Source organism: Sceloporus occidentalis, unplaced genomic scaffold, assembly GCF_023333645.1.
Source record: "Sceloporus occidentalis isolate IW3139 unplaced genomic scaffold, rSceOcc1.0.p SCAF_26, whole genome shotgun sequence".
NCBI lineage: Eukaryota > Metazoa > Chordata > Lepidosauria > Squamata > Phrynosomatidae > Sceloporus > Sceloporus occidentalis.
Window position 1 is genome coordinate 10,504,245 of NW_028317006.1, and position 72,089 is coordinate 10,576,333.

The 72,089-nt window shown below is 39.7% G+C and overlaps 1 protein-coding gene across 1 annotated transcript; it reads left to right on the top strand.

The window, feature by feature from the left end:
• The first annotated feature begins 26,356 nt into the window (after positions 1-26,356).
• LOC149300146 (zinc finger MYM-type protein 1-like) lies at positions 26,357-28,991 on the top strand. Its single transcript, XM_089485574.1, has 2 exons — positions 26,357-27,835; positions 28,536-28,991. Exons 1-2 carry the CDS (start codon positions 26,357-26,359, stop codon positions 28,989-28,991), a joined length of 1,935 nt encoding a protein of 644 aa, XP_089341700.1.
• The last annotated feature ends 43,098 nt before the right edge of the window (positions 28,992-72,089 follow it).

Genomic DNA, 72,089 nt, shown 5'->3' on the forward strand with positions numbered 1-72,089 from the left:
TGGCAGAGAATGGGGAAGTTTGTGAAGGAGTTAGTAGGTCTGGATGGATGGGGGTTTGAAGAAGTGTTTTTTGGTTTATGCGAGTTGGATAGAAAGAGGAAGCGTTTGTTTTGGATGTTGATAAGTTGTGTGAAGGAGTCTTTGTGGGATGTGAGGAATCTGTTGATTTTTAAGAAGGATTTGATTGAGGTTGATGGTTGTGTAAGAATAATTCGGGGACGAATGTATGTGTATTTTTTGAGAGATTTAAGGAAGTTTGGGGAGGCTGACGCGGAAGGGGTGTGGAAAACAAAGAAATGGAAGGATTGGGATGAGGTTTGAGGGATGCTTTGGGGGTGGGTTGGGTTCGGGATTGTTGTTGGAGTGGTTGGGGTGAGGGGTGGTTATGTGGTTGGTTGGGCGGTTTGGTTTCGAATTGGGTTAGGGATTGTTGTTGGAGTGGTTGGGGCGAGGGGTGGTTATGTGGTTGGTCGGTTGATTTGGGTTTGGGTATGTGGGGTTTGGGGGTGGAGGTGGTTTTGTTAAAATTTGTAAATTGTGTATATATTTGTATATATGTTTTTATGTTGCACTTGGTGTTGCGGTGAGTATAAAATATACCATGAGGATGTTGTATTACTGCCGTCCGGAATTCCATCTGAGGATGTGCGTTGACTGAATGGTATAATAAAAAAAAAAAAAAAACCTGTACTGTTCCTGGTTCCCTGCTATTGTGTCCTTCCAAGTGGACTCCCTGCTATTGTGTCCTTCCAAGTGGACTCCCTGCTATTGTGTCCTTCCAAGTGGACTCCCTGCTATTGTGTCCTTCCAAGTGGACTCCCTGCTATTGTGTCCTTCCAAATGGACTCCCTGCTATTGTGTCCTTCCAAGTGGACTCCCTGCTTTGTGTCCTTCCAAGTGGACTCCCTGCTTTGTGTCCTTCCAAGCGGGCTGTGTGCCTTTCGTACCCTTCCAAGCGGGCTGTGTGCCTTTCGTACCCTTCCAAGCGGGCTGTGTGCCTTTCGTACCCTTCCAAGCGGGCTCTCTGTCTGTCGTGCCCTTCCAAGCGGGCTCTCTGTCTGTCGTGCCCTTCCAAGCGGGCTCTCTGTCTGTCGTGCCCTTCCAAGCGGGCTCTCTGTCTGTCGTGCCCTTCCAAGCGGGCTGTGTGCCTTTCGTGCCCTTCCAAGCGGGCTCTCTGTCTGTTGCGCCCTTCCAAGCGGGCTCTCTGTCTGTTGCGCCCTTCCAAGCGGGCTCCCTGCCAAAAGACTTATTACCTGTATTTTATTTTGCCATACGTCCGGTTACTTGCTTAGACTATATTACCCTTATTTGCTGGCCCTGTTATATACATGAAATACACTGCATTACCTGGATTTCTGTTTGTGGTGTCTTTGTTTGCATAATCATGCACCGTGGGTTACATACTGAACCCCAAGTATCCCCTGCGCATGGGCTCCTACCCGACCTGATCACCCGAGTCCTGACAGTGTGTGTTAGTATGTAAATGTACATACTGGGTGTGTGTAAGAATGTTAGTGTGTGTGTTAATATATGTATGTAAGAATGTTAGTGTGTGTTTCTGTGCAAGTGTGTTAGTGTGTATAAGTATGTTAGTAAATGTGTAGGAGGAGCTTGGGGCCCCAACCTTTTGTCTTGCAGGGGGAGCCTCTGCATTTTTTGTTAAGACTTAAACCTTAATCAATCCTTGGTCTTGTCTTATATTCGGGATAGGTCTATATTTTAAAATCACCTCCTGAAATAAACTTTCCACCTGTATGTCTTTCTTTGATCCTTGGCCACCTCTTTTATATTTAAGGTCATTAAGTACCTCCCCCGGGTTAGCCCCCACATATTAAATTTTTTTACAAAAGATCATGGCATTTGTTAGATCTTTGTTAGATCAGGTTTGATCAACTGTTTTTTTCGTTAGATCTACTCTAAAATAGGCAATATTAACAATCTTTTTCAGGGGGGGCTAACCCATAGCCAGCCCCCCCTCAACAAAAATTTCAACAAAATGTTACTGATTATGATAGCTCTGCGTTAGATCAGGTTTGATCAGACAAAATTTTTGTTAGATCTAGTCTAATTACTGAGATATTGCATATTTAATGAGGGGGGGCTGGCCCCCCCTCAACTGAAATTTGGATTTTTGTTTATGGATCTTGGTAGATATTCGTTAGATCAGGTTAGATCAACAGTTTTTTTCGTTAGATCTACCACGCAGGAGGCGGTATTCACAATCCTATTTTGTGTGCGGGGGATGGGTATACATACGGTCTGGCCCTCCCCTCAACTGAAATTTGGAATTTTTTTTATGGATCTTGGTAGATATTCGTTAGATCAGGTTAGATCAACTGTTTTTTTCGTTAGATCTACCACGCAGGAGGCGGTATTCACAATCCTATTTTGTGTGCGGGGGATGGGTACACATAGGATCTGGCCCCCCCTCAACTGAAATTTGGATTTTTGTTTATGGATCTTGGTAGATATTCGTTAGATCAGGTTAGATCAACAGTTTTTTTCGTTAGATCTACCACGCAGGAGGCGGTATTCACAATCCTATTTTGTGTGCGGGGGATGGGTATACATACGGTCTGGCCCTCCCCTCAACTGAAATTTGGAATTTTTTTTATGGATCTTGGTAGATATTCGTTAGATCAGGTTAGATCAACTGTTTTTTTCGTTAGATCTACCACGCAGGAGGCGGTATTCACAATCCTATTTTGTGTGCGGGGGATGGGTACACATAGGGTCTGGCCCCCCCTCAACTGAAATTTGGATTTTTTTTAATGGATCTTGGTAGATATTCGTTAGATCAGGTTAGATCAACAGTTTTTCTCGTTAGATCTACCACGCAGGAGGCGGTATTCACAATCCTATTTTGTGTGCGGGTAATGGGTATACATAGGGTCTGGCCCCCCCTCAACTGAAATTTGGATTTTTTTTAATGGATCTTGGTAGATATTCGTTAGATCAGGTTAGATCAACTGGTTTTTTTGTTAGATCTACCACGCAGGAGGCGGTATTCACAATCCTATTTTGTGTGCGGGGGATGGGTACACATACGGTCTGGCCCCCCCTCAACTGAAATTTGGATTTTTTTTAATGGATCTTGGTAGATATTCGTTAGATCAGGTTAGATCAACAGTTTTTTTCGTTAGATCTACCACGCATGACATATGCTGACCTCAGCCAGGTTAGTTCACCAATATTAAAGCAACTGTATCACCTAAACATTGCTTATACTGTGAATGCAGAGAATAAAAAAATATTGAAAGTTATCTATACATTGTGTTAGGCAAACTGCAAGAAAATGCCTAAATTCGGAGAAAAATGTGTTTTAAATGTGTCTGTGGAGTCTGTTATTTATGACATCACCTCATACCTTCCAACATCTCGGCAAATTGGGACGCTGGCGCGCATGTGCATTGCTGCCATCACTCTTCCTAAACTGTGAAGATCAGAGTGTCAGCGTTACCGCGCATGCGCGCTAGTGCTGTCACTGAAGCTGGCAGTGTTACTGCGCATGCGTACAATGCTGAGCATGTCCAGTAGTCGTTTTCTGGTGACCCAGGCACCAGAGAACACGATCAGGACCCGCAGGATTCTGAATCCCGAATTCCATGGAACAGAGGTAGAGCTCAGCGGGACAGAGCCTCCAAATCGTGACTGTACTGCATTAATCGAGACAGTTGAGAGGTATGCACCTGTGGCTTGATGTGCAAATGAACAGGCATGGATATGTAAAATCAAAAGAAGAGTAGATAGATCTAACGAAAAAAACTGTTGATCTAACCTGATCTAACGAATATCTACCAAAATCCATTAAAAAAAAAATCCAAATTTCAGTTGAGGGGGGGCCAGACCGTATGTGTACCCATCCCCCGCACACAAAATAGAATTGTGAATACCGCCTCCTGCGTGGTAGATCTAACGAAAAAAACAGTTGATCTAACCTGATCTAACGAATATCTACCAAAATCCATAAAAAAAAAAATCCAAATTTCAGTTGAGGGGGGGCCAGACCGTATGTGTACCCATCCCCCGCACACAAAATAGAATTGTGAATACCGCCTCCTGCGTGGTAGATCTAACAAAAAAAACAGTTGATCTAACCTGATCTAACGAATATCTACCAAGATCCATAAAAAAAAAAATCCAAATTTCAGTTGAGGGAGGGCCAGACCCTATGTATACCCATTACCCGCACACAAAATAGGATTGTGAATACCGCCTCCTGCGTGGTAGATCTAACGAGAAAAACTGTGTATCTAACCTGATCTAACGAATATCTACCAAGATCCATTAAAAAAAAATCCAAATTTCAGTTGAGGGGGGGCCAGACCCTATGTGTACCCATCCCCCGCACACAAAATAGGATTGTGAATACCGCCTCCTGCGTGGTAGATCTAACGAAAAAAACAGTTGATCTAACGAATATCTACCAAGATCCATTAAAAAAAATCCAAATTTCAGTTGAGGGGGGGTCAGACCGTATGTATACCCATCCCCCGCACACAAAATAGGATTGTGAATACCGCCTCCTGCGTGGTAGATCTAACAAAAAAAACAGTTGATCTAACCTGATCTAACGAATATCTACCAAGATCCATAAACAAAAATCCAAATTTCAGTTGAGGGGGGGCTAGCCCCCCCTCATTAAATATGCAATATCTCAGTAATTAGACTAGATCTAACAAAAATTTTGTCTGATCAAACCTGATCTAACGTAGAGCTATCATAATCAGTAACATTTTGTTGAAATTTTTGTTGAGGGGGGGCTGGCTACGGGTTAGCCCCCCCTGAAAAAGATTGTTAATATTGCCTATTTTAGAGTAGATCTAACGAAAAAAACAGTTGATCAAACCTGATCTAACAAAGATCTAACAAATGCCATGATCTTTTGTAAAAAAATTTAATATGGGGGGGCTAACCCGGGGGAGGTCATTAAGTTATAGTTGGCAAAACCAAATCAACAATCAAATTACTATACAAGTAGAGATATCATTAGATGACTTGCCTCCAGTAGGATTGCTGTCATAAGTATATACCCCCTTCATGACGGGCTCATTGTTTTTAATGGGTTTGAGGACAACCCATTGTCCTTAAGGGGATACTTACAGAGAAGAAAACGTGTATGGATATAATCTGTATTAAAAGCTGCTATACCCTTGGTAAAGGGATCAATACAATGGTGATTTATTTATACATCAAATTTATGACATTTGATGTCATAATCAATAATAGGCTTTCATAATGGGAAGTATAGTCTATTGCCTATAAAGTATGCCTGTACCCACCACACAAACTTTTCAACATCTTGTTTTTGTACTTCTTAATCAACATTTCTTTTGTTTAACCCCTTCGTGACAAAGGCTGATTTTACTTTTTGTACCCTTCGTGACAATGGCCGTTTTAAAATTTCTGCGCTGCTCGTGTTTAGCTGTAATTTTCTTCTTTCCCGTTTACTGAACCCACACACATTAGATATTGTTTTTTTCAGGACAAGAAGGGCTTTCTTTAGATGACATTGTTTTGATTGTATCATATTATTTACTATTAAAAAAAGTATAAAATATAGTGAAAAATTTAGAAAAAAACGACTGTTTCTAACTTTTAGTTGAAAAATCTTTTACTCATCTATAAAAGGTAATAAAAAAACCTGCTAAATAGATTCTACTATTTGTCCTGAGTTTAGAAATACCCAATGTTTTTATGTTTTTTTGCTTTTTTCTGCACGTTATGGAGCAATAAGTACAGGTACCGTTTTGCTATTTCAAAACCATTTTTTCAAATCTGGTAATTCTTCCCCCCATGTGCCATTTCGGGTATCTTTAAAGCCGGCCAATGCAATTTACCCCATCAAGTCATATATTTTTGAAAACTAGACAGCCCAGGGTATTCCAAATGCTGGTATTTTAACCCTTTCCAAGCACTTATTCTACCATCAGCCTTTGTCAAACTTTATGGTAGTAATTTTTTTGCATTTGTTTTTACACACACATTTTACTTTAGGTATAAATAAACAGGTTCTGGTATATGTCACTATCAAAAAACACCCCAATATGTGTTTAGCAACATCTCCTGAGTACAGCGATACCTCACATGAATGATTTTGCCTGGCTGTTTGGGGGCAAAAGGGCCACATTTGGGGCATGCACATTTTTCAATGTTGCACTTTGGCGTATTGGGGGATCCACTGCCCATGCCCTATTTGGTACATCTTTGAGCCGGGCCATTTCAGTGTGCCCAATAAAGCTATATATTTTTGAAAACTAGACACCCCAGGGTATTTCAAATGCTAGTATTTTAACTCTTTCCATGCACCATATCTACCACCAGTCTTTGTCAAACTTTGTGATAGTCATTTTTTTCCATTTGTTTTGTCACACACATTTTACTTCAGGTATGAATTAAAAAGTTCTCGTATATGTCACTATCACAAAACACCCCAATATGTGTTCAGCAACATCTCCTGAGCGCAGTGATACCCCACATGAATGATTTTGCCTGGCTGTTCGGGGGCAAAAGAGACACATTTGGGGCATGCACATTTTTCAATGTTGAACTTTGGCATTTGGGGATCCACTGCCCGTGCCCTATTTGGTACATCTTTGAGCCGGGCCATTTCAGTATGCCCAACAAAACCATATATTTTTGAAAACTAGACACACCAGGGTATTTTAAATGCTGGTATTTTAACTCTTTGCATGCACACATTTTACCACCAGCATTTTTTCAAAGTTTGCAGTAGTATTTTTGTGTGTGTATTTTTCCCACACACACCTACTTTATGTATGAATTTACAGCTCCTGGTATATGCCGCTGTCACACGACACCCCAATATGTGTTCAGCAACATCTCCTGAGTACAGTGATACCCCACATGCATGGGTTTGTCATTTTTGGGGGGAACTAAAAGGCCACATTTGGTACGTGTGCATTTTTCTAATTGGAAATTAGATGTGTGGCCATCCTTCCCCCCGTGTTAATTGGGACCTTGTTGAACCCGGCCAATTCAATTTACCCCATCAAATCATACATTTTTTTAAAGTAGACACCCCATGGGCATTTAATATGCCAGTATTTTAACTCTTTCCATGCGAGAATTGTTTTAAGCTAATATGCTAATTTTAGTACTTGCTCACAAAAATATATTTTTTATATATATATATATTTTTTTTGCCTTTTTTTAAATTTTTTTAACATTTTTTTTCAACTTGAAGGTTCCCCTGATAGTGAAATCAGTGGGAAATTATTTTTACATTTTACTGGTTTTTTACTATTTTTTTTCTAATTATTATTAATTTTATTTTATTTTTAATTTATTTTTTCTAATCACACTGCAAGTGGAGCCAGAGTTCTCTAGAGGGTCTGGAGACCGTCTAGCGAACTTTTTAGACTTTATTGTTTCTTTATTGAATTTTCCCGGACCGCCGCCATCTTGCAGATGGCGAAGATCACCAGCAGCTGCGGCTGTGACCGCTCTCCGGAGCGGTCACAGCCCATCCAAAGGTAAGTGTTTGGTGTCGCTGGATGCCTCCTGATCGAGGCATTCCAGCGACACCATTTAAGTTTAGGAGGCGATCGTTGATCGCCTCCTAAACGCTTTTAAAACGGGCGTCCGCCGCCATACAAAGTATGGCGGATGTTGACGCCCCGGGGAGGGGCCAGAGATGGCCCCTTTGTGCCGATAATGGCGTTGCTGAATACCTCGAGGTCGAGGCATTACAGCAACGCCGTTTCGGTGCAGAAAGCGAAAATAGATCGCTTTCTGCACCCGTTTAATGACGTGCCGGTCCTGGCACGTCATTTGTCGTTATCGACATGAATTTCCGTGACGTGCCCGGACCGGCAATTGTCATCAAGGGGTTAATCTTTGATCGAAAGTTCCCATGTTTCTGCGAAGAAGACAAATTCAGATCTAATATATCGGAGAGTGCTGCTGTGAAAACTCCTTCATAGTTTGTGTATGGTAATTATCTTGGATATTGTTGTGAGATTATCAAAAGCTGCTGTACTGATTAAAATCTCTACACAGAAGTGAATGTTTTTGGTTGCCAGTTGAAAACAGCAGGAGTCTGTTGGGGCTGCATTAGTTTCGTTTTCAAGCTGGGAAGCAGGCTTACTGTATGTACAGCAATTAAACCTACTACAATAGCTGAATTCTCAATGATCTATTTAATTTCTTATGCAGGTGGAGACTTCCTTCTCAGAATGGAACAAGAATGGTGGACACCCAACGAGTGCTTATTATCATCTACCAATTACTCTACTAAGCTTTGAAACTTGCTCCATTAATAGCTGTTGACCAATAAAGGGGACACTTATACAATAACCCAGGAGTGTCCAAGTTATTTCTGCAGTGGGCCACTTCATCAGAATTGTATACGTGCGAGGGCCGCACTCATTTTTCACTGAGAGAAAATATGGCCTTTAATAAAATATGCAGATTAAAATAAAGTAAATGACACAAAACCTTTACTTTTCCTCTCACTGATTTCTGGGATTTCTGGGCCTACAAATTCAGGATTCTGGATAAGTAAAAATAAAATAGTTCTATTTATTTTAGGGATGCACTAAAATGAAAATTCTGGTCCAAAACCGAAAATTCAGGGTTCACTTAGCCGAAACTGAAAGTGACCCCCCCCACGCTTTTAATAAAAGTAAGTTACACACCAAAATTGTACAAAAAAATGATATATTATGATTGTTAACAGCAATCTCAGGCATACCCAGATTCCAGCATGTACTGGTTGGCTGGGCATTGTATTTTTTGTCCAATTTTAGTGTGTTACCACACTTTTATTAAAAGTAACACAACAATATGACTTGGCATGGTAGGAGTGTGATTGCTAACAGCAAACACACTCTTTTTATACCCAGGCAACCAGTGAATGCTGGAACCTAGGCATAATGGGACTGTGATTGGTGTTAGCAGATTGCTGTTAGCAATCACACTCCTATCATCCCAAGTCAGCCAATACATGCTGGTACAGGGTGGCTGTAAGTGCAGACCCCATACTGCTGGCAGCATCAATACACAAGGGGGGCAGCTAGCCAGGTTTCAGCATGTACTGGTTGACTTGGCATGATAGGAGTGTGATTGCTAACAGCAAACACACTCTTTTTATACCCAGGCAACCAGTAAATGCTGGAACCTAGGCATGTTGCTAAGCAAATTGCTGTTAGCTGTTAGCAATCACACTCCTATCATCCCAAGTCAGCCAATACGTGCTGGTACAGGGTGGCTGTAAGTGCAGACCCCATACTGCTGGCAGCATCAATACATAAGGGGGGCAGCTAGCCAGGTTTCAGCATGTACTGGCTGACTTGGCATGATAGGAGTGTGATTGCTAACAGCAATCACAGTCCCATCATGCCTCGGTTCCAGCACTTACACATCCATGCTATCACACACACACAAATTCATTCATTCACAGATTCATTCCCTCAATCAGACATACTCATTCACACAACCTTCCCCACCCCCTTACCTGCTCTACAGCTCTCAATGCCGCTCACAGACTTCAGCAGGGGGCGCGGCCTCCCTCGTTCTCCCCACAGAGGAAGCAGGACTGGAGCAGAGAATAGCCCCTCCCACAAGTAAGCAGCAGGGCTCTTGTGATCCTGGCTGCCGATCTCATGCGGGCCGCACCTCGAGGTTCCGCGGGCCGCATGTTGGACGCCCCTGCAATAACCCAACAACACACATATACAATTATCGTATGCAAAAGAGACAATATTCCTTTAGATTTACTTATTAAAAAAAGCAAGTCCATAAAATTACTCCCTTTGTACTGAAATCAGCGTCTTCTGTCGGCTCCTGCTAATTACTTACACTGCAACCCACCGTTTACACATATTTTCAGTTTTATCCCTTAATTGGAGTAGAATATTTCTGAAGACTTCAGCTTAGAATCTGGATAAACCGTAAAACGATAATGGTTGTTTTAAGGTTTTAATCCATTCCAGCAATGGTTGCTATGTAAAATGTTAAACATGCTGCATGTTACCAGACCGTTACTTATGTCACAAGAAAACTGTAACTGTAACACTAGACAAAATATACATTTACTTTATATACACAAGTACTGTAAATGAGGATGTTGGATTTTTGTTGTAAATGTATAATAGACCTTGGTGTGACTTTCTCTATTATTGAAAAACATTTCTCTGATTTTAACAGATCAGATTCTAATGAGTAGGAGTATAAAAGATTTGGTCTCTGAGTGAAATCAGGTCGATCATATCATGGTATTTTCCCTGCAGGTCTAGGTTTTTGGGTGTCCTAAAGAAAGATAAGTCTCCCCCCCAAAAATACATTAATGTAGAAAAGAGAAAATAATAATTCTTATCTAGAGAGATCATCCTAAATCTTCTATGCAGAGCGGAGCAGGGCTTAGACTGCTTCTATGCTGCAAACACAAACAGATATTAGAGGATAAAGCCCAATTAACTCCCTTGGAAGTAAAGCCATAACTCTTTAAATCTCTTTTAAATGTGTATCTTTATTAACACATAGTGGAGTCAAGGAAAAAAGGCAAATAAACCTTTTCCCTCCAATATCTTTGTATGTTTAAGGCTAATCTCCAAAGCAATTTAAGAACCCTTTGAGTGGATCGACATTCATAGCAGGGCTGTAACCTCCACTGGATGAGAAGGGCAGCTGCCCCAGATACCCCAAGTGCCCCTCCGTCTCCTGCTTCCAGAAGAGGATGTGACATCAACATAGGGCTGGACCTCCGACAATGCAGCAGAGTTTAGTATATTTGCATTATATTGCTCAGTATTGCACATCAGGTGACTATGTCATTGCAGGGGCTTCTGCAAAAGCAATAATATCTTGATTTGAATTCCTAACCCCTTAACAATGGGTTGCCCTTAAACCCATTAATGACAATGCACTCTAAGTCTGTACATGTACAGGCTTTGTCGTGAAGGGGTTAATAAAAGATGTGCAACCAGCTATTGATCAAGAAGATAATATGGGGAAGGGGATGAATAAAAAGAGTAAAAGTCACCAGAATGGCTTGTAGCAGATCCATGCAAATTTTAACTACCTTCATCTTGTGTTTTGTTTTTTAAATCTCTGCAATCTCTGAGATATAGTTAGAGATTATTCTAATTTAGGGATGCTGACATCAGTAACAAAAGAAACCTTTTGGCGGGCATCCCTGCTGCCCAGAGCCGGACTGGAGATGAAAAGTCATTCCTGGCTACCAGATGAATAAATGCGGCTGCACATTATGTTCTTGTATTCATGCAATATGTGGCTGGACACATATAGTCAACAACTTCACGCAGCACCACCCAATCTGGTGTGTATGGAGCAGGGGCGTACCTAGAGTATTTGGCACCTGGGGCGGATCCTGTATGTGGCACCCCCCCACACTTCTATTGTTATATACTGGTGCAGACATTGAAGGTGGTACAGCATTACTGTTATCATTATGATCTGCCCAAACCGAGCCTGCTCCTCCAGCGGCGGACATTACTGTCCGTCTCTGGAGGGGTGCCCAGTGCGGACCACCGTCCCTGCTAAGTACGCTACTGGTATGGAGTGCTGTCAGCCAGTGGCCCTCTGAGCAAATGCCCAGTGTGCCAGATGGCCAATCTGGGTGTGCTGCTGCCGCTTTCTAAGGACATGCTATAATAGTTACTCACAAGGGTCACATTTGACGAAAGTCTCATTCCATGGCTGACTTTATGCACTACAAATTTATGCTATGTTCCTACTACTCCGTTCTCAACCTTGCTAAAGAAACCTACTTCACCTCCCTAATCTCCTCCCTATCTCATAACCCTAGCACTTTCAATTCCATTCTTTGACATATCACTACTACCCCTTCCACTAACCTTAATCCCTCATACTTCAATACTAAAATCAATACTATCAGATATGACATATCTGTACAGTCGCCACCCTGCCCTCACCCTTCCTCTGACTATGCACCCTCCTACCCACTGACCTCTTCTCCCTTCACTACATTACATCAATTATCTGCTGTCACTGAAGAGGAGGTATGTTCTCTTCTTCTTTCCTCTTGTCCAACCACATGCCCCCTTGAGCTGATCCCTTCCCATCTCACCCAGTCTCTTTCATCTACTCTTGTCCATACTCTAGCTCACATCTTCAACCTCTCCCTCACTACTGAATCTGTCCCATCCTCCTTCAAGCATGCTACCATTACTGCAATCTTGAAAAAGCCCTCCCTTGACCCGTCCCATCTCTCTACTTCCATTCACCTCATTGGGAGGTATATATATGTATCTGCATATTAAACACCGTGAAAGTTAATGGATAACAGTGTCCCTGCCATACAATTTGTGCAATTTCTGGTTAATGTTTGCCTCTATGTATGTATCTGGGGGCAGGGCCGGCCTTAGCTGTTCCATATTAATTACAGCCCAGCCTGAGCCATCTTTGTCCCTAAACAGCCCAGCATAAGACATCTTTGTCCCTAAACAGCCCGTCCTGTGCCATCTTTGCCTTTCCCCAAATCACTTATAATCTATGATACACACAAACACTTATACAGTCACTCACTCAATTTACACAATTCCTTCACATAATTATTCATTCTTTCAATCATTCACACAAATCATTCTCACAATTCATCCACACATTAATTCATTCATTCTCTCACTCATTGTCACTCTTTATTTATTTCAAGATTCTTACTACTCTGTTTCTCACAATCTCTTGCCCCTTCTCACTATCTACCCCCTCTATCTACCCCCTCTCCTCCCCTATTCACTGTCTACCCCCTCTACTGCCGTTCACTTACCCTAGAGAAGTCCTGTAGTGGGAATGCGAGGCCTCAGTCTTGCTGCCCTGCCGCGGCATGTGCAGGTTCACCGCTGAGCGTCGGAATATGACGCCATATTCCGGCGCTCATCATGAAGCGCCCCATCTTGACCAAGGCCTCATGTTCCCACCACCGCAGTCAGGGCAGCGGTAGGAAGCAGTGGAGACAAAGGGGCTGAACTTTTTCATGTGCGACCACCCGGCGCCCCTCTCTCTCCTCCTCTCCCTGCCGCCTGGGTGCTGTGCACCCGCCTCAGCACGGCCCCTGCTGCCATGGCACCCTGTGCGGCCACACAGCTCGCACACCCCAAAGGCCAGCCCTGCCTGGAGGCTGCTTGGAGCTCTCCCTCTCCAGCTATTCATAGGAGACACAAATGGGGTATGACCATGATAGGGGTAGGGATAGTTTGAAGGACATGACCCCACCTGGAGATTAAAAGCATTAACCCAGATGCCTGAATAAATAACCTTTCACCTGGAGACTCCAGGCTAAATCCAGTTAATTATCATATCAAGGGTCAGTAGCACTTGGGAAAGGGGAAGAGAGAGCCGAAGTGTGTTAATGCATGGTGTTAGAGTGAGTTTGTCAAATCTCCGTTTATTAGATATGCATATTATCAAAACAGAGAAGATACAGGAAAAATGGTTACAATATGCATGATGAAGTACAAAACAGAAGGACAGCGGACAACCATGATCCACAAGTCTTAACAGCAAACGAGCTAGTGACGACATAGTGAACGGATCATACGCATACGGCATGCCAGAGGCTGTGTAACTCTAAAGCATGCGTGTAGCAACTGGTAACCCAGTGCAATGTTGACGGAGCGAGAATCAGAGAAATACGGTATGAACAAAGATAAAATAAACTGCAATAACCAAAAATAAAGAACTCGCTGCTGTGGAGTGGTACAAAAAAGAAATACGTCCATCAAGAGACATATCAGATATTATGACCGAGCCCGAAGCTAAGCGAGGTGGTTAAGGGGGCCTAAGTTCAAGAGGCAACCCAGTATAGGCACAGTAGGAAAATCACCACACAACCAAGGAACCCGTGCAGGCGAGGGAAACTAGTAGTAGATATCAATGAGGCGGGTGGAGGATATGAAGGTCTCCAGGGGAGCCAGGTTATATCATTCCTGTATTCCTTCCCCCTTGAGGTGGCCACTAAGTCTTCCATTTGGTAGACAAAGTTGACCCTAGATATCCATGCATCAATGGGGGGGGTCCCGGGGACTTCTAGAAAAGAGGAATGACAGCCTTAGCCGCCTGGATCAGGTGGACAAGTAAAGACCTCTTATAGGCACCAAGGGAGGATTGCGTAAGGTGGAGCAGGAGAGCCGCAGGGGAGATCACCTTAACCACAGTGGACCAAAAAGGGCGTATATCCCTGCAATCCCACCACAGGTGCATGTATGAGCCATTGGAGATGCCGCATCTCCAGCACAGGGGGCAGTGGCGTCGGCAGGGGGGGGCCAGAGGGGGCCATGGCCCCCCCTACATCATGCTGTGCCCCCCGGTGTGCCCCCCCAATTGAAACGCCGTCTTTTTTTTTTTTTTATAGACCCGGAGGAGAGAGTGAGAGGCGCCGAGCGGTTGCTGAGGAATAAGTTCTCAGCAACCGTTCGGCGCCTCTCACTCTTCTCCGCGACCGCGAGGCCTCTTCCTGGTTCGCAGTGCCGGCATTTCAAGCCGAGCGCCGGTATATGTCGTCATATCCGGGATACAGAGACCTCGCGATCTCACCGCTGGACAAGCCCAAGGTAAGTGAACTTCAAAGGGGGGTTTAGAAAGTCAGAAGAGGTAGATAGGAAGTGAGAAGGGGTAGATAAGGATAGATTGGGAGGGAGAGGGGGTAGATAGGATAGATTGGGAGGGAGAGGGGGTAGATAGGATAGATTGGGAGGGAGAGGGGGTAGATTGGGAGGGAGATGGGGGTGGATGGGATACATTGGGAGGGAGAGGGGATAGTTAGGATAGATTGGGAGGGAGAGGGGGTAGATAGGATAGATTGGGAGGGAGAGGGGGTAGAGTAGGATAGATTGGGAGGGAGAGGGGGTAGATTGGGATAGATTGGGAGGGAGAGGGGGTAGATTGGGATAGATTTGGAGGGAGAGGGGGTAGATTGGGATAGATTGGGAGGGAGAGGGGGTAGATTGGGATAGATTGGGAGGGAGAGGGGGTAGATTGGGATAGATTGGGAGGGAGAGGGGGTAGATTGGGAGGGAGAGGGGGTAGATTGGGAGGGAGATGGGGTGGATGGGATACATTGGGAGGGAGAGGGGATAGTTAGGATTGATTGGGAGGGAGAGGGGGTAGATAGGATAGATTGGGAGGGAGAGGGGGGTACATAGGATAGATTGGGAGGGAGAGGGGGGTACATAGGATAGATTGGGAGGGAGAGGGGGGTACATAGGATAGATTGGGAGGGAGAGGGGGGTACATAGGATAGATTGGGAGGCAGATGTGGTAGATAGAGAGGCAGTTGTGGTAGATAGGGAGGGAGAGGGGGTAGATAGGATAGATTGGGAGGGAGAGGGGGTAGATAGGATAGATTCGGAGGGAGAGGGGGTAGATAGGATAGATTGGGAGGGAGAGGTCTTTATGGGACAAAAACGGCGTACGTTCAGCTGTTTGGGGACAAAGTTGACATAATGTGTAACTTAGGTGCTGGTCAGGTTCTATGTGGGCAGTGTGGACACCAGGGTTGGCTTTGGGGTGTGTGACCAGTGATCTATACCTGTAATTTAGGGGGTTTTATCTATACCTTTAATGCAGAGTTTATATGTAATTTCCAATTTATTTATATCTGCAAAGCTGGGTTTTGTGTCATTCTGTTCATCTGTATCGGCTATATTTCCATACATTATTAATGTTTACCTGCAAATATAGGATTTGCATGTCTTATTCAGTTGATCAATACCTGGAGTGCTGTTTCCATGTGTTGATTATTTGATCTAAACCTTCAGTGCTGAGTGTACATGTGATTTCCAGTTGATATATACCTGCAATGCTGGGTTTGTGTGTTCTGTTGGTTTATACCTGCAATGCTATGTTTCCATACATTATTTATGTATACCTGCAAATACAAGTTTTTTTTTAATCTCATTCAGTTGCATGTGCTGTTTCCATGTGTTGTTTATTTGATCTATACCTGAACTACAGGGTGTAAGTAAAAGAGCGCTATGGTTTAGTGAATGAGGGGACAAAGGGACTCTGGGGATGATTACAGGGGAGAGGACCTCTCAATGTCACGGTGCAGTCAGAAGGAGGGAACACTGCACTGACTCTCACAGTCTTCCCCTGAACTGCAGTCAGTGTGGCAAATATATTGGCAGCAGGGTCTAATATTAATATATATTGGCTGCAGGGGCTAATATTAATATATATCGGAAGCTGGGACTAATGTTTATATATATCGGCAGCAGGGGCTAATATTAATATATATTGGCTGCAGGGCCTATTATCAATAAATATTGGCTGCAGGGGCTAATATTTATATATATTGGCTGCAGGGACTAATACTATATATCGGCAGTAGGGGCTAATATTAATATATGTTGGCAGCAGGGTATAATTTCTATGTATATCGGCAGCAGGGTATAATATAAGTATGTATCCGCAGCAGGGGCTAATAATATATATCCGCAGCAGGGGTTAATATTAATATATATCGGAAGCAGGGTGTAATATTTCTATATATCTGCAGCAGGGTCTAATATTTATATATTGTCAGCAGGGGCTAATATTAAAGAATGAAAAATAACTGTCACTTTAGCTGTTATTTTGAAATCATATTTTAATCACAGTCTTTACTTCAAAGAGATAAGTTCATATTATGTAGTTAAAAATGCACGTCTAACGTGTGTGTGTGTATATATATATATATATATATATATATAGTGTATATGTACCGTTTTATAATTGGCCCCCCTACTTTGATCCCTGGCCCCCCATGTGCCCCCCCTAAATATGAAACCTGGAGACGCCACTGACAGGGGGGAGACAAGGGGAAGGTAGTGGTGCAGTTCTAATGGGACCTTATACCAGCGGGACAAAAATTTATAGGAGCATTCTTGTATCTTACTCGAAATGCTGCTTGTGTGGGTAAGTAGTATCAATTTGTCCCAGTCAGCCTCGGTGAATGGGATCCCAAGATCCCTCTCCCAAAGGTTCAGGAAGAATGGTTTCGTTTTGCTCTGTTCCTCCAGTAATAACACATAGAGGTGAGATAACAAGTGGGCTGGTTCCTTAGATAAGGCACACAATTTTTCAAGATCACTTAACTCCCTCGTAATCTGGGGATCCAGTAGTAGGGTGGCAGCGTAGTGTTTGATTTGGTGGTGCGTGAAAATGAGCTGAAAGGTCGGGGGTGTCTGGCACGTGAGATCAGTGATCGGTCGAAAGGAAGCGCCCCTCAGGATCTGATGGCTCCTGACTGGACCAGAATGCGGTGGAGGGAACAGACCTCGCAATCCCCTGCGTGTGTTGAGATCAAGTTCGGGGTTGTGTGTAAGGGGAAACAGAGAGCCCGGAATGGACGTCAGGAATGCATGGTGTTAGAGTGAGTTTGTGTGAGTGCTAGTTACTGGTAGGGGACACCAAATAAATACTGCACCTATGCCCCACTTGCCATACTCTCACATGTGGCCATGTACATTAATCAATCCTGTGTGCAAGAAATCCCTGAACAGAAAGCAAAAATGTACATATTTTTTTTAAGAAAGATCTTTTTAGATTTATGTAACCTTGGTTGATTGAAGAAAAAATCATTTTGGAGTAGCAAAAAGTCATTTTGGAAGGAGAGAAAAGTGGGTGCTTTAAAAAAAACCCTCTTAATACACTATCTAGAATCCACAAGTTAATGTTTTAATGTACAACAAGACAACTAAAAAAATCCATTTGGGAAAAGGCGTAATTGTTGGTTTTACAGAAATAGTTTGAGTTGTGGCTTTTAAAGTATTTAGAGGAAGTAATAGCTTTTTAGAACCACAGATATATGAAGCTTCTTCCTTTTTAAGATCAAAATGAGGAAATGATTAATATTTCACAAAGACCTGGCTCGGTAGTCTATTGAATAAAATAGATTAAAAAAACTACAGTGAAAATATTTGTATATTATTCCTAACTGGTCCAATTATCTGAACATTTTATTCACCCAGTAATTGCCCGGTGGCACAGTATCCAAATTTTTGTTTTTATTTAATAAATATGTTGTATATTTTACATACATACATTCTTGCTCTTATAATTAGTAATTGCAGTTATAGATATGCAGTGTGCTAAAACATTGCTGTAAAAAAAGCTCATTACCATTGATATCATATAAGGTTCACTTAACTGTGAGCTAAAATGAAATAAAAAAAAAACATATCTTAAGAATTTAGGGGTTTTACTTATTTGCATTGTAGCACGTCATATACAATTATGTGATAGACATGCCTGGGAACGTTCTAAAGGAGCTTGTTATAGGCTTATAATAAAATATTTTTTAATTTTTTCATTATTAATGTAATGGCTTATGATAAGATTAATGCAATATATAATTATCTATTAAGATTTCGTGTACTCACACTTTCATTTATAATATTGTAAGTATATTAGTAGATATCAGGCAGTCATAACGTACGATGGTCAACTGTCTACTTTTGAGCTTTGTGCTTTGTTTTTATAAAACTTACATATTATGTGTCACGATCTTATTGGTGGGTTTCGTAGTAAACAACTTTGAGTGACATATCCAAGTTTGCAGGTGTCCGTTCGTGGTAAACAACTTTGAGTGGCATAGTTTTAACCCTCTATATGCCACTGTGCCCCATGATATGCCTTTTGACCTCCTATGTGCCACTCTGCCTCCAGAAATCCTTATACCCCTATATGCCACTCTGGCATTTAGGGGGTTAAAAGGCATATTATGGGGCAGAATGGCATATAGGGAGGTATAGGGCATTTCAGGAGGCAGAGTGGCGTATAGAGGGTTAAAAGGCATTTCTGGCGGCAGAGTGACATTAATGGGGGTTAAAAAGCATTTCACAGAGCACTCCAGAAATGCCTTATGCCCCCCATTTAACACTCCCTCCCCCTCCCTCCTCCAAACTTACCGGTGCTTCTGAGTCCCCCGGTGCTTAGTCCGGGCAGCGTGTAGAGCAGCGTGTAGCTGCCCGGACTAAGCACCGGGGACTCAGAAGCACCAGTAAATTGGGGGGGGGGGACATACACAAGAGGATCCAGGTCCCCTGCATCTTGGTGGGGATCTTGGGGGGATCTTGGTCTCATAGTCAGACTTATTTGAGGTCTGATTAGAAGACGACCCCAATTATAAGACGACCCCAATTATAAGACGACCCCAATTATAAGACGAGGGGTATTTTTCAGAGCATTTGCTCTGGAAAAAACCTTGTCTTATAATAGAGCAAATACGGTATATAAGATAGCGAGATTGTAAGATGGGGGGGCAGAATACGGCGCTTACTGAGAGACTGTATCCCACGGGTATGTTGCAAATGATTATCTTTATTGGCAAGCATTATACTTATTTTTATGAACTCTGCTTTATAGATACACTTTTGGATTCAAGTTAATTATTTAATTATTATTATTTATAATAAGCTCGCCCTGAGATTCTTGAAATATTAATTCTTTCATAGACTTTTGTTTATGTTTGGACTATTTGGGGACTTTTTCAAAGCTATTTCTAGTATTGATAGTATAGTATCAATTTATGGTGATGCTGATATATTGTTATTTATTAATGATTTGGTGTTGTGTGATTAAATGATTGAGGCATGAGTGAATAGCACTGGCAAATTGAGGTATCGATCATTTTAAATAAATTAAATCAATTAACTCTACACTTTTGCAATTGATAATATATTGTTAATATAGGGTGTATAGCTTGATATATTGTATTTTATATATTTGGTCACTGATGATGCGGAGATCTGATACAAATTTACATAATTAAAGCCTGTTCTTGAGTGCTGGATATACTATTATTTGTTCTAAACTATGCTAGGAACGTAACAATATCAGACATTCTGTCAATATTCTGCAGCATATAACACTGATACACTGACAGGATTGAATGACTAATATTGTTTTGTGAGTCAGTTGAAATTGAGTACAAATCAACTTTAGAAAAGAGTAAAACACGATAGCTGTCACTTATTCCAGAGTTACAATATTTCACTGAAATGTACAGCAGTTCAAAATAATATTTTCAAACATCAGATACATTTCTGTCCATCTTCCTAGAATTTTTTTTGCAATTTTTAAAGATTCAGTCTCCTTTCGGTTTCTATATCCTTTTAAAAAAAAAATAGAATTGGAGTTTTCTAGATTCATTGGAATGACTGGTCATAAAAAAGCAACACAGTTGAAGACAGAGATAGAAATTGATTCTCTCATTATCAAGTAAAACCTGAAAATAACAAATGTACCGGTATTTTATGCACGAAGATAATAGGAGGATGCAATTGAAGTTCATAGACAAGTGAGATGACTGCTGATTTCATTCAGTGACTATAATAGGTTTGACAATTTAGAAGTAAAATAAAGAAAAAAAGTACAAATGTCAGATATGTGCCAGATACCACCTCTGCAGAACCATATCATGTTTGGTAAACTATGCCATGTGCGTGGTCTATTCACTAAGGGATGAGAAGACTTTAAAAAATCCAAGATGAGCTCTTCAGTACTCACTATGGGGTTTATTGTCTTGATCCTTTAAGGTTGGAAACTGGTTATCATCTCAGGTGTCTTCCGCCCCTGCTGTGATTTAGTAAAAACTATTTAAAGCATAAGCATGAATTCCATCTGAAGAAGGGTCTACTGAGGTCCTGAAAGCTTGTATGACTCTACATTTTCTCTATGTTGACTGAATAAAAGGTATAGAAGCTTGTAAGAACTGCACTCGCGCTGACCTGAAGGAAGAAAACTCAGGATCCAATAAGTCTAGTTCATGGAGATTTATTATTCACAAGTAACATCACACATAGGAAATGTTGCAGGAGGTGTTTGATGCGTTTTTCACATAAAGTGCTTAATCGTAAGCTATCACATGCCGTTAATTTAGGGGAAGTTATGGTTCATAGGGTGTTTAGGGCTAATTTAGGGGCAGTTATGGTTGATGGGGTCTTTAGGGTTAATTTAGGGGCAGTTATGGTTGATGGGGTCTTTAGGTTTAATTTAGGGGCAGTTAATAGTGGGAGTGATGAGGATGATGAGTATGCCTCTTCTTGTTCCTAGCTTCTTCTACTGTACTCTCTTTTTTTCTTGGTCCGCTTCTCCCTGCTATCTGCTGCATTATCCAGGCTTCCATGCACACCCTCTCCCCTGATCTCTGTGGATCTATCTGCATTATTCTGGCCCCTGTTCCACAAAAGGGTGGCACCATGGTACACCCCACCGGGACAGCCTCTCCCCCATTCCTCCAATAGGCAGCAGAGGGTGTGCGCGGAGGTTCCTCCCCTTTCTGGACGTGCTCCAGGAAGCCAGGTTAACAGAGCAGATAGCAGGGAGAAGATAACCAAGATAGAAGACGATAATTTATGTTCTTAATAAGGATGATATCAGGCTGTAAAGGTAAAAGGATGCACAGAAATATAGTGAGGCAGTGCTCTAAATAATTTATTTTAATTATTGCTTACTTGTGAGCCTGTCTGATATATATGATGAGTGAAGCAAAATGGGCTATTTTATCTTAACTTCAACTGACAGCTATAGGAATTATCAGCAAAAATCTGTCAGATATGTGATCCTCAAGGAACATTAAGGCCAAATGGCTCACCAGAACATAAAAGAAAAATCGGGATTAAATGTAGGTCGATGTTTGTTAAGCAGGAAGAAAAATCTATTTTATGAAATTCTATGTGTGGTTTACCAGACTCTAGAATGCCAGGCTTTTATCCAGCTTTGTTTAATACCACTGGCTTGGATGGTTTCGAATCTTAAACACTTTATTGAGATAAGGCTAGGTTTCAGCAAGAGAGCGCTGCCCTCATTCAGCCCAGGGGAAGTCCAATTATGTGACCTAGTACCAAGGCTACCAAAAAACCCAATCAGTCTTAAATTCAACGATCCTCTGGTCCAAAGCACATTTTCTTAAAGAGATTTTATGGAGAAAAATGATCCAGGTGTAATGTAAATGCATAATTTTCTCTAGAGCCGCATGATTATATATCCCTATCACGTTATGTATATAAACTATTGATCATTTACTGATTATTGTTTATTGGCATATGCAGCCTATGTAACAGATGGCGGAAGAGAATTTTAGGACATGAAATTGATTAAATAATGCTGGGATGTGCCTAGGGCTGACCTAGAAATAAAAAACAGCCCTGAAAATAACTGAATACCAGTTCCATAGTTCATTATGCCAGAATAAGGCTGGTGTCAATCCCATGCATACACAAGTAAGAACTCCCTATCATACCTGAAATATTACACCAAACGTAAACCCCCATATCATACCGTAAAAATGTCTTCTCAACTACCCCTATTATACTAACAATACGCACCTACAAAATAAATACCCCTCCTGCCACCATCATCACTCCTCTACATCTTCATCAAACTTTCACTATTATCATCCAACTCCGGTAAAAATATAATAATAACATATTAAAATACTACCTTGTGACATGTTTTCCCCATGGCCCTCAATACAGAATATTTATATAACATAATAATACAGTACAATAAAAAATACTAATATTTCAGAGGACAATTTACTCAGGGCCCCCTTAGCATACTTGCGCAGAAGAGCAATTATTTGTTCTTTAGTGGCCAAAGGGTATTGATGAGTTGTCCAACAGCTACCAGGCCAGTGGTTTCACCAGCCAATGTGGCTTCCCAATCCTCTTTTAAGTTGTCTCCATCCATTACAGCTGATGCAGAGCTGCTGTAGATGAATGACAGCATCATTAGCGTGGTCAGCTTAGATTGTGCAGTTTAATATGAATTGGCAATACATACATACATACAAAGTATAAATATTATTTTGTACATACAATATCTTCAAAAATAATTGGAAATGTACCTACTTTGTATTATGAGAATTTTTTCATGGGATAGCCAAAAGTATTCAACAAAAGAGATGCCTCTCCAACTGTGTAATGATGTCACAGAAAAACATATGTGGACAGCATTAAAGAGACCCTTCCCTAATGTTTGGTTGCACAACCCTTGGCAATAATGATAGCCTCCAAACATTTCTTATAGCCTTCTATAAGATTCTTGCACCTGTCTGCTTGCAATTTATCCCACTTTTAATTGGCATGAGAGCAGAACTTATTGATGGTCACTCTGTTTTTTTCCTTTCCAATCACTCTTTTGTGCTCTTAGATATGTGCTTTGGATCATTGTCATGCTGAAGGACACATTACCTTCAACCCATACCCAGTAGCATACCTAGCGGGGGGCGGGGGGGGGGGGCGGTCCGCACCATCAGGGGGGTGCCAACTTGCCGGCACCCGGCACCCCTCCAGAGACGGACAGTAATGTCCGTCGCTGGAGGAGAAGGCTCGCAGGGGAGCGGTATCGGAGGTCTCCGGCTCCCTTGAGTGATTTTAAGCCGGTTCCCTTGAACCGGCTTAAAATCACTCAAGGGAGCCGGAGGTCTGTTAAAGACCTCCGATACCGCTCCCTTGCGATCCGCGCGGCAACTGCTGCTGTGCAGAGGGCACTGTGGGCGCGGCTTCAGTGCCGCCGGGATCTGACAACAAACCCCGGCGGCACTGAAGCCACGCCCACAGTGCCCTCTGACCCGGAAGAAGACAGAAGAAGAGGAGCGAAGAGGAAGACTGCTGTAAAAAGAAAAGACTGCTGTAAGAAGAAAAGAGGTAGAAAAGAAGGCAGGAAATCATTCAGTAAGACTGAGTGAGAGTGGATTGGTATGTGTGGAATGTGTGGATTGGTATGTGTGGAATATGTGGATTGGTATGTGTGGAATCTGTGGATTGGTATATGTGTGGATTGGTATGTGTGGAATCTGTGGATTGGTATATGTGTGGATTGGTATGTGTGGAATGTGTGGATTGGTATATGTGTGGATTGGTATGTGTGGAATGTGTGGATTGGTATGTGTGGATTGGTATGTGTGGAATGTGTGGATTGGTATGTGTGGAATGTGTGGATTGGAATGTGTGGATTGGTATGTGTGGATTGGTATGTGTGGATTGGTATGTGTGGAATCTGTGGATTGGTATGTGTGGATTGGTATGTGTGGATTGGTAAATGTGTGAGAGTGATGGGTGTTATGCTGTACCATTTCCAATGTCTTTTTCGTCATAATTATGCTCTAAAGTACATCATAACTCCCATCACTCTATACTGTTCCATACAGTGGCAGAGCTGGGAGACAGAGGCCTTGCACCCCTACCGCAGGACTCCTGAAAGGTAAGTGAACTTCAAAGGGGGGAGAGGGTAGATAGTTAGGAGGGGGGAGATAGGGAGAAGGGAGTGAGATGGGGGGATAGAGGGTAGATAGGGAGAAGGGAGTGAGACGGGGTAGATAGGGCAGAAGGGGGTGAGAATGTGTAAATAATTTGTGTGAAAGAATAAATGATTGTGTGAATGAAAGGGAATTAGTGAGTGACTGTAAAAGTGTTTCTGTTAATCATAGGTGTATAGTTGATTTGTCAAAAAGGCAAAGATGGTATAAGCAGGGTGTTTATGGGACAAAAATGGCAACGGCAGGGTGTTTATGGGACAAAGATGGCACAGGTAGCGTGTTTATGGGACAAAGATGGCGTACACTCGGCTGTTTGGGAACACTGCTGACTCATGCTGGGCTGTTTGTGCTGGTCAGGTTCTATGTGGGCAATGTGGACGCTGGCTTTGGGGTGTGCAATCTGTGATCTATGCCTGTAATTTAGGGTGTTTTATCTATAACTTTAATGCTGAGTTTTTATGTGAATTCCAATTGATCAATACCTGCAAAGCTGGGTTTGTGTGTTAATGTGTTGGTCTATATCTGCTATGCTATGTTTCTATACATTATTTATGTTTACCAGCAAATACAGGATTTGTATGTCTTATTCAGTTGATCAATACCTGGGGTGCTGTTTCCATGTGTTGTTTATTTGATCTATACCTTCAGTGCTGAGTGTACATGTGATTTCCAGTTGATCTATACCTGCAATGCTGGGTTTGTGTGTTCTGTTGATTTATACCTGCAATGCTATGTTTCCATACATTATTTATGTATACCTGTAAATACAGGATATTTATGTCTTATTCAGTTGCACGTGCTGTTTCCATGTGTTGTTTATTTGATCTATACCAGAACTACAGGGAGTAATTAAAAGAGAGTTGTGGTTTAGTGACGTAGGGGACAAAGGGACTTTGGGGATGATTATGGGGAGAGGACCTCCCAATGTCACGGTGCAGTCAGAAGAAAGGAAGGCTGTACTGACTCTCACAGTCTTCCCCTGATCTGCAGTTGAGGGCAGTACAGCATAATCCCTATCACTATACATCGATCCAGGCATTTACAATAATGCAGCATAACCCCTACCACTATATACTAAGCCAGACACTGAAGTGGTAGGCCTACACCATATCAATGTTTGGCTTTGTATATAGTGATATGGGTTATGCTGCATTATTGTAAATGTCAGGCTCAATGTATAGTGATATGGATTACGCTGCCCCACCGTCAATGTGTGCTCAGTATAAAGTGATAGGTGTTATCCTGTATCACAGGCAATGTGGGCCTCAGTATATAACAACAGTTATGTTGTACCACCGTCAGCGCGTGCCTCAGTATATAATGGAAACAGTTATGTTGTACTACTGTCAGCGCGTGCCTCAGTATATAATGATAGCAGTTGTGCTGCACAACTGTCAATGTCTGCCTCAGTGTTATGTTGTACTACTATAAGTGTCTAGCTCAGTATATATAGCGGTTATGCTGTACCACCATCAATATCTGGCTCAGTTATAGTGATAGGTGTTATGCTGTCCCACTGTAGTATCTGGCTCAGTGTATAGTGATAGGAGTTATGCTGTTTCACTGTAATGTTTGCCTCAATATTATTATTATTATTATTATCCTTTATTTATATAGCGCCAACAGTTTACGCAGCGCTTAATACAATACATAAATTCAAGGGATATGACAAGACAAGAATTGACAGACTAAGACAAACCGATACATTTGGTGGAGATATATAATGAAATTACTTATGCTGTACCACCGTCACTGCCTGGCTCAGTATATAGTGATAGGTGTCATGCTATACCACGGTCAGTGTCTGGTTCATATGGTGTATATATAATCATGAGTAGACATGGCAACACCACTATATATGCAAATGCTTAAATGAAAAGAGAACAATGTTATGGTGACTCCTGATTATAATATCAGAATTTTTTTTAGTTTATAGTGTCTTTAGCTGCTTAGCCAGTACTTAATTTGTAATGTTTGTCACTCATTTGTTAGGTCTTCTTAGAAACTTTATCAGTTAAAATGAATCTATGTAGGAGAAATATAGGACAGATCCCCTTGAATGACCCTACAACAGAAATATATTATGATTTTTTTTCAGAAAATACCAATATGAAGAGAAATCGACCAAGTGGGTTTCAGCAACGAAAAATGAAGAAGGCGAGAGAAAAGTCAGCTGAGGCAATGTCTGGATCAATTTTAAAATATGTGGTACCCTCAACATCTACTGAAGTAGGAGAAGATACTGAAGGCATTCAATCTAGTGAAACACCAGAAGTATCTTCTCAAGGTTTATATAAAAATATACAAGAATTGGAGGAGGGAGATGCCAGCAAAAGTTTGCACCAGGAAGACTTTGTTGAAGAGGAAGAGGAAGAAGAAGAGGAGGAGGAGGGAGATGCCAGCAAAAGTTTGCACCAGGAAGACTTTTCTGAAGAGGAAGAGGAAGAACAGGAAGAGGAGACTGGTAAACTATCAGTTTATTCTGATATTGCTGCTTGGCCAGTCCCAGTTCCAGATGACTTAAAAGTGGACCTCATTAAAAGGGGAAGTGAACCTTTCCAAAATAGGGATGGGCCTTTCAGTGTGGTTCAAAGGCAAGGAGAGAAATCAAAAGGGACAAGTCGACAGCTGACCACATCATGGTTCTATAAAGCTCTGCCAAATGGAGAGAAAGTTTTTAGAACGTGGATGGTGTACTCTCCTTCAAAAGAAAGTTTGTTTTGTTTTTGCTGCAGACTTTTTGCTGTTAATGAAGACACAACCAGAACTTCCAGTTTTGTCACTGGGTTTCAAGTGTGGTGGAAACTGAACCCAAGGGTGCCTGATCATGAGGCTTCTGAACTGCATCTTACATGCTTGGAGAAATGGAAGACCTTGAGAGCAGGATTGAAGCTACATAAATGCATTGATCAAGTCCATCAAACAACTATGGACAAAATGAAAAAGACATGGAGGGATATTTTGCATCGCCTCTTGGATGTAACTTTGTTTCTGGCTCGCCAGAATCTACCTTTTCGTGGTCATAGAGAAAGCATGGCATCAGCAAACAAAGGAAACTTCCTGGAATTGGTAGGCTTGCTCTCAAATTATGATCCAGTTTTAAAAGAACATTTCATAAGACTTAAACATTCTATTACATCTGGGAAGAGAATGTACTCCTATTTGTCTCCAAAAATTCAGAACGAATTCATTTGTCTCCTGGGGAATCACGTGAAAGAGAAAATAGTGGCTGACATCAAGAAAGCAAAGTACTTTGGGATTCTTTTTGACAGCACCCCTGATGTGTCCCACACTGATCAGATGTGTGAGGTGATTAGATATATCCACATTGAAGGTGACCATGTTGAAGTAAAGGAATCTTTCTTGGGCTTCTTCCCTATTGCTGGAAAAACTGCTGCTGACCTCACAGAAAATATCCTAAAACATCTGGAGAAAGATGGATTGGACATAAGCCTTTGCCGTGGTCAAGGATACGACAATGCTGCAACTATGGCAGGAATTCATGGTGGTGTTCAGGCAAAGATAAAAGAGATTAATCCAAAGGCTTTGTTTGTGCCTTGTGCAAACCATTCTCTGAACCTTTGTGGGGTGCACTCATTTGGAAGTGTTGCTTCCTGTGTGACTTTTTTTGGAACATTGGAGAGATTGTATTCCTTCTTTTCATTTTCCACTCATCGTTGGGAACTGCTGATGGAGAATGTAGGCATGACAGTGAAAAGACTTTCCCAGACAAGATGGTGTGCACATTATGATGCTGTGAAACCTGTGAGGGCAAATTTTGAAAAATTGACTTCAGCCCTTGAAATCCTGTGTAATCCCCAAGAAAATGTGGACACAAGAGGATCAGCTCAGATGTTGCTGGCTGCTGTATGTGATTTTTCATTTTTGTGTTACCTTTCTTTCTGGTGTGAAGTTCTGGAAGAAATTAATATCACACAAAAGTATTTACAAACAGTGGGAATTACTCTTGAAAAGTCAGTTGTGAAGCTACAAGCACTGAAATTGTTTCTTGCAAATCAAAGAAATGAAATTGTGGAGAGGGAAATTGTGGAAATTGTGCATTTGTTATGCAACTACAATGTGTGAGGAAATGAACATTTCTATGGAGAGAAGAGGGAGAGTAAAGCTCAGGAAAACAATGCCAGGCGAGAAGGCAAAAGATGCTGGTCTCACATTGCCAGAGGAAATTAAAAGAGCTATGTTTGAGTGCCTTGATAGGTTTCATCAGGAGTTGATAATTCGTTCTAAGGCAATGGAAAAAATCCTTTCAATCTTTGGGATTATTCAGCCAAACTCTTTGGTTGTTACAACAGAAAAGGATCTTCGGAATTATACTCCAAAATTGAGTGAGATTTTTGACGAATTTTCAGATGAAGACATCTATGTGGAAATTGAACGCCTTCAGAGGCATTTGGAAGCTGCCAAAATCAGCTTTGAAGAAGCAACGAAATGGACAACATTGCAGTTCCTAGAGTTCATTGTGAAATGGGATTTTTGTGAATCTCTGCCAAACTTGTCCCTGTGTCTACGATTCTTTTTGACTCTCTGTATATCCATTGCTTCATGTGAAAGAAGTTTTTCGAAATTAAAATTGATAAAAAATTTCTTCCGTTCCACCATGAGTGAGACAAGGTTGACAAATCTTGCCATACTTTCAATTGAACATGAATATGCAATGAAGATTAGCTTTGATTATGTCATTGATCAGTTTGCAGAAATGAAGGCTCGAAGGAACAGGATGTAAATCCATTTCCCTTTGCAAAATCGAGTAGTCACTTTGGACCTGTGTTTGTTGTTTTTTTGGGGGGTTATTAAAGAAAGCACTAAATGTAAATGTTATTTAAACATATTTATTTTACTTATAAGTTATTAATTTATTTTTTCAGATTTCTTGTTTACAGTTGACATACAGTTTACAAATTTGTGCAATAAATATTCTTGCCAACATAATTTTGTAGATGTCTTTACATTTGGGGGGGGGGGCACTTACAGGATCCGCCCCGGGTGCCAAATACTCTAGGTACGCCCCTGCCCATACCTAGTTTTAGTATTGGGTAGCACATTTCGCTGTAAAATTCCCTGATATTTCTCTTAATACGTTCAAGGCCTCTAGTACCAGTGACAGCAAAGCAGCCCCACAACCACAAAGAGTTCTACTTTGGAACTCTGTACTAGCATACTGTAGAGACCTGAAAATACCCTCAACGTTTATTACACCAGGGTTAGCGGTTCTGGGGTTGCTCTTCCCACAATGGCAGGGATTTATAGAGAGTCTAGATGACCAAAATTAAACCTCAGATCAAAGATATTTTTAAATATACTTGTCTGTATTGCTGTAGAATGCTGACACAGAGTACTTTAACCCCTTAACGACAATTGCCGGTCCTGGCACGACACGGAAAAGCATGTGCTTTACGACAATTGACGTGCCAGGACCGGCACGTCTTTAAACGGGTGCAGAAAGCGATCTGTTTTCGCTTTCTGCACCCAAAAAACGTTGCTGAATGCCTCGACCTCGAGGCATTCAGCAATGCCGCGGTCGGAACGAAGGGGCCATCTCTGGCCCCTCCACGGGGCGTCAACATCCGCCATACTTTGTATGGCGGCGGACGCCCGTTTTAAAAGCGTCTAAACTTAAATGGTGTAGCTGGAATGCCTCGATCAGGAGGCATCCAGCGACACCAAACACTTACCTTTCGATGGTCTGTGACCGCTCCGGAGAGCGGTCACAGCCGCAGCTGCCGATGATCTTCGCCATCAAGCAAGATGGCCGCTGCCCTGTAACAGGAACCAACAAATTTTAAAAGTTCGCTAGATGGTCCAGACCATCTAGAGAACTTTGGCTCCACTTGCAGGTTGAATACAGGTACTGTATTCACCATGCAAGTCAATGGAACCCAGCTTTCTAATCACAGTGTGATTAGTAAAAATAAATTAAAAAATAAAATAAAATTAATAATTAGAAAAAAAATAGTAAAAAACTAGTAAAATGTAAAAATCATTTCCCACTGATGTCACTATCAGGGGAACCTCCAAGTTGAAAAAAAAAGTAAAAATTTTAAAAAAGACAAAAAATATATATATATATATAAAAAATATATTTTTGTGAGCAAGTCCTAAAATTAGCATATTAGCTTAAAACAATTCTCGCATGGAAAGAGTTAAAATACTGGCATATTAAATGCCCGTGGGGTGTCTACTTTTAAAAAAGGTATGATTTGATGGGGTAAATTGAATTGGCCAGGTTCAACAACGTCCCAATTAACACCGGGGGAAGGATGGCCACACACCTAATTTCCAATTAGAAAAATGCACACGTACCAAATGTGGCCTTTTAGTTCCCACAAAAATGACACACCCATGCATGTGGGATATCACTGCACTCAGGAGATGTTGCTGAACACATTATGGGGTGTCGTGTGACAGCGGCATATACCAGGAGCTGTAAATTCATACATAAAGTAGGTGTGTGTGGGAAAAATACACACACAAAAATACTACTGCAAACTTTGAAAACATGCTGGTGGTAAAATGTGTGCATGCAAAGAGTTAAAATACCAGCATTTAAAATACCCTGTGGTGTCTAGTTTTGAAAAATATATGGTTTTGTTGGGCACACTGAAATGGCCCGGCTCAAAGATGTACCAAATAGGGCATGGGCAGTGGATCCCCAAATGCCAAAGTTCAACATTGAAAAATGCGCATGCCCCAAATGTGGCCCTTTTGCCCCCAAACGGCCAGGCAAAATCATTCATGTGAGGTATCGCTGTACTCAGGAGATGTTGCTGAACACATATTGGGGTGTTTTGTGATAGTGACATATACGAGAACTTTTTAATTCATACCTGAAGTAAAATGTGTGTGGAAAACCAAATGCAAAAAAATGACTACCACAAAGTTTGACAAAGACTGGTGGTAGATATGGTGCATGGAAAGAGTTAAAATACTAGCATTTGAAATACCCTGGGGTGTCTAGTTTTCAAAAATATATGGGTTTATTGGGCACACTGAAATGGCCCGACTCAAAGATGTACCAAATAGGGCATAGGCAGTGGATCCCCAAATGCCAAAGTTCAACATTGAAAAATGTGCATGCCCCAAATGTGGCCCTTTTGCCCCCAAACAGCCAGGCAAAATCATTCATGTGAGGTATCGCTGTACTCAGGAGATGTTGCTGAACACATATTGGGGTGTTTTGTGATAGTGACATATACCAGAACCTTTTAATTCATACCTGAAGTAAAATGTGTGTGACAAAACAAATGCAAAAAAATGACTACCACAAAGTTTGACAAAAACTGGTGGTAGATATGGTGCATGGAAATAGTTAAAATACTAGCATTTGGAATACCCTGGGCTGTCTAGTTTTCAAAAATATATGATTTGATGGGGTAAATTGCATTGGCCAGGTTCAAAGATACCCGAAATGGCACATGGGGGGAAGAATTACCAGATTTGGAAAAAATGGCTTTGAAATAGCAAAACGCTACCTGTACTTATTGCCCCATAATGGGTAGAAAAAAGCAAAAAAACATAAAAACATTGGGTATTTCTAAACTCAGGACAAATAGTAGAATCCATTTAGCAGGTTTTTTCATTACCTTTTATAGATGAGTAAAAGATTTTTCAACTAAAAGTTAGAAACAGTCATTTTTTTCTAAATTTTTCACCATATTTTATACTTTTTTTAGTAGTAAATAATATGATACAATCAAAACAATGTCATCTAAAGAAAGCCCTTCTTGTCCTGAAAAAAACAATATCTAATGTGTGTGGGTTCAGTAAACGGGAAAGAAGAAAATTACAGCTAAACACAAGCAGCGCAGAAATGTTAAAAAGGCCATTGTCACGAAGGGTACAAAAAGTAAAATCAGCCTTTGTCACGAAGGGGTTAATATGCATTCCTCTATAGTAGGATTTTCAATTCTATGAGACTGTATCTCTGTATTAGCTTCATAGCCATGTTATTTCATAAAACAGATTTAAATTTTAATATTTTAACTCTTGTTTATGCTAGATGTTTTCCTAACATTAGCAATATGTTCCCGTACAGGTTATACAGAAAGCCTACCTGTTTCATAAAGGTAAGTGTTCAATGTGATGCTGGCACCTACTGCAATTTCTCCAGTTTAGAAGATCATTACTCAGACAGGAACCAACTTTTAGAATTTTTGATCAATGAAAACCAATGTCTTTTATCTTTCTTTAAAAAATTCAAAGCCTGTTTTATATGCATGTGAAGCAGATCTCCACAGGAACCCCCTCCTCCTGACTACATAACACCAATTAGACCTGAAGAAAAATGCTGTATCTTCATTGGTATGGATTAACCCTTGCTTTGTGAGAGGGGCTTGATGCAATAAATGTCTATTTACCTTGTTAGCAGCACCACATTGATTTTATGCACCCGGTTAAGTTATGTTCTTTTGATTTTGTTTTCATCCTCGTTCCTCACATTTTACTTCAAAAAAATGTATGTAAAACGTCTAAAAAATAAACTTTTTAAAAACTGCAAGCTTCACATTTAGAAGTTGGTTCAAGTAGCTATCAAGTTTCTTGGATCAGCACTGTCAGATATCCAGGTTTTTCGGAGAATTTATTGTAGCGCTATACACTTCATAAAAAAATATTTTATTTGGGGCTCTGATGATGACCATGTTTCGCCCAAGCTATGCCAGCCTGTTTAGAGACAAATTTTACTTGACGCGCTGAAACACCTGGATTTTTCCTGGTTCTCCACAGTCTTATTTGTGATTTTTAATTTTGAATGATTCTGATGAGCTACTCATTTGCAATGAGCAATTCTAAGATACATTACTTCTAGCGATAGTTATTATGTGGTTAACTTTCTGGATATTCCAATAGGACATAAACACAAAGAAATACTTGACTTGAGCAAGGCAAGCAAAATCTTTTCTGACTAAATTTTCATTTTGCCTTTCCCGCATTTGTTTTTGGGCAACAAATTTTGTTTTTGACCGTTTGTTTCAGACAAAATTAATTTTTGATTAAATGGTGTTTCCAAAGGAGGAGGTTCCTAACACCTTCAGCAGCACCATCTCAAGGTTTAGGAAGAGATCCAGACTCAATTTTAAGGCATGTCAACAAGGGCAAGCACTGACAGATGATCCAGCATCCAGGTGCTTGACTAGATTTTTCCCAATATTTGAAAAAAAATTGTGGCGTAGCTACACTGCTGCTTCTGCAGAGTGGAAGGAGCAACACATCTAAGAGAGAAATTACTGAACGATTTCTAACTTTGCCATTCATTTTCATTTGTACTAACACACAAAATTGTACAATTCCCCAAAACCGCTGCCATTTTGACAGAATTTACGGCTGGGTTATGTCCACAGAATTGCGGAAAAAGATTGAACATAGCAGATTGAAGAGAAGAGAGAAGATAAAAAATAGAATAATATGTGGAAGAAGTCCACAGGGAAACATTTAGAGTGTGAAAGAGAATGGGTGCATAGGGCAACAAATTTCGAATTAAAAACGTCCCTGAATTTTTAGCTGAATTGAATGGGCAGGGAATGTAATTCATTGCCCGAAAATAAATGTGCCAAAAACGAACCACAAAATGTATCAGAATCGTTCTTGGCCCATTTGCACATGTCTAGTTATAAACTGAATCCATTTTGCTAGTACACCACTGAGTTATTTTAATACCTTTGGGTCTATCCCATCAGCCCCTATTAGCCTATTTGTCTTTACCTGAGACAGCTGAAGTAGATTCTCCTCTTCCTCTATAAACTCACATGTATCAAGTGACTCATTAGTCTTTTTTTTCCTTCATTTTCATTTGTAAAAACTGAACAAAAAATATTAATTGAGGCAGTCAGCTAGACCTTTTTTCTCTTCTGCATACCTTCTTTTGTTTTTAACCTAACTAATCCTTGTTTTACTTTTCTTTTCTCACTTATGCATCTAAAAAAACATTGTAGCTCCCTTTTTTGCTGACTGGGCTATTTTCTCTTCTGTGTGTGCTTTGAAGGCTCTTAGAATGTGTTTTTCCTCTTTCTGCCTAATCTTATAGATCTGTCTGTCTCTCTCATTCTGTTTTTTTTTTTATCATTACTAAATGTTAACTTTTTCGTTTTTTTACTAATTTACCATTGTAACTAACTGCAATTCTAACTGTCTAGGGTTAAATCATCTGATTTTGTTAATATGTTACTTTGTATAACAAATTTTGGCAAGCTTATGCAAAGTTTGAAGTTGTCGTCTGACTCTGTGTCTAGTACTAAAGGTACAATTAACCTCCTATTGACCAATGACATCACAGAAAAACGTTCAGTTAACAACCAATGATGTGTCAGACACATCATGGCATTAAATAAGCTTAGAAAGCAATCTAAGATCTTCGCTTAAACTGCAGCAGGGCCCCCTTGTGGCCCCACCCAGGGTTGTCAGTGTCCGCCGTATATACCGTATTTGCTCAATTATAAGACAAGGTTTTTTCCAGAGTAAATGCTCTGAAAAATACCCCTCGTCTTATAATCGGGACCGTCTTATAATCAGACCTCAAATAGGTCTGACTATGAGACTCCTGTGTTATGCCCCCCCCAACTTACCAACTTACTCGATTCGCGTAGAGCTCTACACGCTGTCCGGACTAAGCACCGGGGACTCAGATGCAGGGGACCTGGATCCTCCTGTGTTATGAGCCCCCCCCAACTTACCGGTGCTTCTGAGTCCCCGGTGCTTAGTCCGGGCAGCGTGTAGAGCTCTACGCGATTCGCATAGAGTGGAAGTTGTCTACGCGAATCGCGTAGAGATCTACACGCTGCCCGGACTAAGCACCAGGGGAGGGAGGGGGAGGGAGTGTTAAATGGGGGGCATTTATGGAGGCAGAGTGCTCTGTGAAATGCCTTTTAACCCCCATTAATGCCACTCTGCCGCCAGAAATGCCTTTTAACCCTCTATATGCCACTCTGCCTCCTGAAATGCCCTATACCTCCTTATATGCCACTCTACCCCATAATATGCCTTTTAACCCCCTAAATGCCAGAGTGGCATATAGGGGTATAAAGATTTCTGGAGGCAGAGTGGCACATAGGGGGTCAAAAGGCATATCATGGGGCACAGTGGCATATAGAGGGTTAAAAGGTGTATCATGGGGCACAGTGGCATTTAGAGGGTTAAAAGGCATATCATGGGGCACAGTGGCATATATGGGGTATAAGGCATTTCTGGGGCAGAGTGGCAAGCCTGGGGGCAGATGTGCATAACTGGGGGGGCAGGTTGAAAAAAAAGGAAATAAAAACAAAATATTTTTCTCAATCGTAGCTTTTATTAACAAACAATTGTTCACATAGTTTACATGAATTAACATTTACTGGTAAAACTTTTCCTATAGGGTCGTCCTATATTCAGGCTTTCTTTTTTTCATAAATTAATATTCAGATTTTGGGGTGTCGTCTTATAATCAGGGTCGTCTTATAATCGAGCAAATACGGTAATATGGCAGTGGACACCTGATTTAAAAGACTGCATGGAAAGGGTTAAAATACTCCCATTTCCCTGGCGTGTCTAATTTTAAAAACAATATGATTTCATGGGGTAAATTCAATTGGCTGGGTTTAAAGATGCCCCAAATAGGACATGGGGGCCAGGATGACAGATGTGAAAATGCACACCTCCCACATGTGGCCTTTTAAACTCCAAAAACCAAGCAAACCTATGCATGGGTGGTGTCACTGTACTAAGGAGATGTTGCTAAACACTAACTGGGGTTCTGTTTGGCAAATACCAGAAGCTGTAACTTTATACCCGAAGTACAATTTATGTGATAACACCCCCCACAAACTTACTACCAAAAAGGATGGTAGTAGAATTATCACATGGAAATTCCAGCATTTGAAATGCTGCTGAAAATCACAGCAAAACACGAGCACAGCAAAAAAATTTAAAACAGCCTCGTTCAAGAAGGGTAAAAAAAATACTAAACTGTTTCTTAAAGGGTTCAAGAACACAACAATTGCCATAACAACCAGTGAATGGTCCAGTCAGAAGGAACAGTCCATTCCTTTGTAGGGTAATAAGCCCAATTTTCGCACTTTTAACCAGAATCACTTTTATATACAACGCCCATTAAGTAATTTGTCATGTAATAGTTTGAAAAGTTTTCCTATTACCAAGTGAGCTTATTGGGAGAAAAAAAAGATATATCCATATAACCCCTAACATCCAGATTATTCACGGTAATTAATGTAGCAGCCTTGAACTAGAACGGATCAGAGCCAAATTACTGTTAATGAATGTGGAAACACATTCTTACTTGTCTTATTATATGCACATATGGCATGCAACATTATAACTTAATAATCTATGTGATTACCATTTTAATATATAGTTGCAATGATATGGTGAATACACTTTCCTGCCTTCATTAGCCATTTTTTTCTATGTAATTGCAGTGTCAATGTATTACAACTCTATAGTGAGGCCCTTTTTAAACATATTTTTTGACTTAACATAAACATGATTGCATATTATCAACTATTAATTGTAAAAATTAAACAGATGACACATACAATATTAAATTAAAAATGACATAGATGACCTCAAACTATATTATTGGTGTGAATTTGATAAATAAAATGCAAGCAGTTTTGACATGGGAAGGTAATCAATCCTGTCTGAGATAGCACCTAGACCATACTTTTTGATGATATCACAAATCATTATTCAGGGAAAGAAATTAGAAACTTAAAAACATGGAATTTGAAAAGAACAATTTGGTCCATCTAGTCTACCTTTTTCTGATATCTCAGACCTTAATCAGACCTTGGCCTTGTCTCACATACAGGATGGCTGCATGCCTATCCAATGCATGTTTAAATCCCATCTCTGTATTAGCATCTACCATACCAGCTAGGAGCCTGTTCCACTTACTCTCTAGATAAAGTAAAAATATCGGCTAAGCTACACCTAACTTTTTATATGTGACAGCTTCTTTTCCTCTGTGGCCATACAAAAACAGCCCTTCTTCACCAGTATTTGGGCCACTGGACATTCTTTGGCTGTGGGACTTGGAGACTAAGATGAGACACTACACGGAGAAACATAATCATAAAAGAAGACTAACCCTGAGTGAAAACCAAGGTACAGAGACCGAGGTCAGGTACACAAAAAGATCCTAACATAAAGGGCATCTACAGTACAAATATATACTGGAAAATCAAGTCTATATGTGGGTGGGATCAGAATCGGCATACTTAGAATCAAGTCAACAAATTATGTGCAAAGCCCTCAAACAAATAAGGCAGGCATGTCCAAACTTTTTTCGAAGAGTGCCAGATTTGATGAAGTGAACATGTGCGAGGACCGACCATTTTGCCTGACATTCCTTGGGCCGGACTTTGGACATGCCTGAAATAAGGCAATGAAAAAGTCCCACGTGACTAATATGCCACAAGATACATCTCCTCAGTAGAAGTTGGGAGAGCAAGCATCTGCTGGTAAAATCCTAGATTCCTGCAAATAGGGGCATAACAAAATGACCATGTGGAGTTACAGCTGGGTGTCTGTATATGCATGCTGTTTATTTGCATGCTTTGTACATGCTTTGTAAAATGTCCAGCATGGCAACTTCTAGGAGCTTGTCTGATGTTATTATTATTATTATTATTATTATTATTATTATTATTATTATTATCATCTTTAATTTATATTATCAAGATTCACCTAATAAGGAGTTCCCCTTTAAAAGAACCTAGGGTATATTATAATGCTCTCCTGAGTATTAAACACAGTAACGTGTTGAATGGAATTCAAGGTTTTATAGCAGAAGAATAAAAAGATCTACAAGGTCAAATGGTTCATATTTCTCAGCACAATCTATTTTTTCTGTCACGTTTCCTTTGTTGTTTTTACCGGTTAGAACTCCCAGTGCTCTTCTGTTTATTTATGTAAAAATACTAAATTCATCCATTTCCTAGTCTAAATGTAGGTATAAAAAAATCCTTTATTTATTCATATAATGGTTTTAAAGTGTATATAAAAGTACATCACAGCAGGAGAACCTAAATTCAGAGCGCCAGTAATGTTATTTATAATTACCATAATTTTGATGTTTTTTGTATGAATATTGATCGTGTTGGTAGAGGCTAGAAGGATCTGAACACATATATCACACCATTTCACTAGTAATCAAGTTTTTATGTTTTGATCAGAAGCTTAGCAAATAGTCCTTTTTGAATGTTAATATGTTGTTGAAGAAAGTAAAATCCTCTGGGATAGACTATTTTAGAAATTCCCTCGTTGACATGGGGGCCAAGCTATGTAATAAATAAAGGGTAAAATGGAGAAAAATAGGATTTTTGGCTCATTGGTTTAAAACAAACATAAAGCAGTCAATATTTATTTGGTTTACACAGGCATTTATATACGGAGTACTGCATGAAGGATTTCAAAGTCTAGTCAAGTGGCCCATTGCGCCACCGAAATGGCTGCGAGCGACATTGATAGTAGTCACTCCACTGGCGCCTAATGAAATTAAAGCGGCCGGCATGCACGCACCGCGCCGCCCAATAGCCGTGCCTCAGCTCTTTATCCCACCCCTTTTTAGACGTGGGACGAAGAGCTGAGGAATGGCCATTGGGTCTGACTGCTGCATGATGCAGGGGCGTACCTAGAGTATTTGGCACCTGTGGCAGATCCTGTATGTGGCACCCCCCACACACACACACTTTAAAACTGCATAGTTTCTATGGTTAGGCAAACATTGACAGGGGTACAGCAAAATTGTTATCATTATATACTGAGGCACACATTGATGGTGGCACAGCATAACTGTTATCATTATATACTTAGTGATTACGCTGTACCACCGTCAATGTGTGCCTATACTTTGAGCCAGACACTGACAATACTGCAGTACAACCCCTATCACTATATACTAAGCCACACATTGATGTGGTATAGGCCTAACACTTCAGTGACTGGCTTAGTATATAGTAGGGATGCACTGAAATGAAAATTCTGGACCAAAACTGAAAATTCAGCATTCATTTGGCCAAATCTGAACCGTATTTGCTCGATTATAAGACGACCCTGATTATAAGACGACCCCCCAAAATCTAAATATTAATTTAGGAAAAAAACAAAAAGCCTTAATATAAGACTACCCTATAGGAAAAAAAGTTTTACTAGTAAATATTAATTCATGTAAACAATTTTTTCATATTTAATAAAAGCTATGATTGAGAAAAATATATATTTTTTTATTTCCTTTTATTTGCCAACCTGCCCCCCCAGTTATGCACATCTGCCCCCAGGGTTGCCACTCTGCCCCCAGAAATGCCTTATACCCCATGATGTGCCTTTTAACCCTCTATATGCCACTCTGCCTCCAGAAATGTCTTCTACCCTCCTATATGCCACTGTGCCCCATGATATGCCTAAATATATGTTAAATATATGCTAAATATATGTTAAAAGGCATATCATGGGGCAGAGTGGCATATAGGGGGTTAAAAGGCATTTCTGGAGGTATATATATATAACTGCTAACAGCAATCACACTCCTATCAAGCCAAGGCAGCCAGTACATGCTGGAACCTGGGGATGATAGGAGTGTGAGTACAGCCTCCCTATGCCATGCTACCACCACCACCCCCCTTACACATCCATGCTATCACACACTCATTCACAAACATTTAAATACTCATTCATTCCATTTATCACACATACTTCACACATTAATCACAAAAACCCTCCCCCACCCCCTTACCTGAACTTCAGATCTCCCACTCGAAGACTTCTACAGGGGCCGGCTGTGCGAGCAACTTCTCTGGCCCCGCCCCCAGAGGAAGGAGGGGGGAGGCAGAGTTATGTGAGGACTGTTCTAGCTTCCTGTTCTCCTGCCGCTGGTAGAAGAGAAGCTGCTCGCGACCAAAGCACCGGTAAGCAGCCTGGCCCCAGCGGAGGTCTGATTAGAAGACGACCTCGATTATAAGACGAAGGGTATTTTTCAGAGCATTTGCTCTGAAAAAACCTCGTCTTATAATCGAGCAAATACGGTTTATACATATATATATATATATATATATATATATACATATAATTAACAGCAATCACAATCCTATCATGCCCAGGTTCTAGCATGTACTGGCTGGCTTAGCATGATAGGCGTGTGATTGCTGTTTGCAACTATATATATCTATTAATACTGTTATTGAATTATTGGAGGAAAAAAATAACAAATTGATAACAGCAATCACACTCCTATCATGCCTAGACAGCCTCCCTATGCCATGCTATCCCCCCACTCTTCCATGCAATGTAAAACCCTCATTCACAAACATTCATCATAAACTACAGCATAACACCCATCACTCTAACACACTTACTAATATTTTCCTACCGTTCCTCTGGCACTGTCACTTTTCCTCCTCCTCTTCATTCTTCCTCTTCTTCTTCCTCTTCTGTGTCCTGTCCTTCCGGTGTGCGGAAGACGGTGGGCGTGGCTTCAGTGTTGTGCGCCGGGATTTGACATCAAGTCCCGACGCACAGCCACAGTTGCCGCGCGCACCGTTTTTGGAGGCGTGCCGGCACCCCTCAGTGAGCGGCACTCCAGGCGGACCGCCCCCCACCAGGTACGCTACTGGTGGCCCGGTGGCAGCCGCTTAGTTTTTAACTTTGCTGCTGCCATGAATGTTCGTCTGCCGGCCGGCCAGCCCCTGAGCAATTGCCCCCCGGCCCAGCCCGCCCCTGAGTATCACAACCTCATGCTGACGAGTCCCATGAAGGACGAAACAGCTGTCCATGAGTGGTGATCTGGCTATTGTACCTCTTCCCGAGTTTTGTCTAAAGGCTGTCTTGTACAGCGGGCAATTACTTTCAAGGGATCCATGTATAAAGTGGAAATAGAGGCAAAGGTGATAATTGTTAACCTTATTTGCATGTGCCTACCCAGAATCCCTTGTGGTTGTGAAAGCACCATGAGATTTCTGAGGGAAAAACAAGCCTTCTGGCTTGTCTGGTGTCTGTAGATGAGTGTTTAATAATACTTCTACTACCCCTTAAATTTAAGTGGAAAGGTTTCCATCACCTTTTACCCACCATAACTTAAAGTGAGTACACTCCTCACATTCGTGTAAATATTTTATTATATCTTTTCATGTGCTCTCTCTGCTACAATATAAAGTAGTACAGTGTACAGCCTGTATAACTGTAAATTTCATACTGGTCACTGGTCACGAAGTTCAACATGGCACCTCATGGCAAAGAACTCTCTGAGGATCTGAAAAAAATAATTCTTGCTCTACATAAAGATGGCCTAGGCTGTAAGAAGATTGCCAAGACCCTGAAACTGAGCAGCAGCACGGTGGGCAAGACCTAACAGCGGTTTCACAGGTCGACCAAAGAAGTTGAATGCACATGCTCTAGCATGTCTTCAGACCTAAACCCTATTGAGCATCTGTGGGGCATCCTCAAACTGAAGGTGGGGGGGTGCAAAGTCTCTAACATCCACCAGCTCCGTGATGTCGTGAGGGTTAAGGCAGTGCTGGAAAAAAATTGTGGCCACGCAAAATATTGACACTTTGGGTCCAATTTGGACATTTCTACTTAGGAGTGTACTCACTTTTGTTGCCAAGGTTTAGGTTATTTTTAAGGGAACAGCAAATTTACACTGTTATACAGGCTGTACACTCACTACTTTACATTGTAGCAGAGTGTCATTTCTTCAGTGTTGTCACATGATTCATCAGACCAGACCACCTTCTTCCTCCGAGGTCCAGTTCTTGTGCTCACGTGCCCATTGTAGGCGCTTTCGGCAGCGGACAGGGGCTAGCATGGGCACCCTGACTGGTCTGTGACTACGCAGAGCCTTATGTAACAAACTGTGATGCACTGTGTATTCATACACCTTTCTATCAGTACCAGCGTTAACTTTTTCAGCAATTTGAGCTACAGTAGCTTGTTGTTAGCCTTAGCCGCCCATTACACTGTTCACCACTTTTCCTTCCTTGGGCAACTTTTGATAGGACCACTGCAGACCAGGAACACCCGATCTGATGCATCACAATTTGGCCCTTGTCAAAGTCGCTCAGATCTTTATGCCTGCCCATTTTTCCTGATTCTAACACATCAACTTTGAAGATGAAACGCTCTCAAGCTAAAGTTAACCTACTGGAAGCACAAGACTACCCCCCTTGATTATTTATTTTATAAGCCATAATCCGAACCCAATGCTCCGTTTGGTCAAATGATCTATTGGAAACCCTAAAGAGATCCAGGTCAATGTCGTGGTTTAAAGAATCACCTCTAGGGTAAGACAGGTGATGAATTAGGCAAAACTCGCACTGATCTTCTTTGGGAACCACTCCTGAAGGGGAAATCCAATTTCAAGTTATGGCAGGGGTAAGCCTGTGATGATAGCGTTGTGCTGTCCTCTGTACTGTTCTCATATTTATTTAACTGTCCACCATATTATCGGTTCTTCCATCACCATGTTGTTTCTATGTATGGTTGTTTTGCTGCCATCTGCTGGCCAGAATTTGTATGCTGCATGCCTCTGCTCTTGTTAATAAAGCTTTCCTTTTCTGGGCGTGTTTTTAGGAGCCTGGGTCCATGTCACTTCCTGCAACCCTTGTGTGAGGGATCTGCTTGCTGTGTGATTGGACATTCATCACTCGGGCTCGTAAGGCATCAGTTTTTTGACCAGCAGTTAGCCTCAGGAAAGATATCAACAGACAACACCAAGGTCATTTCAGGCCCCTGGGAATCAGCGTAGCTAATCGGACAGGGAGCATGTATGTGTGTGGGTGAGTGCATGCTTGGGGCATGGGTGTTTTTGATTGGGGTATGTAAATGGAGGGGCGGGAGACCCTAGGGGATAAAAGGTGCCCTTTGTGTGACCCCGGTCACTGTCACTTTTATTTGAGACGGCTAACAGTTTTACCTGCTTCCCACCCTCCCTCCCTACTTTTTATGTGTACTAACTTTTTTTTCTTTTGTCACAGCTGGCGGTTTGTGTGTCCTTGCCGGTCTGGTTTGTTAATTTGTGGAGTTGGATGATGGTGTGAAGGAAGGCTCAATCCTCCCCTGACCTCTGGTGTGTATTGGACGTGCCCACCGACCTTATGGACGGCTGGTGGTTAGCATTGGTTTTGGGACAGCGGAAGGTAGCTGTCAGTGTTATTTGGACGAGGGGGGAGGTGAGCATCTGTGTTGAAGTGTACAGTGGTTTCCTGTGTTGGTGATGGAGGAAGATATGTTAATCATGTATATTTGTATTTAAATTTATTTGTGGATTGTATTTAAAAGTTATCTTTATTGGTATATGGTGTTTTTAGGCCAACACAGTGTGGTTTATGGTTATTGTTTAATAAAAATATGCTGTGGCCTGTTTTACCCAAATAATGTCTCTGTGTCGTTACTTGGTGGGCTTGGTGGTGGTTGGTTGGTGGTGCACGGTACTCACTACCTACATACAAGTATTCTATCATTGTTTGTATTTGACTTGGGTCAAATAAACCCACATTGATTCAAATCACCGTGTCTACGTGTATCCGTCTAACCTGAGCTTTTGCCGGTCCTGTCTGCTCCACTGCTTGGACACGAAGGACAGAACAAGCGTAAACAGAATATTAAAACCCTCCATAAAACCTTATTGCAACAATTTAGCTGCCTGCTTATCTCTACACCGACTCCAAAGAAGCATCTTTCTTATGACCACCAATGTTTTTCCCTCGAGCAGAAGACTTTCCGGCCTTCTTACTCCGAAATCACCTAGTGAAGAGATGGGAACTGCAGCAGCTAGAGTACATATGCTTGAACTTGCACACACTCCACCACTTGCAGCTTCCTTTGTTATAACGGAAACCAGTAAGTCCCCCAAGATATCCCTCTACCTACGCTGTGATAAAGCTGGATTTTCATAAAGAGGCCTAAGCCCTGTAAAACCCTGGCTTGGCTCTTCACCCATCATGATGGCCTAGGCTGGTAAAGCTGCCTGCAATCACTGGCGTTCATTAAATTCTACCTTCTGCTGCTTTTCAGGTATGGAGGAGGTTTTTTTTGCCAATCTCTATGCTAAATAATTTATATGCTTCTGGCTTAACAACTCTAGGGTGTACTATTACGTCCTAAGGATCATGTGCTTGATGAATTATAGGACTATAGTAGTATGTGGGCATTGTACAAGTAATAAAACTACACATTTTACTTGATTTCATTTAAGTTTTTAAAATTCTTCTAACTCATTTATACTCCGAAAAGTAATACAATATTCACTCCTCCACATTTAACCAGATTGTTAACTATTAACTGCTTCCCATGTTTTTCCTTTATAGTACAGGTGAGGGAAAATTGCATGTGTATAAAAGTTATTCTTGGTGAAAGCTGTTTTTCTCTGGCAGGAAACACTTTAATATTTATAAGGCACAAACAGATAAAGATTTCATTTTAAAGATAGAGAAAACCACCTGTCTGAGGACTATATTAAATGCAGAAAAATGCAAAATGAAAAGCCAGTGTTTTATTCAATAAGCCGAGGAAGTGTTTGGAACACTAAATCTCAAGAGGTCGCATACCGTTGATAACAGAGGAAGCAGCCAAGGGCCAACCTTGGGAACGTTAATTATCTCAAAGGCTAGGACATAGTTGAATTGTTCAAGTGCAGGAAGTTGTTTTGGAAAGTCACTGCAAGTTAAAAAAAAATCTAAAATCTTTTCTGACAGATAATGAAATTATATTAACTAATTAATTGCAAATGGTAGCAACATATTCCGGGCGATGTAATGATTGTGCTCAACAGGTGTGGTCTGTAACTGTGGCAGCTGAAGGATTGCTTACAGGGCCTTTGGAGACTTTGATAAATAGGTGGGAAAGTAACGTTTATGATCATTCCGATGATTCTGCAGCTATGCTGGATAGGAGCAGTGGGGGCTGGAGAGCAGATTTATGTTTTGTGTTCAAGTAACCAGTTTAAATTCATTTTTCAGGAACATGCTGTGAGTTGACACACATTTGCTGTAATCACAGACAGATCCAGTCTAACAGAAAGTACCATATACTAAAGTATGGAGTACCTTGACTATTTAGAAAATAATATTCTACTCAGCAGGATATCACAAAAGCAGAGGAAGGATTGGAGGGATTTAACCTCCATGCTGTTAAATGCAAAATCAACACGCTTAACACAATGGCAAGAATTCTACATTAAAAATGAATATTAAGCATGTTGTCATCCTTCAATAATATATTTACAAGGAACATCAATACACTCTTAAGGTTTACACTTATGCCTTGAGCTATAGGTATAGATTTGACCCCTGGTATCTTTTAAGCTGTTAAAAACCATACTGTATATGCACGGTTTTGAGAACTTTGTTATGCAGAGCATAGGCAAAATGGGTATAATGTTCCCATAGGCAAGAGAAGGTGAGGCATAAATTGAAATATTAAGCTCCTTCCCTTTTCTATTTCAAAGTGTCCCTAAAAATGAATGATTTGGATATATATTTAATATACCGTTAAATCCGAACCTAGCTCAACTGAGAACAGGCAACACTAAAAACCTTGCCCTAGGGTAAGCCCCTGATCTGAAGCATTACAGAGTTTGAATTTCCATCAGCAAACTACACTCAATTCAAAATAAATTTTCTCTGCAGGAAAGAATTAACAACCTTTTATATATGTTTTGGCCTTCATGAATCGTCCCTGGTAAGGTAGGGTTAATGTACCTATAGGCAATGTTAGCAAGTGAGTCTACTAACCCTTGTCAGTACCATGGACAGCTGCAAACCATGGTTGCAAATAATGAATGATATACAGGATAAGAATTATGAGGAAATACTAGAATATCGCTGTATGCTAAGCTTAGAGAAGAGAAAACAGAAAGGAAGAAAAGTTTATTTCAAAGGAGGAGAAATATGGGAAGAAGAGGTCATGATCTTAAACTACAATTTTACAATGTAAGGAAGGTTTACTTTACCAAGAGCATGGTAGATAAGTGGAACAGAAGCGGTAGAGGATAATACAGTAAGGAAATACATGGAATAGGCACATGCCTGTCCAGAATCAAAGCCAAGAATGGCTTCTTCATTAAACCCTCAACAAACATCGGGGAAAACAGAGAGACTTGATGGGCTGAATGGTTCTTATTTGCCTTCAAATTCTATATTTCTGTTTCCACCAAATTATGACATCACCACACCCATTAGCTGTGACAGCACTAATTTCCAGCGTGGTGCAGTTTCAGCTCTTATTTTGCAAGTGTGTGAATAAATGCTGCAGGTGCTTAGACCACATGAATAAATAATTCAGCCCCTGTGTAATGGAGTTGCAAACAGCACATTAGGTCATTAGTCTATATTTTTATAGAAAGGTAATACCCTTTGAAAACATTAGCATTTCATTTTCGCATTGCAGATTCAATTAATAGAGAAAGTAATGCTTAAAAATGTCATCCCAATTAATTTGCCATAATTATAAATCTGTGATCTGGAAAAAAAACACATTTTCTTTGTGAAAATACTTATAACTCAGTAAGGATTTGCAAACATTTAGGTTATAACCCTCCTCAGTATTATTTTTGTTAGTTTGGGCTTCTGATATCACACCTTTTCTAACAATGTGCCGTAGAATAACTTGATGCATAATTATGCTAATACTATAAAATTAAATTGTTCTGATTATTATAGTTGGGTACTCTCGGTTTGTCCCAGAGCTGACTACCCAGATCCGGGGCAGCGTTTGACCTCCTGGTAAGGTGAATAGTAATATGACATAAAGTCCCATCCACTCCCGCTACCAATTCTACCCCTCCTGTGGGCGCATGTAGTCTTGCTATCTCAATTTAGCCCCAACCACTAAAGTCCTTCCATAGGGGGCAGAAGAAGAAGAGCTCCAGGGGGCCACACTTGTACTGTTTTGCTATTGGTTGCACAACAAGATAAAAATCCTTGCTACAAGAAGAGTGAATAGACTAATAGACTGCCCTTCGAATTAGTGTGCAGGTTCAGTTGGCAGTAAAGTTATTACCTCTGCACCAAAATAGGATCAGGCAGCCAATGTGATAATCCAGGTCATAAGACTGAGGTCAGGGCAGGCAGTAGACAGAAATCATGAAATAATAAAGCAGGGTCCGCCACAGGAGATCCAATATGAGTACCAAGATATAATGTTCAGGGCTATAGCACTAAGCAGACTAGTTTTAATCCTGTAATGTGTGATGTATGCTGGCCTAGTTTGATTCAGGTTCAGGGGTGACAGCCCACGTGCCACGTCTCAATGGGCCAACCAATTAATACTGCTTCAAATGTGGAAAGTCATCATACCTCGGTGTCCAGAAGTAGGGACAGGGGTGGAGAGGGGGGCGGTAAGTGGCGTTAGAAGTAATGCAACGGAGGACTTCTTTACATAAGAGTTTAAATGTGCATTAACCCTGATCAGTACCATGGACAGCTACTATGTGAGCTACTACAGATCCACACAGAGGATGTATATCAGATTTTTACAGAATTAAATGGACACCCTGGTCCATAAATATGTTGCTTTTAATGTAAGCATGTCCACGTGCTTTTCTTTTACATGTGAATGAAAATGAGCACAACCGCAAAAATATTATATTCTTTGTGATTTATGAATTTGTTTCAGCTTTTTATTATAAGATATTAATAATGATAGAATAAATTATAGCAGAACATTCTTATGAAAGAAAGACCTAGAAAGAAAGGTTCCTCTTTTGACAACTTTTTGAAAATTTCTCACCACTGCCATCCTTCTGTATTTAATAAAATATTACCTCTGCATACTGGCACCCCCAGCAACATAAACAGTGTCCCATAAAAAGGAAGGGGAGAGAGGTCAGACATCTAAAAGCACAGACCCCCTGTTTCATCCCGCTGGACAGAGTGGTTATGAGAAACGCAAAACCATCAGAGACCCTCAGATTTAGGGCCCAGTCACAACCACACTCTCCGAAGTTAAGCCACTTCACATATATTATCCCAGAGACAGCTGGTAATATGTAACAATAGCATTATTAAAGCTGCAAATCAACTACTGAATGTACATATTTTGTAGTTGATGGAAATACACCATGAAACATATACATACAACAGATGCCTTGCGGTGTTGCAATGCACGGCTATTACGGTGACTTGAGACCAGAATATGTAAGTTTAATGACTCTCCCACCCGTCACTTCTTCATTAAAAAAAAAATATTTAATAACCCCATAACTCTTTCGCTGCCAAAGATAGTTGGTGGCCAATAAGGAGTTAATCATTTACTGAGCATGCATTTGCTTCCAGGGGAACAGAGCTGCCTGCTGCTACTGCTGGCTGATTTTCAGGGGCTCTCGAACATAAACAAAACACATAGTGAGACATCAAAGCAGAAAGACAAAGGTTTGCCGCTGAAATCACAAATACGCTGGAATAATGTATCATTCCATTTATTCATTTTTAGTATTTTTTTTCCATTCGTCCCTCATTTTCAGCAGAAAATGTTTGAAGTTAGTAATGTGTTTATTTTCCTTTTCAATTGAGAATGCTGATAAAAATTCAAGTTCTGTTGAACAACTTCACTACAGAGCTAGAAGTATATATTTAGCGGGTCATGCAACGCGTGGCTAGAAATATTTAAGGGATAGTCCTATATATTTAAGGGATATAGAAGAAACAAGACTAATACTGTTACTGAAATTTGGTTTTGTAATACGGCATAGATTTGGATCAATCACATACTTTCAAAGTGTCCTTCTTTAGGCCTTTAGGCCAGCACCAGGAAAGATGTATTTTTCAACTAAATGTGTAAATATTACACAGGCTTCTAAATGGCTTAGACAGTTGCATAGACAGCTACCAACATATCACAAGTCACATTTTTTGGCAATTTTAACGGGTAACTATTAAAGTAAGACATATAATACAAAATAAAATTAAAACGTGTCAAAAAGTGTTTCCTATGTTAAAAATGCACAATAATAATAATAATCTATAAATTTTAATTTCTATAAAAAACTTTAAATAACACAGACATTGCTTCACACTTCAATGCAATAGACGATTACCAACCAGGGATAATAAATAATAATAGTGATGCACCTAGAAGAAAAAGACTTCAAATAGTGCTAATCAATTCAGACTTTTATTGAGCCAACATAGAAAAAGAGTTACTTATGTTTTAGGGGCCTCAGATGTTTCTTCTTCTGATGGAAACATATTTATTTTATCTGAAGAAAAGACCTCTGAGGTCCCAGAAGCTTATGCAACTTTACCTCTTTTTCTGTTATAGCCCACTAAAAGGTATCAACAAGTAAGACTTCATCCCAACATGGCAACAAAAGTCCATTGGGAAGTCCACCGTGGCTTTATTTATGTAAATAGTGAAATAAACCTTTCTAGGAAACCATGCTTCAACATTTTTTCTTTCCATGTTTTATACCTTATAAGCCTTATGATAGTAGTGGCCCCTTCTCAGAGGGTCTCAATCATCTGATATAATCGGTTGCCCAAGGAGTTCCGGTAATAAGATGGGAAATTCCATCAGTGGAACTTGTGTCCTAGTGATAAGATAAGCAAAGCCGATTGCTCTCAAAGTGTTTTGATCATATATATTATTTTCATTCTGACAGTATGAATTATTGAAAATATCCTATTTCACATTTGCTGGAGGCAGCAGGTTGCAATTTCTCCTGTAATATGTTTTATTTAGTACTTATTAATGCCTTGCACATCTCTCACACAAGGATCAGCCTTACCCTTTCTTTGTTTTAAAAAAGGAGGTTTTGTTGGGTCACTGCAAAAAATCTACTGTTTGATAAAAATTATTACATCAATCCTTAAACCCTTTTTCTTGAAATTTAAAATTGAGATGGAAGGAGAGAAAGAAAGAAAGAAAAAGAAAGAAAGAAAGGAATTAAGAAAGAAAGAAAGAAAGAAAGAGAGGAGGGAAGGAAATACGGAGAAAAGAGACAAATGTAAGAGAGACAAACTGTTGTTCATTTATAACTCTTATTATCCTAGGCCAGCCATTTTGTATTTGGAATTGTAGCTCAACAACAAGGGTGGAAATATTGGTGGAATCATGGCCCAACCTCCTTTAATAGAGGCAAGAAAATCAAAATAAATGAAAAACTACTGGCCATAAATTATTTGCTATCCTAAAAATCAGATGGATCCTGTCTTTTTTTAAATAATTCACTAAAGTATGCTGGCTTTTTTTGTTAAAACAGGGTTTGAAAGAATTTAAAGCAATTTATGTTTGTTTTCAGCATGGTATTGTAGTCCTTACACAAAAGGGTAAATGAATACATCTGTAGATAAACATTGAAGAATTGCGAGAATATTAGTTTATCCTGAGTACAAACATACCTTTTTTATTATTAAAATCATACAGGCGTCTTTAATACAACAAATGCAAACCTCGGCACATTCCACAAAACAATGTTATTGGGAAGTTTTTCTTAACACAGGCAATTCCTGACGGCATCACCTAGTAGTAACCTACATATCTGTCAAATTCACCGCATTATCTTCAGCCTGCCTAGTTTTAATCAATGGGATTGTTTTGTATATCCCGTGTTTTTTATTTGTAACACTGCAGAGCAAAATGAATTATGCTATAAATAGTATATGAGAAGTTGAGAATACAGAATTGAGAATATAGAACCTCCCCACCAATAGTTTTACTTTGCATTGCTTTTGTCAACAAAAAAAAAAACCCTAATTAACAGTGAGGGTGTTTTTGAACTGTAATATTGGGGGTTTGACAGTGTTTTAGATATTGTTGAATAAGAATCCCTCAATCACCTTGTGACTGCCTATAAAACAGGAAGTTAAAGATTTGATAAAACAGATGAGGTAACACAAACGAATATCCATTTGGCAGTTTAAAAAACAAACAAACATTGAATTGGCAAATTATTTGCCAGCGCCATTTTGTGATTATTTTGTATTGAATGGCTCCTCTGCATATTAATATGCACTTATTACTACTGTAGTCTGGGTGGGTTATATACGTTGTAGTTTTGCTCCTTCCAACATGAACGGTGCGAGTGTAGAGTGTATAGTTGAAATGGTATGTCTAAAGGAGATAGAATTGGTGGCATTATTACCCAGGTTCCTGGAAAAGAACTTAGAACTCCTAAAATTTCTAAATGTTTTTCAAATATTTGTGTGTGTGTCTATGTATATGTATGTGTATCTGTACAGCATTTTATATTTGCCCCTGTGCTTTTATCCCTGTCTCTCAAAGTGTCCCCCTAAGTTTCATTGATAGAGATGCTACTCTCTCTCTATGTAATGCTGGAGGGATCCACAACACCTGGTAAGGTATACAGTCTCACACAAAAATACAGGTCGGCTAAAACCCTAAGCCAGAGTCTCAGTCTTTATGTTTCTTAGGAACATGGGTGAAACGCAGACAACAAGAAAGACAGAAGGTGAGACCTGAAAGTCTACGCGAGATCCTCACCGACAACCTGTAGCGGCACAAGTGGGTGAGAGATACAGATAGAGGCCGGTCCGGAGAGTGCAGAGAGTGTAGTCCAGTACAGGAGGTACTTAGAATTGTTTACGTGAAAGAGTCTCTGAGAGCTGCTAGCTAGATAACTTCAGGTCACAGAGAGGTTCCAGACCAGGCAAGTACCCGGTGTTCTGACTAATGGCTGGCCAAGAGGTGAAAAGAGCACCCAGGAAGAGCGGCAATAAGCTGGAATCAAATAGATGGACTGGAATGAGCCGAGGTCAAAACCAGGAGTGCTGGAGTATTTGTGAACTGGAGGACAGCAGAGGTCAAAAAAGGGGAGCAGCCTTCCAGTTGAAAGCCCTACCTCTGAGATTGAAACAATGCGAGGGAAAGGGAAAGAAGAGAAGGGGTCCTTCTTGTATAATTGGCCTTGCATACATAATACTGTCCTTCTGTACGTCTCAGTCTTTACTAATGTGTGTAAATATTATAATTTATCAAAATTGCTGTTTTTATCTGACATAAAATGAAGCTAGAACGGCATCAAACATTTTAATATGTTTTGTAAGAGTTTCCAATAGCCATATGTTACACTGGAAGCAGACCACACAAACATCACATGCTGAAATTACAGACGTTCATGATGGGAATTCAAAGTGAGAAAAAAGATAAAATACCATTTGAGATTTAAAGGGGATATGATCTCACTTTATCCTGTTGCGGCCATAGTGACCAGGAGAGAATCATATACCATGTAAGCCTACTGGTTTCTTATTAGATAGAGGCATATTATCAGTATTTCTGTAAGATATTATTTGAATGTTTTTTCTAAGCAGGACAGAAGAGTTTGAACCTGGCATATATTGACATAAAATTATTTTGAGTTGATTTTAAATACCTTTTAAATACCTTTGCAAAAATAAAAGTGCTTCCTGTCATGTTAGAAAAAAGTGAGATGCAACAAAAGATTTCAGTCATCAAAAGGTTAATCTGTCAGTGCCCTGCTTTCACAAAAGTCCATTTTACCATTAAGGTCACAAATCATCCAGTAAGTTGTTGTTGTGTTGTTTTTTTTAGTAAGCTTGGCAGGCCATTGATCAAATGGCCATGAATGAACACAATGAGATTTAGAGGAGACATTGTTATAAATCCATGTCAATAGATCTGGATTATTTTACCTTCCCCCTTGTAAGGCTTACTATACAAAAAAGCCATGTCAGGGTCTAGTTTAACAGGCATATAAACTCATCTGCCCTGATAAATCAGATCCGTGTGGATAGGTACCATCAGCCTGGTCTGCTGTCGTCATAAAGAACTGCAATGTAATTTCGTAATATTTTTTTGCCTTTTTTGTTTCTTTTTTTTTTTTTTCTATTTTTTTCCTATTTTCTTTGTCCTTTAAATTGAACCCAACAGTCTCCCCAGCCTTAATGTGCTATGCTTGCTTGAACTTGATGGTGTTTTAGCCTAATCAGTACACTATAATGGCATTCGTACAGATGGGTGCATATAAGCTTCAGTCCTGAACTTTGGTGCTAGGGGAGAATGCACTGCTCAGAAAACCTCAGAAGTCTTACTAAACGTAGAGTTTCTCTGTTTCATTGCAAGACAATTAGCAGTAAAGCAAATACTGCTTGCTTCAATAACACATTGTATGACCAAAAGGATATTGACACCTGACCATAACACCTATATGAGCTTGTTGGACATCCCATTCCAAAATCATGGACATTAGTATGGAGTTAGCCCCTCACTCTGTGGCTATAACAGCCTCCATTTTTCTAGTAAGGCTTTCCATGAGATTTTTGTAAATTCATCCCGAATGTGTTCAATGTAGTTGAGGTAAGGTTTCTGTGCAAGCCACTTGAGTCCCTCCACACCAAAATCTTTAAACCATGTCTTTGGACCTTGCCTTTAGCACATGTGTTACTTGGTGTTACTTGGGCCTTCGTCAAACTGGTGCCACAAAGTTGAGAGCATACAACTGTCAAAAATGATTCTCTGCTTGTATGCAGCTACTTGGCCATGAAAACCTATTTCATCAAGCTCAACTTTGTAGTGAGTGATGCTACAGAGGACCAGCGATTTTTATGCATTGGGCACTTTGAATCTGCGTGGTCTACTATTTTGTGGCTTAGCTGGTATTACTCCTACATGCTTCTACTTCACAATGATAGCACTGTGGTCCTGGACAGGTCTAGCAGGACAGAAATGTTTACAAATGTACTTGTGACAAAGGTGGCATCCTATGTTGCATTTAACCCCTTAAGGACAATGGACGGTCCCAAAACCCATTGAAAACCATGCATTTTGAGCTTTGTCATTGCATGTACGGGCTTTGTCATTAAGGGGTTAAAGTCACTAAAGTCTTCAATACGACTCATCCTAATGTTTGACTATTGAGATGAGTGCATTGGTTCTAGCTGAAACACCTGAACTCAATCATTAGGAAGGGTGTCCCCATACCTTTGGTAATGTACTTGCCAAAACAAAAAGTGGTCCGAAGAACAAAACCAGCGAATTTTACAAACAAAATAATAATTATAGGTATATTTCACTAAATAATCCGAAGGTCTGTCCTAACACCTAAGTTGCTTCTTTTTTAAAGAATTACTTTATATATTGTATATACTGTATATATATATATATATATATTTGTTGCAAAATAAATTCCTTTGGAGTTAAATTTCATACAATAAATTGAAACCGTGAAAAAATGCATGAAATATCGTTTTATACTGTGCGTCACACTCTAAAAACCACATAAACTCATTAATACACTTGTGCTTATTTTTGATGCATAGAACCATTCTATACATGAGCAATCTCACTTATCCTCTCGATGTACAGGCCTCTTAGAACCTAATGCACTTTTTTTTTTTACTGCAGGATTCTAACTGTTATAACACTCACTGAAGCCCAGATCACAGCAAAGTGAAAGAATAATGTTCCAGGCTGCTGACTGTTACAGAAGAGTAGAACAGAATAGATATTGCTGTCTGTTTGAGAGCTGGCTGCCTTACACCAATCTGGGTTTGATCAAGCTCCCTTATATTCACAGCATATGTCAGTTTTGCTGTAGGATGCTCAGTATTGCCAGTAGAATATTAAATCTTCTTGTGGACGGCGGCATTTAAAAACTTTTTTTGTGGACTTGTGAAAAAATTAAGATTATACTACAGTATATTATGTACTATAAAAATTATATTTACGTACGGTTTTATTTAAATTTTTTCTGCATGAAGTCCAGTTTTTTCTTTTTGTAATCAATTATATTTAAGAATTTGAATAAAATAAAGGATATTCAGAAAGTTAACCTAACAAGTTACTAAGTAAAAGCATAATTCAAAAAGGACAGACAAGATGGACCAACTGGTTGTTTTCTGGCAAGGCCATTTATATATATGGAAGGACATATATGAATTGTGACAAACCAATATATATATGGGGTTTTGATATAACTTCCCAGTCTTCTAGGGTAGAAAGGACTCCACGTCTGGGTAAAAAATAGGTACTTGGTTTTTTAACACCCCTTGGTAGAGTTACATAAACACAATAAACAAATCTTTGCTTATTTGAGAAGTTACTAAACACTATAGTTTTGCTTACTACCTTTGGGCAGCTTGTACGCTCAACAACTTAAACACAGATATCTTAAAGGCAGTTTGTCAGAATACCCCCCTGCATCCCTCACAAATTAATCTCTCTTAGACTCTAAACTTAGCCTGCTCTGTATAGCCCTAAAAGGTCACAAGTGGTCCTAATTAATTATTAGATACATGAGTCCCAGTGCTTGGGAAATATAGACTGGGCTCTTCAGTACAGAGACATCTTGTTAGTGGGATGAAGAACGGGCCACCCTGCTCTTCTGGATGCTCCACCAAAGGGACCACAGAATAAAGGTTGGCGAATACTATACTATACTCTTCCCTGGCTTTTCTTTTCTATTATTCAGGGCAGGAACTGTAACACGATGGGTCCTAAACAAATCTCTACCGTATCAATTGACCAGTTATAAGGGAGATCTCAGATCTTCCAAGCAGCGGTGCAAATAGGCGTCTGCCCTTCCAGACTAACCGAGCTAAGCCAAGTCACCCTAGACCAGAAGTTGCCGCTCCTCATGGGTCTCATGCATATTCTCTTTAATTCAAGGAGAGTTGCAGCACATTTTGTTTCTTAGAGCTTTCCATGAGAAGTAAACTAGCACTTTTTGATAGCACTTAAATAAAAATACACTGTCAAGGCTTTTCAGTAAACTCTTCCAGACTGGAAGGACTCAGATGACTATACCCCACTACAGCATTCAAAGGCATTCATATGTTGTTCTCTAAATGATCCAATGATCACTTCCTGCTAATAAAATTGGTTTTGTACATATTATCCAGGAGCAGTTGAAAGGTTTATTATTTCATAGAACTTCTGGCTTAATGTGAATTAGATTGTTATCTTTTTACCATCAGGAGGGTTAAAACTATCCCTATAATTCATTATTTGGAATGGTGATCACTGAGAAAACATTCTCGTTCCAATGTCAAAAAGTTAGAATATTGTTGATACATCCCTATCTACCCAGCCAGGTCTACAAGGTTATTTGATATTAAGTCTACCATTTAATTAGTAGCAGCGCAGCTGCTGATAGCCCAGCTCTGTCCTGTTGGAACCCACCCTATCTATTCTAAAGAGCGGGCTCTGGGAAGATGCCTAATCCATGGGTTTTGAGGACAGTTTGTCACGGAGTAAGCAGCTGGCACCCTTTTTCCTGCCAACTCTAGAGAGCTGTCCTTGAAATTAATCTGCCGTTTTTGGATGAGTATAGATATCTGGCAGGAATGGACAGACAGATCTGTTGAGATACACAGGTACGCAGAGGTCTGCTGCGCTAATAATTGCTCTACTCCATGAAAAAAGCAGATACTCCAGAAAGAATGAGCAGCCATTGGATAGTACAGTATATCTAGATTTCGTACACACAAAAAAATTGCTAGTATTTTAAGGATTTGGGGATTATGGGTTACAACATCATGCCATCATCTGCTACTTACCATTTATTTACCTTTTATTGTAAATTATTCTCATTTTACATATTACATCTCTTGTTATATTTCCATAAAGCAAGTTCCCTGACTCTTACTTGTAATCTAGGATCTTTGAAATCAGTCCCTATACTAAATACAATTACTATGCTCAACCAACCCTGTCTATCCAGGGTCCTGACTATCCATCCGTTAAGGTGCAGTACAAAAAAACTAAACTAGTTTGTGCTTTAAAAGAAAACGCATAATGCCTAAATGCTTTTAATTAACAAATAATTAAGTAATACATTTTAGAATGGATCTACATTAGCTTAGCATCAAGACAAACACCAGAATCAACTAATAACTGATATGTAATTTCAAGCCAATAAAATGGTGGGCATATTTTGCTGTTTGCTTTTTTATCGACCTTTGTAATAAGCCTGTATAACATTTTAATTGGAAATAAAACATGTTTTTCACAAACAAATCTCTACTATCTTTAGTGAACACCAATACACTATATGACCAAAAGTATGAGGAAACCCGACCATCACACCTTCATGAGCTTATTGGACATCTCATTACAAAACTATGGTCATTATCAGCCCCAGACCAATATCCCACCTCCGCCAAATAGTGGCTACTCTACGTTAGCATAGGCATTCTGCGTTCCAGTAGGTAGAGTTCTCCTGGCATTTACCAATATGACCCCCAGAGAATAATTTTGTCTTAGTTGTGAGCTAAGCAATTTATGACCAATCCCCAATATTTATGCCTTATCTGCTTTTTGGAGGGTGTGTGTTGAATTATTGCTTTGTTTTGTGTACTTATTGGTCATTATTATTCTATAGGCAACTCAGGAATGTGAATGTGTGTGCATTTTATGCATTTTAGATTGAGCACTCTCCTTTCTGTATATTTTTTGGCTGTGCATATTTGTTCAGACCAAACCTTTGGGTTGTGCGGCCCCTTCTCCTACACAAGTGCCTCATTAATGGTGACCAGAGAAGGATTTAACTTACATGAAAGTCTCATTGGTTTAAAATGCAATGCAGTCCCACTGATTTAGCTCCTTGGGAAGCAATATAGCCATGGACAATTAGATATGACTCGCCAAACATGGGGTACTTTGACATAGTGGTGGGCTAAACGATATATGGCCAGATGGTGTGATGGCAGTGTGCTTTCTACCAGTCTACCTGACACTTGGCATTGCGTATAGTGATCTTTGGCTTGTGTGCAGCTGCTTGGCCATGGAAACCCATTTCATGAAGCTCCCAACGCACAGTCCAGAAGCAGCTTGGAACTCTTTTTGAACAGTGCTACAGAGGACACAAGATTTTTACAAGCTTTAGTGAGTGTGTGGTCTACCCCTTTATACTCCTGGATGCTTTTACTCCATAGTAATAGCACTTACAGTGGATTTGTGGCCAAGGTTGCATCCTATAACCATGCCATGTTTAAAGTCACTGGGTGTGGCTGAAACACCTCAACTCAATAATTAGGAGTGTCCACTAACCTAGTTCATATAGAGAATGTATACTGTGCAAAAATAAGTACTAGATGAGCTAAATGGTGGAGAGGGGGTATTCACATTACTTCATGGCCTCATAATCACTCTTCCCTAGTGAAGCCTTAAACGGGAACTCACACCAAACAAATACAAAAAAATATGTTTCAAAAACAATGTAGCCTTTACTTTTTTTAAAGCAGTTTTTGTATAATGTTTATAGATTACAGTCATTTGTATGGGTTTTAGCTGTTATTTTACTGGACAAACCAGACAATCTACTAGACAAACCATAGAATCTACTGGACAAACATTCTGATTTCTTATCAGAGTGCGTTGTGGTAAACAATGGAACGCTCAGATACCATGCACTTACACGCTGACTAATGAAAGAGTACAGTTAAAAAGGTTTGGAAGCATGCATTGCCATAAACCGTCAGCTCAGTGTAGCGTTTAAGCTGTAAAAGTCCCCAAAAATATTATGACTGTCCTCCGGACGTTTATTGAAACAAACAAACAGCTTTTCTTATGTGATTTACTACAGTGCAATATACAGCTCTATATTTATTAATGACCAAAGAAAAATATGTTTTCCTTTTTAAAATACGTTACACCAAACAAGCTCCTTGATTTGATTTGAGTAAAACAATCTTTGTTTGTGAATTTGAATTTTCTGTGTACCTTGAGTGTACATCCAATGTTCTAGTTTACTTAAATTATAAAAAAGATTCCAGATACGATAACCCTAATCCAGGGGGTGATTGGCTCCCGACACTGTGACCGTTACATATTTGCTTGTGAAATAAGCACTTACAGTGGCCACTAATATTTGTCTTTTTATAAATGGCAAGGTTTTGGATTAAGCAGCTGGTGCTTATCATCTTCTAATTATATTGTTTGGAAAGATGCCTCTTGTTATTGTGTTACAAAATACATAAGGGTTTTTTCTTCATCGCAGTGAACAAACAGCGTGATCAACACAAACATTGGGCAAGCTCTTTTGGCAAAAAAAGATAGTTTCAGTTCATAAGACAAGGGTGTATTTGGTTACTAGAGAGGCATGTATCTTTGGTTAATGAATCCGGCCCATAGGTTGTTTAGTCAGCGTAAAGACGAATAACTTTTTGGCCACCATTGACTTAATTGTGACTTTTTGGAATGTTCGACGTACACATTGTGCCTGTCTCTCATTGTACTCAGTAATATGCATCCTCAGAAATTTAGCCTATAAGGTACCACCGCAGGTCATGCTGATGATGATGGGAATTGCACTGGGTATTAACCTGTACAGTAACCTGTTCTTCAAAGGCTGTGCAACATTGGCTTTGTGGAATGATAGGAATCATGTTGTAACAAAAAGGTGTTAAAAGTAGCAATTAAATATTTACAATGATTTTGTAACCGTCGCACAGATTAGTAGACTTCTTTTTTTTCATTTCTAGGAGTCTATACAACCAGAGCTGCCCAGCTGCTCTCTTTAACTTGTGATAAGTACCACGCTGTTCCATTCTGTCTGTTCTTTTCTTCGAATGTTCTGTGAGATAGTGGAGCTTGCAAAAAATAGATCTGGCATTTTAGTTGGCCTTTACAGTTAGCTTTAAGACCTTTCATTGTGCTGTACCCTTAAAAACAGAGACAGATGCCTGTCAAGAACTAGCAGATTTACTGCTGTCAGCCATAAAATCGATATTTAAATGCATAGGAGCCACATAAATACTGGACTAGGCAACTTTTGTGTGTATTTTTATTATTGTTTTGCTGCAATTTTTTTTCTTTGTTGTTTTTTTTTTTTACTTTTACCATTGAAGAGTTATTGTTTTATCACATTGCATGGCACCTAAAGATAACTGTAAAATATTTCAAAAATTATTTTTTTTAAACTTCGCCATCATCCTTCCTACCCAGTGTGGGGGATATGCAATCTTAAATGTACAATTTCTGCTCAGCCTTCCCATTCAGCCTTCCCACATCATATTTATGCAACTACCTATGTGGAACTTATTGGATACCAAAAGTAAAAAATAGGTGATGGACAGAGAAACCAATCAAATCAATAAAGTGTATAAGGTGCAGCAACAAACACCAAAGACAAACTTCACAATTGTCTCAAGAAAACCAAAAATACACCAAAAAAGTGCATGCGCCCCTTATAATAAGTAAAAAAAAAGAAGGTGATATGTGATAGCCTTACATGGATACTCCAATCCATGTAGATGTAAGAAATCCAGGTATGGTCATGTGAAAGAACAATAAATATAGTGTAATATGCAATACAAAAATTCTGGTAGAAATAAAATAGTAAGAGAGCCCATGAAGGGAATTGATATGCCCATGTAGAAGATTGTGGAAAAATCCCTCTGTGCCGGCAAAGACCTCCTCTAAAGCGTACCCCACTCAGTTGGTAACAAATAATATGTCTCAAATCCCGAAGCGGAAAAGGAGGAAAGACAAGAAGGCAAGTACAAATAAATATACTTTAATCACATAAAAAACATATTATTTTTTACATAAAGTACCGTATTTGCTCAATTATAAGACAAGTTTTTTTCAGAGCAAATGCTCTGAACAATACCCCTCGTCTTAAAACCGGGGTCGTCTTATAATCAGACCTCAAATAGGTCTGACTATGAGACTAATATCCCCCGCAGTGCTGCAGGGGACCTGGATCCTCCTGTCTTATGCCCCCCATTTAACACTCCCCCCAAACTTACCGGTGCTTCTGACTCCCCGGTGTGTTGTCAGGGCAGCAGTTAGACTTTTACACGATTCGTGTAGGCAACGTCCGCTGCAGCCGGAAGGAGGTGCGGTTAGCCGTTAATCTCGTTAGTAAAACAAGATTAACCCCTTAATGACAAAGCCTGTACATGTACGGGCTCAAAATGCATTGTTTTCAATGGGTTTAGGAACCACCCATTGTCCTTAAGGGGTTAAAACTAGTAGACTAAGCAGGCCATTCTTTCTGCTACCACTATATAAATATGTACGTACAAAGGACGTGTTTTTCATTAAGGAAAAAAGTGAGTGCCTCATTGTCTAACATGATTTACTTTGACTACAAATCTTCCTTAAGCCATCCTAACTTTGAATTTACTGGCACAAAATATATTTTTATTATAGAATCAATAGTTGCTTAACATCCCACTTTCTGAATCTGCAACATAAAGAAAATGTCACTTTAATCAATAAAGCATAAAAAAAAACTTACTTTAGTGGCTAATAATAAAATATATTCTTCCGCTTGAGCATAAATTATATTGCTGTACACAGGATTAAAAGTTGGAATTGACAAGAACTTGGTTTTATTTAATTTTGCTTTAATAAATTTTATCTGCAGACCAAGAGGGTGCAATTGTTGTCAGTCATATGATATTTTGGGTGACCTTCCCTGGTCAAACCTCACTATAAGCCGATTTTTTTATGGTAATGCTAATGAAGCCTTCCTTGTAGAAGGAAATCCTTAATAAAATTTAATGAAATTGTCAGGTTGTGTCATTAAGACCGAGATATTCTACTATTTACCACAAGGTAAAGTTAGTCAAATAAGTAAGATAAGACAAACACAATACAGCTTAAAATGTCTGTTTGAGTGGCTCTCTTTTAAGGATTCACTCTACTGCCCAGACTTGACTGAGATTGCATGCCCTCGCATGCTAACACTCTCAAAACAACTTGCATTTTCACTAAGAGTTCTTGTTACATTTTGTGAGTTTTAGGCAAAACATACCACTACCCCTTCCTCCCCTCTAGATCTCTCAGGCAAGAGAGGATGAGGTACATTCAATGACTCTTTCGATGTAGGAGAGTGAAAATGATGCAAAGTGTGCAACTTATGGGGGGAAAAAATTAGAAAACGTACCTTTTCAGGGAACATCCAGCTTTGGTAAACAATGTACCCGTCTCCTAATCTTTGGTCCAGGGTAATATCCTATCAAAAAGACAAAAATAGGAACCTTCGGAATATGTATCAACTTGCATCAACAGACTCCAGTGGTTTGAGGATGGATTCCGTTCTCCATTGTCTTGAATTGATTCCATAGACTTCAATGAGGCCCATTCAACCCAGAACTGACCCATTCAAGTCAATTCAAATCAATTCACCTATACTGAAGTAGAAGTATCAACGGTGATATACTATAAAGAATGCCCTCACATGCTATAACTTGTAAAACAGCTTGTATATTCACTAATGTATGAGTAGTGCATGCAAGTACACAGCGGTAGAATTGATCAGAAGGTATTAGCAAGCAAACGTTATATACCAGACAAGTATTGGTGAGCTTGCTAATTAAAATAAAAAGGCTGTGTAACAAGGCAAAGTATGATACGCCCGCGCATACTTGTATCCACCCTTCACCAGCACATTAATGCACCAGATCTTCTGCGCAAGAGGCAGCAAAGGTGGATACCAACTCCACCTTGTACCAGCCCACCAGGCATGCAAGTTTAAATTCCCTTACTGTGTTAGCCTCTGACAGTTTTTCTGGGAGGCTGTTCCATTTATTTATCAAACTCTCAGCGAAGGGAGACTTCCTTACATTACATGTAAGCCTCTGGCCCTCTAGATTATGACCTCTTGTTCTAACATTTCTCTTCCTTTAAAAAACTTCCCTTTTATACTTTAATTCTTTTAAGTGTTTCTATCAGACCTTTACCTCTCGTGGAAGCTACCAATGGATTGATGATCACAAATAGTGTAAAATTATATCAAATTTATCTCTCTCCTCTGCGAGCCCTCTAGCTCGGTCTCGGTGCCGGCTTGTAAAGCTGAGCGCCGGAATATGACGTAATTTCCGGCGCTCAGCAGTACTCACCGTGGCAGAGCAGGGAGACTCGCTGCAGGACTGCTGAAAGGTAAGTACAAAGGGTGGCGGGGACAGGGTAGGTCTGAAATGAAAGAATAAATAAATCAGGTTAAGGTATTATATCACGTTGATCTTGGCTTTTCACCTTATACAATGGGAACATGTTCAATACTTATTTACAGCAATTACATCTTTACCTATTACTATTGTATCTTTTGAAGGCATCATACTTGATAATATTACAAAGACACAGCACAATATACCTATTTTAATCGTATGTACCGTTATTCTTGATTGTTAGTTATTTACAATATATTAAGATTAAATAATGTTATAGAACAATGTTCAGTGATCAATCTGACATTCTGTCATTTTACTGCTTGAAGCATATTAGTTAATGAGACATGGATAAGGACTGGGAATGTATCTCTGTCTTTGCATGCATGTGATTCGTACAGTTCCACTGCTTAATTCCAGAAAAAGGGCTTTTTTAGCCATTCCAGTCAAGAACTTTGCTGTGAAGAACATCACTGGCGATGAGTGCAAACTGTAAGATGATTCAGAAATACTATAAGCATATCTTTCACTTTTATCAGCTTGCTAACCAATCTCCTTATCCTACAAGTTTCATTCACAGTTTTCTTTTATTGCTACTTGGTGACAGAAAGGGTTGACATTTAGGCTTCCCGCATTCCCGAGTTTGCGTCTTCCACCCTATCGCCTCTGTTCCTTCGCTTACTGTCTCTTCCTTTGAGGTTCAAGCTTTCCAGCTATTCAATCGTTTATCATTGCATCGATCTACTTTGCCTCAGTCATGACCACCAATATGTGCATATTCACTAAAACAATTTAGCAGTTTGAATTAGAAGTTGCATATAACTGCTAAAAACATCACACCCTGCAATAAAATTAAACAATAAATAATACAAAAAAATAATAATGAAAACAAATGTGCACATTGGTGCTGGAGGGGCTAATCAAATAAAGTCATACATCCACTTAATTATTGTCTATACTCTTGGTGCTTGGCTTGGCTTGGCTTGAGATGGTTGTAAACAGGCTGTTTGTTATGGTGCAGGGAGAGAGAGATAATTAAGAGAGAGAAAGTTTAAGGCAGGCGTGTCCAACTTGTGGCCCTCCAGCTGCTGCAGGACTACATCTCCCATAATGCTAAGGGGTTGGCAGAGAAGTATAGGATATATAGTCATGCAGCAGCTGGAGGGCCGCAGGGTGGACAACCTTGGTTTAAGGTTACAAAATGGAGGAGTTATGGCTGTAGGAGGCCAAAAGGGCAGAAGATTAGGACAAAGGAATCTGCAAATAGGCAAATGCCAAACAAAAAAGAACAGAAACAAAATACATATTTGGTATAACACAGGAAAACAATGCAAAATTGGAAAAAAGAGTAATTAAAAAAACATAGTGGTCCAAATGGGTTTGAATACATTTTCTATCTTACAAGAGCTTGGCTTGAGATGATAGTAAGCCGGCTGTTTGTTATGAGCAGGAAAGATTTTCTACCTTGCCTTGAAATGGTGGATGGGGTGCTACCCCAGGGCTGGCTTTGGAAAACATTATTGTATACTTAATCATCTTATTTTAACTCTTCTCCGTTATAATAGCACTACAAAGTCTGCTGGGACTGTATTAATTAAATGTAATGCTATGTAAGGTAATGTAAAAACAAAGATTTTCTAACAAGAGATGGAAAATGACAAAAGATAACATAGAATTTAACACATATTCTTAATGCTGGCCCCCACTGATCTGTTATTGCTATGTGCATATCGCTTACAGTGGGAATACTTAATGAATAAACCATAATGAAGCATGTGGCAGACATTTATTCATAATAAGGTAAAGGCACTAGATCTTCATCTAATTCACATTTAGATTTAGCATCACAAAAAGTCTCATCTATCTTCTGATAGGGTTCTGTCTGTTCTATGTAAAAGATCATCAGATCTATTAATTTGTCATATTTATAATCTTATTGCACAACTAATACAACCTTAATACTAAAGACACGTTATTCAGAACCATTAGTTAAATGTTAATCATAGTACAGATACTCACATTACACATACCATTAATATACTCCTGTCATCTAGAGATGGTGGTTTGTACAGGTCAGGTATTTATATCAATGTTCGTACTTTGCAAACCTCGTAAGACCCTAGGATACATTTTACAATGCCTTTCAGATTTTATTTTTATTGGATACCAGAAAGTGCTTGACAATATCTCAGTTTCACGTTACCCCTACATTACTGGTTGATAAGGGGTTAAAATGAAAAAAATAACAATAATAATAATAATAACAAAGCACTTAGGGAGCAGCTGCAGCTCCCCGCATCGTATGTAGTCTGAAGATTATTGCTACTGATAGGCTGGTTGAAGCAGTCAATCAATAATCAATGAGATGGCTTTTAGTGCACAGGATGTCTTGTTAGACCCCCATCCCCCAGAATGATTGATGAGACAGCAATGAAGCTGACTGGTGGTAAGTAAATATATTACCATTTTATATACATTTGTAGAAACAAAAATTTGCAAGACTGTGAAACTCTTTGTTTACTAGTTATTAATTCTAAATACATTGTTTTGTAGACTTTTTATAGGTTAATTCTTTTTATTTATTTGCTTTATTTCGCACCTTTTTTGTAGCTATAACAACTTCCACTTTTCTGGGAGGCCTTCTACAAGATTGTGGAGTGTTTCAGTGGGAATTTTTGAGTACTTGTAAAGGCCAGGGACTGATGCTGGACAAGAAGGCCTGGCTCACAATCTCCGTTCCAAGTTATCCCAAAGGTGTTCAAAGGGTTTGAGGCCAGGGCTCGGTCCAGGCCCCTCAGAATGCTGAAGCCCTGGAACAATTGCTCTGTGCGCTCCTCCGTTAACCCAGAGCTGCACGTACCCTTGTTAACCCCTTAACAACAATCCACGTACATGTACAGGGTTGCCGTGCAACAAGATAACGACAATGCCCGTACATGTACGGACTGCCGTTAAATAGCTGCATCGCCGCGATCGGCGGCTTTGCAGGATCCACGGAAGCCTCACAAGTGAGGCTGAAACAGCTTAGGAAGCAATCGGAATCGCTTCCTAAGCATAAACTGTGTTGCTGACATGCCTTGATATAGAGGCATGTCAGTAACACTACCCCCCTACCCCGATCGCCTTGTGATTGCTCCGTGGAGCAACCACAAGTGCCATCCTGTAAATTACGTTGCCGTCATTCACAGGATGGCATTAACAATAGAAAATGAGTTCAAAAATGTTTTTAAATTTTTTTTAAAAAATATGGTAACGTAAAAAGCCCCACTGTCACCAAAAAAAAAAAAAAAGTTTTTAATAAGCAAGTCCTAAAATTCTTTATCTTTACAAAAATTCCAGCATGGAAAGAGTTAAAATATTGGCATTACAAATACCCATAGAGTGTCTCGTATTAAAAAATGCATGAGTGGATGGGGTAAATTGAATTGGCCGAGTTCAAAGATGTCCCAAATATGGGACATGAGGGCAGTAGGACCAGACATCTAAATGGCATAAAAATACACACCTCACAAAGGCGGCCTTTTACCTCCCAAATAACCCTACAAACCCATGCATGGGGGATATCACTGCACTCAGGAGATGTTGCTGAACACATATTGAGGTGGTGTTTGACACGGACATATACCAGGAGCGATAAATTTATACCTGATGTACAACATGTGTGAAAAAAATACAAAAAAATGTACTACCATAAAGTCTCACAAAGGCTGGTGGTAAAATTAGTGCATGGAAAGGGTTAAAATACCAGCATTTCAAATACCTTGGGGTGTCTTGTTTTTAAAAATATATGATTTGATGGGGTAAATTGCATTGGCTGGCTTCAAAGATACCCGAAATGGCACATGGGAGGCAGAATTAACAGATTTGGAAAAAAAGGTTTTGAAATAACAAAACGCTACCTGTCCTTTTTGCCCCATAACGTGCAGAAAAAAACATAAAAACATTGAGTATTTCTAAACTCAGGACAAATAGAATCAATTTAGCAGGTTTTTTCATTCGTTTTTGCAGATGAGTAAAATTTTTTCGTTTAAAAAGTGAGAAAAAGTAATTTAACAAAAAATCCCCATATTTTATCTTTTTTTTTTATAGTAATTTAGATGATATGATAAAATTATTGGTATCTAAAGAAAGCCCTGTTTGTCCTGAAAAAAACAATATATAATATGTGTGGGAGCATGAAATGAGAAAGAAGAAAATCACAGCTAAACAGCAACAGTGAAAAACGTTAAAAGAGCCATGGTCCAGCAATATACTACGAGTAATAACCCCTATTGTCCTTAAGGGGTTAAACATGCCTTTGAACAATCCACAATTCAAAGAACAATCCGCAATTGATCAGCAATCTGTACTCGGAGTTTAATGTATTGGGTAACACCTTGCCACCTTGTTAGAATAAATACTGTGTCGGCAGGTGCATTAAAGTGGTGCTCGGCGGGTAGCCTTGTTATTTCGTGCAATCTTAATAAGATTCATTAAACACATTAAATAGCCAAGAAAAAGAAGTGATTTTTTAAAAAGCCAAACAAACAATAATAAAAAAAAAACAAATAAAAAAGCCACTTCTTTTGACAGAGAAAAAGCAATTAAATAGGTACTTTCTATGTACATAAAGATGGAGTGGGATAATTCTAATAAAGAATTTTGAAAAGCAGAACATTTGAATAGTGCATGCTAAACACTTTTAATATACAAAAAAAAAAACAATAATATGATGCTCCAAAGAATTCAAGTAGGGATCTCATATTCTCAGGGAGATAAACAGAACAACATCAAGGAAAATAACAGGAATCACAGGTAACCAAAAAACATGCATGACTTCATATTTGCATGGACCAATTTACTGAGTATAGGTAGATGCTATTTTATGTATCTTATTATGAATGAGAGAGATGAGGTCAAACTGCTTTACAGATAACTGGTCAGACCTCACCTAGAGTATTGTGTTTAGCGCTGGAGATCCAGTCTCTAAAATCAGATGGACAAAGTTAACACAAGTAAACTTATTAGGAAAGTATAGCTAAGAGAAAAGGGATATGCTCATACCTGGTAAGTGGGAACTCTCATGGAGTCTTGGGATTTTTATATTGGTCTTGGGATTAATGGGTAAATTCTCTAGTTTACACAGCCTGGAGCTATTCTGATATGGTCCTGCTTGAATATAAGTAACACATTGAGAATATCCTTATAACCTGAAAGTAAATGGTGTTCCTACTCCTAGCATCATTTGGTTGCCACCATTAGCAAGTATACAGTGTGTAGTACCGTATGTACAATGTACTGTAGATGAGCGAAGTAGTGGTAATTGCCTTGACCACGCTGGCAAAATTAAAATGCTTGTAAAAGCATGGACAATGCACTTGGTTAAAGATTGGTGCAATCGTAATACTATTGCTGACTGGTCAAACCTAAAGAGTGCTAATGGGAAAAACCCTTCCTATCATCATCAAACCCTTCCTAAATCTGTTATGAGAAGTCTGTTTTCCTTACTGTCAGATACAACATAAAATGTAATGAAACTTTGTGTTTTAATAAACATTCTTTCTGGCAGACTGAGGAAGCCTAATTTATTTTCCCATTACATTGACGGTTTTCAGAGAGAGAGAGAGAGATGTTCATTCTGTTGGCGTGAATCGTTGCATGCAATTTAATGTTCTTTTTTGTTGACAATGTGAGTTACCGCTAAACTGTTTAAAATATTATTTGTATCTCCAACTGCGTGATTCTTGCTGTGTATCACATAGAAAGTGTAAGTAATGAAAGCAGAAGCAGGCAATATTTTTTTCAGCAGTACGTATATACTTTGTGTTTAGGATTTTTATTTGGAAAATTAGGGCCTTTAGGTTTTACCATATGGCAGAATATCCTAGAGGATCATTGTTTTAGGTTCACTTTAAAGGGCAAAGGGTGGCAAACATGCTGTTTGGGGACAAAGAAGGCACATTCAAGCTCTTTGGGGGCACTGACAAGCAACTTCGAGACAAAGATGCAACAGATAAGCTCTTTAGATTTAACTGACAAGCTGTTTGGGGACAAAGATGGCCCATACAATCTGACACAGGAAGCAAGAGAAGTTATGTTAGGGAGCATAAAGATGGAGGGGGATGATTGTGGTGCTATTTGGGGTCATAATGGTAGGGGGTAGAAATGATTGTGGGGAGGGATATGGTGATAGGAGGTATGAATATGATAGTTGGGTGATAATGGTTGTGGTTGGGTATTTGAATGAATTAGAATGTTGGGGGTATGATGATGGCCAGGGGTAGCTCTACACTAACACATACATACAGTCACTCTAACACATAAAATGTCCTTCTCTAACTTATCCATCTGCTTTAGGTCCCTCGAAAATACCTCAAGACCCACTTCTTTAAGGATGCGTATGAACTTACATGTTAACACTCTTCCTTCCATCTTCATTTAGCTCACTTTTCATAGTTCCTTTCCTCTATTATTAGTATGTAACTAATGTGGCTTGTCCATCCCTAAGAGTGGCACTTTTACCTCTTGTGTAATATACCGTAACTCCTCCTGGATTGTAAACTCATTTAAGCAGGGCCCTCCTTACCTCTTTACCACTGTGTAATATAATTTAATAAAATGCATATATAAATAGAGCATATGCAAGGCATCGGGCAAGAAGACACCCATGGGATTCCTTAATAATAGCATCCGCCACCAGCTGCAGAAGCTACAGACTATGTAATCACCCATGCATGCTATATTAAATGCATAACACATGTGCATTTAGAAGTGTAACAATATAGAAACAATACCACATGTATTCATTGCAAAACATTCCAATCATCCACATTCATATAAACAAATAAATAAAACAATGGGAACAGATAGTCCGTAATAGAGAAAGAAAAGTCGATGGAGTGCTATGATACAATTGTAACAAAATATTGTGCAAGTATCTTATCACAAAAGAAAAAAATGATACTTAAGTAAACGGTTAGAGGGTCGTGAAGAGCTTCATACAATTTATCTTCCCCTTCTTTTTCCTTTTTCTCCGAGTATCCAGATAGTGTATCCATAAAATAGAAAGAGAACAAGAAAAATAATCGTGCACACTGTGTGATACGATTCTGGATACGCAATCTCCCCCTCTGTAGTTCAACTCACATTAGCAGGAGCAGATCAAAATACTGCTCATTATATCTGCTTAACTTTATTTTTAATTTTATTTTTTCAGATCCCAACCTCTGACATATGGTGGATGACGCTGGCTCATATCATATAAAGCATAAGAGAATTACAATATAGTGTAAGACGTTTTTTAATCATATAAAGTTAAAAAAGTCTACTCTTCGCCGTGGTGACTACTCTCACGATTCTCAGTCCAGGATATTTTTCACGGGTAATTCACTAGTAAGTACCTCCGGATGATGTCAGGCGCCTTTCGTTCTGCCCAGGGCTTCTTCAAGTGACGTACGCTGTAGATGAATCCATTGTTCTCAATGGGGACATCCTGATCACACACTTCAAAAAGTAAATACATGTATTATAAGAAACAAACATAAATGATCCTGATAATCCATCCTGACTGTTAATCCATTGCAGTATAACAAAAAACAACATAGTTCAAATCGATAAATAAAGATCATTTTGTATGTCAATCACATATGAAAAATCACATTGTTAATTCTCCTTAATGTGGACAGGTACAGTAGTCTTCATTTTCACCCTAATTATGTGAGTCCAGATATAGTAACGAATATCATTGCATATTATCCATATGAACCGACAGTGATTCCATGCGCTCCTGTGTCCTGATATAACAACATATAGATTTCCCTTTATATACTGTGTATATCATTGCAAACTAAATGTACCTATAGCAAACCATTGAAATTAGCTTGACCTCTGACATGGGAAAATGTTCCCAGACTCATGCCACTCAAATAAGAATAATAGCAAGCTTTCTGCATACTAAAGTCTCTTCTTCAGGCATGGTTAAATACATATTGTTTATTATCTGTAAACACCACCACAATCAGCAGATTCTCATTGTGCTATTCACAAAGAGATTTACATTTTTTTCAGTAGCACAGGGTAGGTAACAGAGTTCAATTATAAACGTGAAAGCCCACATGGCTCCAGGTTTGGAGGTTGAACTATTAGATATATTTTTTTTTCAAAATGGTATAAATACTAGATTGTAGAAGTAGCGTCCAATTAAATATGCTTCAGTATATTCTATTTCTATAATGTCTTCTTTATATACATAGTGCTTTCAATTTAAGAGATACTAATAGTAATATATCAGAGCAGCCCAGTATTTTAATAAAATATTGGTATAACATAAGAGATAAATAATGAAATGACTGAGCTGAATTTCAAATGTCTAAAGATGATTTGATAATTTAGGGATTTCTGTGAAGACACATGTATTCCAGTAATCAATTGCAGAGTTTATGCTTCACAATTGGAATTGTCAAAAAAAATTAGAGACTCACAGCACAATGAGTTATGAAATAGCAACTCGCTTAATGACTCCGTAATAACTAGATGTCTGGTAGACTCGCTCAGGCACCGGTAAAGTTAGGTGCACATTGCACTTGGCCTCTGTCAGATGATGACCCATGTCTGACATGCATCTTTAAGTACCGGTGAACCAAATGTGATTTGATGATTGAAGGCCTTAAACATATCTTAACCCCTTATTGACAAAGCCTGTACATGTACAGGCTCAAAATGCATTGTTTTCAATGGGTTTAGGGACCGCCCGTTGTCATTAAGGGGTTAATAAAAGCCTGGAAATTCAAGTCATCCCCCAACATACTTGACATTACTAGGGTCATATAACTCCCAAACAAGATAGATCAAAGTTGTCCTTATTTTTGTTTTAACTAGAGAAGAAACTCATTGACTTTTCTAGAGACTGCATTTCACGGCGCCAACTATATAATGGCTCGGTAACCTATTGGTTCTTTGGTCCATTCTCCAGGCAATGCCAGCAAAAGAATTATTTCAAAAGCAAGTTAAATCAAGATCTTCAGGGGTCCATTATATATGGGTCATTA

Bases quoted from the DNA above. Each gene is read 5' to 3' on its own strand.
- LOC149300146 (XM_089485574.1), top strand. From the start codon at position 26,357: ATGAAGAGAAATCGACCAAGTGGGTTTCAGCAACGAAAAATGAAGAAG. The intron at 27,836-28,535 runs GTGCACTCATTT...GGGATTATTCAG, and splicing joins ATTCTCTGAACCTTTGTGGG to CCAAACTCTTTGGTTGTTAC.